Source organism: Carcharhinus amblyrhynchos, chromosome 18 (assembly GCF_965287045.1).
Source record: "Carcharhinus amblyrhynchos chromosome 18, sCarAmb.v2.hapA, whole genome shotgun sequence".
NCBI classification, from domain to species: domain Eukaryota; kingdom Metazoa; phylum Chordata; class Chondrichthyes; order Carcharhiniformes; family Carcharhinidae; genus Carcharhinus; species Carcharhinus amblyrhynchos.
Window position 1 is genome coordinate 33,398,644 of NC_137341.1, and position 72,089 is coordinate 33,470,732.

The 72,089-nt window shown below is 41.7% G+C and overlaps 1 protein-coding gene across 3 annotated transcripts; it reads left to right on the top strand.

The window, feature by feature from the left end:
* Nucleotides 1-10,087: 10,087 nt before the first annotated feature.
* On the top strand, nt 10,088-56,953 carry tbc1d24 (TBC1 domain family, member 24). Of its 3 annotated transcripts, none has more exons than XM_080206726.1 (7): nt 10,088-10,152; nt 39,760-40,809; nt 49,315-49,473; nt 49,626-49,689; nt 50,055-50,150; nt 51,929-52,187; nt 52,745-56,953. In XM_080206726.1, exons 2-7 carry the CDS (start codon nt 39,848-39,850, stop codon nt 52,897-52,899), a joined length of 1,695 nt encoding a protein of 564 aa, XP_080062852.1. In that variant the 5' UTR covers nt 10,088-10,152; nt 39,760-39,847; the 3' UTR covers nt 52,900-56,953. The 3 variants fall into 3 exon arrangements, with proteins under 3 accessions (XP_080062852.1, XP_080062854.1, XP_080062853.1); XM_080206728.1 differs by lacking the exon at nt 10,088-10,152 and adding an exon at nt 10,410-10,478; XM_080206727.1 differs by lacking the exon at nt 10,088-10,152 and adding an exon at nt 10,490-10,553.
* The last annotated feature ends 15,136 nt before the right edge of the window (nt 56,954-72,089 follow it).

The following is a 72,089-nucleotide window of genomic DNA, read 5'->3' on the forward strand; positions in this document are numbered from 1 at the left end:
TGAGTGGTCTCTGGTGTTGTACAATTCTACAAATTGTACAGCTGACCAATAAATTCTACCCTGCCACAATTTCCAGAACAGCACACTGCTGCAAATACTGTACTCCATCGTGAAGTTAGTCAAGTCAAAACATTGTGCAGTCCTAACAAATCAATACCTGATGGAACTCCTTCGTACAGCCTTGACAACACATCAGTCAGATTATCAAAGACATATGGCCAGGATGGAAACACACAAGATCAACTAGCAGTAAGTAGCCTATGCAAAGTTTGTTCATGTCTTGGTGCTCTTGAACATCTGAAGATTATCAAATCTTGCTGTTAGTGGTCAGTAAATCTGGCCACCCCTGGGCTATAGATACTGCCAAAGCACACAAAGCCATGAATAGACAGATGAAACACTGACAACCCAAACAGCTAGCTTTTAGTTAAGTCAAGAAAGGCAACAATGTTGGTGCAGTGAAAAAGTGACAAAAGAATACACACCGGACTAAAATCTGCATGAGGTGGATGACCATAAGTTCACATGGATAAGGAAATGTCCTGCATGTGGCTCAAACTGCAGAGCTTGTAGAAAGTGAAAGCATGGAAGAAAGATATGCAGAAAAAAGAACAATGATGATAAATGAGTTATTCGAGTCAGACCAACAGGGTAAAGGAAGGAAAAGAAACCAAAACATCTATATCCTGGAAGATGACAAGTTTGAGAACATAATAGGACAGCACGTTAGCACTGCTGCTTCACAGTTCCAGGGTCCTGGGTTCAATTCCTGGCTCAGGCCACTGCCTGTGTGGAGGTTGCACATTCTCCTTGTGTCTGCGTGGGTTTCCTCCAGTTTCCTCCCACAGTCCAAAGATGTGCAGGTTAGGTTGATTGGCCATGCTAAAAAATTGCCCCTTAGTGTCCAGGGATGCATAGGTTAGGGATTAGTGGGTATAATATGTAGGGACATGGGGATAGGGCCTGGGTGGGGTTGTGTTCAGTGCAGACTCGATGGGCCGAAGGGCCTCTTCTGTGGTGTTCTACGATTCTACGATAATAGACGTAGGAATCATAAAATTGCATGAAATGGTTGGATGTGACTGTTCCCTGAGAAAGGAAATTCACACAACCAATCAGAATGAGAAGTGGGTTATAAATAAGCCCACAACAGTAAATCTGAAACTTGATACCAGAGCACAGAGTGATATCACCCACTCAAATTATACCAGAAATGGGTACCTCGTAAAGATGCTCTGAAACTGAGTCATGGCATAAAAAAGATTCAACAGCCAGGAACAACCCAAATCAGAGCCATAAAGGCAAATATATTAACTACATCACTGAAACAGATGGTCCTGCTGCCCAGGAATGAGCAGTTGTGAAGAGCTGCAGCTATCTCAGTAAGCCATGAGATGAAGGAGGTGACAACAAGGGTTAAAGATTGAATTAACATTGACAATCACTGTCCAATCAGATGCATGAAAGATCTGGTACAAATGTATTCAGAGTATTTTGATGAGATGGTTGGATCATTTGAAGAATTTGAGTATTGCATCACAGTTGATCCAGCAATGAAACCAGTAATTCACACTCCACATGAAGTACCAATAAATCTAAAAGGAAAGTTTGAAAGTAAGATCCAAGCAACAGAGGAAAAGAAGGTAATTGCCTACAGATTGAATAAATTCTATCATGGCGAAAGAGAAGTCAAATGGACAGCTAAGAATTTGCCTTGATTGTAAAGACCAATAAAGAGGAATCACTACCATATTCCAGTACTGTAAAAGGTCACACCTGCACTGGCAGAAACAAAAGTTTTCAGCAAGTTTGATGCCAGAAATGGCTATTGGAACGTGAAGCTTGACAAGGAATCATCACTGTTGACAGTACACCCTTTGGCTGCTAAAAATTCCTGCACCTATCTTCAGGTGTTCAGGCAAGCTGTTATGTGCTCCAGCAGAAAGTAGATGAGACATATCAAGGATGTGAAAGAGCAGCTGCGTAGGTGATGATTTTCAGATCCAAGGCATAGATGCAAAGATCATGAAGCCATCGAGGGAACTAATAAAACTCAGATCAAGCTCAATGCAGACAAATACATTGTGATGGTGACAGAATGCCAATTCTTTGGAATGGTGTATATACAGGCTTGATTTGAGCTGAGTCTTGAAAAAGTCATAGCCACCTCAGAAATGGAAACTCAGACAAAGAATAGTTGAGAAGTTTCCTTGATTTATCCAGTACAAGTTCCTTCAGACCTCACGTGACAGAACATAGAGCAAACCTACAAAAACTGATGAAGTAACTATACTCCTACTCTACTCCTTACACACCTATCACTGTGTGGCCAAATTCCCTTCTAACTTAATTTTCAAGTTTGCTGATGACACCACCATAATGGGTCGGATCTCAAACAATGACAAGACAGAGTACAGGAATGAGATAGAGAATCTGGTGAACTGATGCGATGACAATAATATCTCCCTCAATGTCAACAATATGAAGGAGATTGTCATCAACTTCAGGAAGCATAGTGTAGAACATGCCCCTGTCTACATCAATGGGGACGAAGTAGAAATGGTCAAGAGCTTCAAGTCTAGGTATCCGGATCAGCAACAACCTGTCCTGGCTCCCCATGCTGACACTATAGTTAAGAAAGCTCCCCTATGCCTCTACTTTCTCAAAGACTAAGGAAATTTGGCATGTCAACTATGACTCTCACCAACTTTTACAGACGCACCATAGAAAGCATTCTTTCTGTTGTATCACAGCTTGGTATGGCTCTTGCTCTGCTCAAGGCTGCAAAAAATTACAAAAGTCGTGAACGTACCCCAATCCATCACACAAACCAGACTTTGTCTACACTTCCCTCTGCCTCGGAAAAGCAGCCAGCATAATTAAGGACCCCACACACCTCGGACATTCTTCTACCTTCTTCCATCCGGAAAAAGATACAAAAGTCTGAGGTCATGTACCAACCGACTCAAGTACACCTTCTTCCCTGCTGCCATCAGACTTTGGAGTGGAACTGCCTCACACTAAGTTGATCCTTCTCTACATCCTAGCTATGACTATAACACTACATCTGCATTCTCTCCTTTCCTTCTCTATGAACAGTATGCTTTGTCTCTATAGTGTGCAAGAAACAATACTTTTCAATGTATATTAATACATGTGGCAATAATAAATCAAATCAAAAGTTCCATCACCTAGTGAATGTGCCACCACCAAAAGTGAGTCGCATTAGAGATGAGCCCAGCAAAGGCAAAGAGTTACAGATGTTTTCCCAGCAAGTGATCCATCCTGATAAGATACAGCTGGCAATATGGCACTTTTGGTCCAACAGAGATGACATCTCACTGTCTCACTGGAAGGTGTGTTCTGCTAGCCGGATCCAGGATAATTACACCCAAAACGATGCAGGAAGAGCTTCTCCACAAGATATATAAAGGCCACATGGGAATGGAGAAGTGTAAACTTAAAGCCAGATTGGTTGTTACTGGATGGGCATATTCAAAGGCATTGCAAAAATGTCTGTAGTACATGGCATGAAGAGGAGACGATAGCTACTGAAGTACTATCCAGATTGTAGCATACTGTTTAAGCTGAGTTATTCACACACAATCAAGAATGGTATCTCATAGTTGCAGAATACCATTCAAAGCTCCCCTCAGTCCAAATATCATGTCAGCAGTATGAGTTCCGTTCACTGAGCAAGGGATTCCTGAAAGAATATATTGTGACAATGGAACCCAGTTTACCTCCGGAGAAGTTAAGAGATTTGCTGAACGGCATGCATTCAACATCATCATCATACTTCCCAAGGGGGACACATGGTTATAGAAAGATACATCCAGATGGTCAAGAGAACCCTTATGAAAAGCCATGAGACAAAGGAAGATGCAGACCTTGTCTTATTTTCCCAATCTACATCTCTCAACATTGAAATGATATTCCCTGCAGAGCTGCTGAATGTCTGCCAAGCAAGATAGTTCTTCCAAGTGACCATGGAGAAGTACATAAGACAGCAATTCACTGATACGCAGGAAGAAGGAGGTCAAATCTTTACACAAACGTGTTTAAATCTCTGCCTGGGCAAACAGTAATGTACAGGATCCATATATGAAGATCTGAAATCCAATAAAAGTATTTTTTATTATTCATGGGATGGGGACATCACTGTCTAGGCCAACATTTATTGCCCACCCCTAATTGCCATTGAGAAAGTGGTGGTGTGCTGCCTTCTTGAACTGCTGCAGTCCCTGTGGTGTACTGTAAGTACATCCACAGTGCTGTTGGTGAAGCCAAGACTCCAAGGTCATATATCATTGAAATCAAAACCGAAAATAAGAAGGAACGGAGTCCATATTCAACTGATACCTGAGCAGGAAAAGCAGAAAAAGATCTTGAACAACACCAGAAACATTAACCAGCGAGATAACATCAACATCCAGCCTCATTAATGAGCAGGCAAGTTACAATGTCACCTGCAAGTGACACAGTTAGCAACATCAAACACAACTCCTTCAACATGCACAACATTGCCTGAGCAGCATGCCAACTCACTACTGGGAGTGACAAATGCCAAGTCTACACGATAGAGGCCCAACACTGTACCATCATGTGATACCATTGTGAGAAACGCAGCTCACAGTCAAACAATTTAGTCAAGTCAAGTTCCGAAGGAGCAAGATATTTTACTTAACGTTCATGCAAGACCAGGTGTCCAAAAAAAAGCACACCTTACATCGATCTGCAGCACATTTTTATACTTTTTTTTTACAAGCATTATAATGGCTTTGCAATGTGTTGTTCTCCCCTAATTGGTGGTCCCTGTCCCATCTATGTGTTGTCATTCCCCTATTGGCTCAAGGTGCCCCAAGTTTCCATCCCTTCTACTCCCCATCTAACAATGTCTCCTGTTATCACAAGAGTGCATTAGTAAACTCATCCATCTTACCTAACACTGTTACATGTCCAGTTCAGATCGGCGGTAATCAATCTTTTGCCAACTTAATCACTGCTGTCCTGACTATCTCAGTGACCTTTTTCCCCTTTTTTATGCTCAGTTGTAGAAACAACACATCTTGTATACCATTTGCTTTTACAACCTGGACCTCGTACATTCCTTCAGGATGTGGTGTATGCTTCACTGCACACCACACATCTGGTGTTATTCCTATACCACAGGCAGTTTCTTTATTGTCCCTGACTATTGCCCGGTTAGCAGCAGCAAATTTTATGTCCTATGTTTGTGACTAAAATCACAGTTGTTTCCATAATGTGGGTTATCAATGTGCCTGACTATATCCAGTCTACCTAACTTTAGGCTATTTTTCTATGGTGTACAGACATATGTGTTAACAGCATCTTTACCTGTTGATCACAATTCCCCCTTTTCTTTTTAACTTGCTGTTAACACATCCATCACAAATCTTTACATTTCAAATTCCTGGAGCATCTTTTCCACTGTTTTATCTACTTCATCATCCAGTTCATTTCCCACTTCCAATAAATTCATTCTCTCTCCATGATCTACAGCAGACATTTTCTTTGTTAGTGTTGTTTCAATAAGCCTTTGGACCAGTCCCCTCACACAGGGGATTATGCAACATCCCACGTTATCAATACTCCTGCCACTATTATTAAGGAGGTTAGTACTGACACCACCATTCCTTTCCATTTACCAAACCAGGACTCCAACCAGTCAGTGAATACGTTGTTTACCCCAGAGTTTTCTGCTATTTCCTCTGCTAAGGTTGTTAGTCCTCGTAGGGCTCGGGTTATAGAGCCATCAGGGTCCGTATTGTTTGGGATGAAGGTACAACACTTTCCCCCCAACATTACACACACACCCCCTTTCTCTGCTAACATCATATCTAATATAGTTAATGAACCTTTGTTGGTTACAATATATGTAATTTATCCAATCCACATTCTTATTTACTGTTACCCACCAAAGCAAAGATTCAAATCCCGCTGCAATTTGGTTTCTGGACTTAAATTCATCTGGGACTCCCCGGGGCACCCCTATGGGATCCAGGTATATCTTTTCATCAAAAGAAGTTCCTATCGCTGACCTCTTGTTCTTCCTGATCATTTTGGATCCTTCAAATGCCAGGGTAAATGGTATAGCCAATTGGACAATTGCACATGTACCCTTCCACTGGGGGGTAGAGTTGGCCTCAGTACCCTTCCTCCACAATACCACCATATATCTGCTCTGGGGATTTTCAATGATGAATAGTTCCCTCCCATTCCGTTCTCTGTAATGCTCTTGACCTCTGAGCATGATTCTAACTCCCCCATATTATGAGTTAACTCTGTTCCTTATCGGTTCACACGAAGTGTGATTCACAACGGCAGCGAGAAACTGAGGGGGAGTTTTTAAGTTCTTTGTTTCCACGGGAGGGAACATCAGGGATAGGGATGTGCAGTTCGGGTTGCCCCATGCTCTCTTTTCTTAATACAGGGCCAACATGCACTCCATACCTCTTGTCACGTTTCTATCCCAGAGGGAAGGGTACAATTTGGGCCACTGGTCTCCCAGATGCATAGGCATAGCAATTGCTTTTATTTAAGCTTTTTACAGTGTATTTGACCCATTCTACCCAGGCATTGGTCTCCTCATATCCAGTCTCTATTTCAAGGGTTTGTTTCAGGTTGTTTACCTCTACCACTCTTACTGCCCTTGGATCGTTTTGGGGGACCTTATCTTGTGACTAAAATCACAGTTGTTTCCATAATGTGGGTTATCAATGTGCCTGACTATATCCAGTCTACCTAACTTTAGGCTATTTTTCTATGGTGTACAGATATATGTGTTAACAGCATCTTTACCTGTTGCTCACACCATGAATAATATTTTGGGGAAGGAAAACAAACTATACCAACTCAAGTTCGGTTTATTTCTAAAAGTCCATTTATTCTTTAGAAGAGAAAGTTTATGATTTGAATAATTATATTGATATAAAGTCATTTATAAAGGAGAAGGGATATTGTATTCATACAGAATTTGGAACTAGTTGTTATGTGTATATATATATATATCGTGGGTGCCACATTCATTGTCACGCTGAAGTTATGTGCTAAGTAACAATGTATCAGTTTATCAGCACATAGAGAGATGCAAAAATGTACTTGATAAAGCGCCAGCATTTTGAGTTGAAAGGAATTATTCTGAGCTAATGGGAACCAGACGACATAACACAATCTTTTTTATGATGTGATCGCTACCACAGTCAGGAACTGGCCAGCTCCCTCTTTAAAGAGAGAGAATCAGCATCCACCACGAAGTTGGTGATGCATTCCAGAGGCTCACTAATCTCTGATTAAAGGAATTGTCAAGCTTTCGGAACCATAGCTACTCAGACATGGTTCAAACAATCATTGTGCATAGAGAAAATAGGTGATCAAGTGGTTATCGAATAGTTAAATATCAGAAAAATGAAATTAAAAATGGGGTAGACAACTCGCTGCTTTTATCTCCAGCAGGCCTGACAGCAGCTGTGGAGAGAAAATAGAGCCACAGAGGCTGTCAGACCTGCTGAGATTTTCCAGCATTTTGTTTGCGTTTCAGATTCCAGTATCCACAGTAATTTGCTTTTATCATTGTTTTTATCTACATTTATTATTTTAAGTTATTGCCTCAGCTATATGGATTGTGACTGAAAATCTCATACTTTGGACTTTGGTGTAAAGTTCTGGTACCACAGGCTTATGTGGGATATGACGGGGAGATACGGCGTTGGACTGGGGTAAAAACAGAAAGAAATCCCACAACACCCGCTTAAAGTCCAACAGGTTTATTTGTAGCAAACACCACAAGCTTTCGGAACAGGCTGTCCGTTCGTCAGGTGGGTTGGAGTTTTGATCACAAACAGGGCACAAAGACACAAACTCAATTTACATGAATAAAGATTGGAATGTGAGCCTTTACAGCTAATCAAGCCTTAAAGGTACAGACAATGTGAGTGAAGAGAGCATTAAGTACAGGTTAAAAGGATGTGTATTGTTTCCAGACAGGAAAGTTAGATTTTGCAAGTCCAGGCAAGTTGTGGGGGTTACAGATAGTGTGACATGAACCTAAGATCCTGGTTGAGGCCATCCTCAAGTGTAGCCTCTCCGCTTCGGGGAAGTACTGAACGAAGAAGGGTACTCTGTCCATGCCCATGTTTGTCTTCTGAGGAGATCGGTGCGACATCTTCTCCGGAGCCTTCCACATGTCACTGATGAAACGAACATCTCGCCAAGGCCATCCCCACACCCTCACTTCTTGCCTTCAAACAACTGCACAACCTCAAACAGACCATTGTCTGCAGCAAACTACCCAGCCTTCAGGAGAACAGTGACCATGACACCACACAACCCTGCCACAGCAACCTCTGTAAGACATGCTGGATCATCGACACGGATGCCATCATCTCACGTGAGAACACCATCCACCAGGTACATGGTACATACTCATGCAACTTGGCCAACGTTGTCTACCTGATGTGCTGTAGGAAAGGATGTCCCAAGGCTTGGTACATTGGGGACACCATGCAGATGCTACAGCAATGGATGAATGAACACTGCTCGATGATCACCAGACAAGACTGTTCTCTTCCTGTTGGGGAACACTTCAGCGGTCATGGGCATTCGACCTCTGATCTTTGGGTAAGCATTCTCTAAGGCAGCCTTCACGACACACAACAGCACAGGGTTGCTGAGCAGAGATTGATAGCCAAGTTCCACACACATGAGGATAGCCTCAACCAGGATCTTGGGTTCATGTCACACTATATGTAATCCCCACAACTTGCCTGGACTTGCAAAATCTCACTAACTTTCCTGTCTGGAAGCAATACACATCCTTTTAACCTGTGCTTAATGCTCCCACCACTCACATTGTCTGTACCTTTAAGAATTGATTAGCTGTAAAGACTCACATTCCAATCATTATTCATGTAAATTGAGTTTGTGTCTTTGTGCCCTGTTTGTGATCAGAACTCCCACCCACTTGATGAAGGGACAGTCTGTTCTGAAAGCTTGTGGCATTTGCTACAAATAAACCTTTTGAACTTTAAGCTGGTGTTGTGAGACTTCTTTATGTTTTTAAGTGGGATATACAGCAGAGAAACAGGCTATTCTGCACAACCAGCCTGTGCTGGTATTTATGTTCCATATGGTTCTCCTCCTATGTTAGGTACCTCATCTCAGCCCTGCAACATATTTTTCTATCTGCTTTTCTGTCATATTTGGAAACACAGTAAAAAGCCTGACAACACCAGGTTTAAGTCCAACCGATTTATTTAATAGTAAACTCACTAGCTTTCGAGGTTAAACTCTTCGTCAGGTGAATCACATTGATTCACCTGACAAAGAGTTTAACCTCGAAAGCTAGTGAGTTTACTATCAAATAAATTGGTTGGACTTAAACCTGGCGTTGTCAGGCTTTTTACTGTGTTTACCCCAGTCCAACGCCAGCATATCCACATCATATTTGGAAACATCCAAGCTATCTGCCTCAGCCCCTTATCTGTGTCAGCAAGTCTGAGTAAAGTACTTTCCCTGCACGGTAGCACAGTTGTTAACACTGCTGCCTCACAGTGCTGGAGACCTGGGTTTGATTCCTGTCTTAAGTTACTGTCTGTGTGGAGTCTGCATGTTCTTCCTGTGTCTGTGTGGGTTTGCTCTCGTTTCCTCCCACAGTCTGAAAGATGTGCTGGTTAGGTGCATTGGCCATGCTAAATTCGTCCTCAGTGTACCTGAACGGGTGCTGGAGTGTGGCAACCTGGGGGGGGGGGGATTTTCTCAGTAACTTCATTGCAGTGTTGATGTAAGCCTATTTCTGACAGTAACAAAATAGTTTTCCTAGTGGACTTATCAGGGGCTATCTTGTATTTATAGTCCCTGATTTTAGAATGCCCCACGGGTAGAAACATTGCCACATCTAGCCTGTCAATCCCATTCAGGATTTTAAATACCTGGAGCAGGGTTTTCTCTTCCAGGGGTGTTTGGAAGTGAGCAGATTGACACTCATTCAGCCATAATGTCAACAGCCACTGCTGCGCACGCGCACTTGCGAGCGGCCCGGGGGGGAGAGAGAGAGAGAGGACCGGGGCGCATGCGCACTGGCGCCGCCGATAGTGGGACACCGAGGGACAGGCGGCGGCGGACGACAGGCGGGTGAGTGAGTGACAGGCGGCGGGGACCGGATACCGCCAATCCACACACCCTCCCCCCTTCCCCGTAGTCCATTACCATGTCCTTTTTTTTCGCGGCCCGTTTTAATTTAAATGTCCCCTCTTTTCCAGCTGCTGAGGGGATGTGCCCCTCCTTTTTCCGCGACCCGGAGCTCGAGCCCCCTGTGGCAGTTGGCGCCGCTTCACCTGGCTCGGTGCAACCTGCGGGAAAGCTGATCTTGGTCCCACTGACCACTCTTCCATTTGCATCAGGGGACTGCGTGCAAATTGACAAATGGACCATTGCAGCTTGGCAGCAGCCAGCCTGAGGTTTGCTCGGGGGAAGTTATCAGTTGGTTGGAATTAGGCTTTTTTGCATCATCCGCACTTCTCCTGGCGTGCTCGGTTAGGAAATTGACTTTTTTTCCCTTGCAACAAGTTGCATAATTTGCAAAGCGACGTTTAAAAACATTAAGTGCAATTTGAGGGCGTTTTGGAACATAGTGACAAGAATACCCTAATTTAAGTAAACAGGCATAATTAAAGTTTGCAGTTATACATTGTCGCTGCACTGAGTTTTGGTTGTTTACCTGAGTCCGTGCCACGGCATTTCACTTAAGGTTAATTTTGTTATGTAACACCAACTGGAAGCAGAGGAAGCAAACAAAACAGGAAATTGTCGCTCATAACTGAAAAGGAGAAAATCAAGGTCTTGTGCCAAGTGTCACTTTAATAAGAAGTTAAATGTTGGATCCTGGGCTAGCCAGAGCAAGCATTGTTGATAAATGCTCAAATTTTACCAGAAAGTTAATTGGTTTTTAATAGCCAAAATTAACAGCTCTTGATTTGGTATTCAGTTAGATTGAATAATCTGCTCATCATATCAGGAAACTCTCCAGAAATTGTTGAATTTGAGGCTGAAATTCTTGCTTCATTCCTCCCTTCCCACCCATCAATGCAAAACAAAAAAAATTCACACCAAAAATAACATTTTCTGATTTGTTTATTTACAGCTTAGGTAGTGTTTGAGCAATTTCAAATTTTTGTCATAGAACAAATTTAACCATAATTTTTAAATTTGATTTATTATTGTCACATGTATTAACATACAGTAAAAAGTATTGTTTCTTGTGTGCTATACAGACAAAACATACTGTACATAAAGAAGGAAATGAGAGTGCAGAGTGATACAGTCATAGCTAGAGAAAGATCAACTTAATGCAAGATAAGTCCATCCAAAAGTCTGATAGCAGCAGGGGAAAAAGTTGTTCTTGAGTCAATTGGTACATGACCTCAGAATTTTGTATCTTTTCCCAAAAGAAGGTAGTGGAAGAGAGAATGCATGGGGTCCTTAATTATGCTGGCTGCTTGCTGAGGCAGTGGGAAGTATAGACAGTCAATAGATGGGAGGCTGGTTTGTGTGATGGTTTGGGCTACACTCATGACCTTTTGTAGCTCCTTGCAATCTTGGCAGAGCAAGAGCCATACCAAATTGTGATACAACCAGAAAGAATGCTTTCAATGGTGCATCTGTAAAGGTTCGTGAGAGTCGTAGCTGACATGCCAAATTTCCTTAATCATCTGAGAAAGTAGAGGTGCTGGTGGGCTTTCTTAATTATAGTGTTGGCATGGGGGGGACCAGGACAGGTTGTTGGTGATCTGGACACCTGAAAACCTGAAGCTCTTGACCCTTTCTACTTCATCCCCATTGACGTAAACACTGTGCTTCCTGAAGTCGATGATAACTTGTTTTGTTGACATTAAGAGAGAGATTATTGTTGCTGCACCAGTTTGCTAGATTCTCTATCTCATTCCTGTGCTCTGTCTCGTCATTGTTTGAGATCTGACCTGCTGTGGTGGTGTCGTCAGTAAACTTGAAAATCGAATTGGAGGGGAATTTTACCTCAGTCATAGGTGTACAAGGAGTATAGTAGGGAACTGAGAACACAGCCTTGTGGGGCACTGGTTTTGAGGATGATTGTGGGGGAGGTGTTGTTGCCTATCCTTACTGATTGTGGTCTGTGAGTTAGAAAGTTCAGGATTCAGTCGCAGAGGGAGGTGTTGAGGCCCAGGCCTTGGAGTTTGGAGATGAGTTTGGATTGAGCTGGATTTGAGTCTTTCAGTAGCCATGCTTCTGTAATCATTTGCTAACATGTGGGGTAAGGGTTTTTACTTTACACAAGTATTATCTCTGGCTTTAGTGCTATTGGTAATGTATTCCATCTTTAAAATTCAACAGAAATTATACTTGGTACAAGCTCGAATTGGATGCTAGCTACAATTCAAAGTTGCAATGCGATTCTGTATCTAGGACTCAGCTGTGTTGTGGAAATTTTGCATTGTCAGATTATAGTGCTGTCAAAACAACAATGAGCAAGCTAATAAAAAGCAAAATACTGCAGATGCTGGAAATCTGAAATGAAAACAGAAAATGCTGGATACATTCAATAGGTCTGGCAACATCTGTGGAGGGAGAACCTGAGTTAACATTTTGAATCCATCTGACACTTATATAATCTTTCTACAAAACTGAAGAGGGGTAGAAAGGTCATGACTTGTATAGTTGAGGCAGTGGGGCAGAGTAGAAGGACAAGGATAGGTCAGAACAAAGGAGAGATTGACAAAGGTGCCATGGGCATAAGACAAAGGGATGTGTTGTTGCCATTAAGGACTCAACAGTGCTAATAATGGCATAAGGTAAGATAGCAGAATGTGCTAATAGGAAAACGAAGGTCAGTGCTTGGTGGGAACAAAACTGATGATCAAGTTGATGCATTGTAATGTGGCACCCTCAGTCACTGAATATAGACTGGCAATCCTGTAATCTCTGCAGACTTTTTAACATATTTATATGTATTGATCCTCTACCTTTGTCCTATCTTCTACCCAGTGTAAACTTAAGGTCATCCAAAATATTTACGTCCACGTCGTAACTTGCATCAAGTCCCTTTCACCCATCACCCCTGTTCTTTGCTGACCTATGTTGGCTTGTGGTTAAGCAACACATTGATTTTAAAATTCTCATCTTTTCAAATCCACCAAGGCCTTGACTCTCCCCATCTCAGCCCTAGAAGCCATTGAGACCTCTGTGCTTCTCCAATTTTTGGCTCTTGACCATCCCTAATTTTAGTTGCTCCACGATTCACGCTGTGCCTACAGCTGCCTATGCGCTAGCTTTGTAATTCTCTTCCAACACTTCTCCAGCCCTCTGCTTAAATCCCACCTCTTTGACTAAGCCCTTGGTCATTCATCAACTGGGTTTGTTTCTACTAGTGGCAGAGAAAATTGAGGGGAGATTTGATATGTGTATAAGATTATGACAAATTAAGATAGGATGGTATTACAGACAGAGATGAAAGAAAACTGAAAACCTTGTTCCCTTTACTGTCTGTATTGGTGAACTTGGAAAAGGAACAACTGGATGACTTCTAAGATGTAGCTGTCTCCAGGTTTTAAAAATTAATATTACTGCCTGACCAACCAGTTTTTGCTGGTTTTTGGGATAATAGATTTGTTATATGAAGACAGTTTTGATTAGGTAACCATCTGATATATATCTAATCCCATACTGACCAGTGATACACTGATTTCTGCATTTTTTTTGAGTATAAAGCTTGCAGCTAGGGAGTCTTCAGGCCTGTAGGTTTTGAATTTTGGGGAGTTCACAAAATTAACAGGTGTAAAGCAACATTTCTTTTGAGTGGTAGGCCCTCACCTATGCTTATCCAATACAGAACATACCTGAGACTTGAGGCAGAAATTACAAAAGTCTTCTGACCTTCAGGAGCCATATTAGCCAGCTGTTACTATTCCCTTTTTGTAAGAAGGTTAGGAAAAGATTCCAAACCAATTACAGTCTGTTTTAAAGTTATGGATTGGACATGCCTTTACTTGGCATGACAACAAATATTGAAAAACTGTTTTCATTAGCTAATGGTACAAGGACTAGGAGACACATATTTACTTTTTATTTATTCAAGAGCTGTGAGTGTCATTGGCTGGGCCAGCATTTATTGTCTATCTTTAATTGCCGTTGAGAAGATAGTGAGCTGCCTTCTTGAACTGCTGGAGTCTGTGATGTAGATACACCCACAGTGTTGTTAAAGAGGGAGTTCCAGAATTTTGACCAAATGACAGTGGAGAATGGCGATTTATTTTCAAATCAGATTGGTGAGTGGCTTGGAGGGAACGTGGTGTTCCCAAGTATCTGCTGCCCTTGTCCTTCTGAATGCCAGTTGTGGTAGGTTGGTAAGTGCTGTTCAATGACCATTAGTGAATTCCTGCAATGCATCTTGTAAATGGAAGACACTGCTGCTACAATGCATCGGTGATGGAGGGCGTGAATGTTTGTAAATGGGGTGCCAATCAAGCAGGCTGCTTTGTCCTGGCTGGTGTCAAGCTTCTTGAGTGTTGTTGGAGTTGCTCCTGACTTGTGCCTTGTGGGCAGGCTTTGGAGAGTCGAGGGGAGTTGCTTACTGCATGACTCCTAGCCTTTGATCTATTCTTATAGCCACAGTATTTATATAGCTAGACAGTTAAGATTCTTATCAGTGGTAACTCCCAGGATGTTGATAGTGGGGGGATTCACGATGGTAATGTCATTGAATGTCAAGGGGCAATGGATATATTTTCTCTTGTTGGAGATGGCCATTTGTGTGGCATGAATGTAACGCCACTTGTCAGCCCTGGATATGGCCCGGGTCTTGTGTATTTGAACATGGTATTCTTTAGTGCCTGAACCATGTTGAACGTTGTGCAATCATCAGTGAACATCCCCATTTCTGACCTTATGATGGATGAAAGGTCATTGATGAAGCAGTTGAACATAAGAACATAAGAAGTAGGAGCAGGAGTAGGCTACCTAGCCCTTCAAGCCTGCCCCGCCATTCAATAAGATCATGGCTGATCTGAAGTGGATCATTCCACTTTCCTGTTTTCTCCCCATAACCCTTAATTCCCATGTCTGTCAGAAATCTATCTAACTGTGACTTAAATATATTCAGCGAGGTAGCTTCCACCACTTCAATGGGCAGAGAATTCCAGAGATTCACCACCCTTTGAGTGAAGAAGTTCCTCCTCAACTCTGATCTAAACTGCCCCCGCCTTATTTTGAGGCTGTGCCCTCTAGTTCTGCTATCCTTTCTAAGTGGGAAGAATCTCTACCTCTACCCTATCTAGCCCCTTCATTATCTTGTAAGTCTCTATAAGATCCCCCCTCAGCCTTCTAAACTCTGAGTACAGACCCAGTCTATTCAATCTCTCTTCATAGGCTAACCCCCTCATCTCTGGTATCAGCCTGGTGAACCTTCTCTGTACTCCCTCCAAGGCCAATATATCCTTTCGCAAACGCGGTGACCAAAACTGCATACAGTACTCCAGTTGCGGCCTCACCAGTGCCCTGTACAGTTGGAGATGGTTGGGCTTAGTACAACAGATGCAGGGAGGATGTGGGGGAACACATTGGAAACAGACAATGAATGATTTCAAAAGGAAATTGTTGGACACATGAGGGTAATTTATTTACAAAGATGCAGTGGGGAAATGTGACTGGATGGCTCTGCAGAGAGTTGGCATGGGCTTGATGGGCCACATAGCCTCCTTCTATGCTACTATGACTCCATCCTAATATCTTGTGTGCTTTTGTCAAATTATATTTGATCATGGAGTTCTATGAGGATGTGTCTAGGGCGGTGGATAGAGGAGAGCCGGTGGATGTGGTCTTTCTTGATTTTCAGAAGGCGTTTGACAAGGTACCTCACAAGAGGTTATTGCAGAAGGTAAGGGGGCATGGAGTTGGGGATAGGGTGTTAGCGTGGATAGAGGATTGGTTGTCAAATAGGAGGCAGAGAGTGGGGGTGAATGGGTGCTATTCGGATTGGCGGTTGGTGACTAGTGGAGTGCCCCAGGAGTCGGTGCTGGGGCCTCAGCTATTTACCATCTATATAGATGATCTGGAGGAGGGAACCGAGTGTATGGTGTCGAAATTTGCTGATAACACCAAGATTGGTGGAACGGCAAATTGCGCGGAGGGTGTGGAGAGTCTGCAGAAGGATCTAGATAGGCTGGGCGAATGGGCCAGGAACTGGCAAATGGAATTTAATGTTGGCAAGTGCGAGGTGGTCCACTTTGGTAGGAATAATGGTAGGAAGGACTATTACTTACATGGCGAAAAACTGCAACAGGCGACGGTGCAGAGGGACCTCGGGGTCCTTGTGCATGAGTCGCAAAAACCCAGCCTGCAGGTGCAGCAGGTGGTCAGGAAGGCTAATGGGATGCTGGCCTTCATAGCGAGGGGGATTGAATATAAAAGTAGGGAGGTCTTGCTGCAGCTGTATAGGGCATTGGTGAGGCCGCAGCTGGAGCACTGTGTGAAGTTTTGGTCGCCGCACTTGCGCAAGGATATTTTGGCCTTGGAGGGAGTGCAGAGGAGGTTTACTAGGCTGATACCGGAGTTGAGGGGGTTGAGCTATGAGGAGAGGCTGAATAAACTAGGCTTGTACTCGTTAGAGTTTAGAAGAATGAGGGGAGATCTCATTGAGACATATAAGATGATGAATGGGATGGATAGGATAGAGGTGGAGAGACTCTTCCCGCTCAGAAAGGACAGTAGGACTAGGGGGCACAGCCTCAAGATAAAGGGGGGGCGGTTTAGAACGGAGTTGAGGAGGAACTTCTTCACTCAAAGGGTGGTGAATCTCTGGAATTCTCTGCCTGTTGAAGTGGTGGAGGCTGCCTCGCTAAATATTTTTAAGACGTGGGTTGATGGGTTTTTGATAAGCGAGGGGATTAAGGGTTATGGGGAGAGGGCGGGAATGTGGAACTGAGCCACGACAGATCAGCCATGATCTTATTGAATGGCGGGGCAGGCTCGAAGGGCTAGATGGCCTACTCCTGCTCCTATTTCTTATGTTCTTATGCTGTGTGCAGTGCTTGGGATGTTTTATGTTAAAGGTGCATATAAATAATCTAGGCGTGATCTCTCTTTAAATGGTATTTGGGATTGTAATATTGTTCTCAACTCTAATCTTTTACATTAGAGAGAACTGTGAGTGCGTTTGTTGGTAGAAATGTTCCTAATTTTCTGGCTATGAAAGTAAACAATAACAGTGTTAGAGAAGGTTGATTCAGGAAGAATGGTGGGGGAGTCCAGAACTAGTGGTCATACTTTGAGGATAAGGTGGGGGGTAAGCTTTTAGAACTGAAGTGACAAAAAAATTTCTTTACCCAGAGGGTGGTGAATGTGTGGAATTCACCACCACCCGATGTAGTTGAGGCCAAAATGCTGTCTGGTTTCAAAAATAAATGAGATATAGTATGAGGGGCTAAAAGGATCATGGGATGTGGGGGAAGGGAGATCAGGATATTGAACTTGATGGTCAGCCACGATCAAAATGAATAGTGGAGCAGGTTCTACGAGCCGAATGGCCTACTCTTGCTTCTAATTAATAATGTGTGGGTGCACATGTTTAATGAGGATTTCATTTTTGTTACTGACTAATTTCTCAAAATCTGAGTGGAAGCCAAGCTGCTAGATGGAACCCATTCCTGGGCCTTTGCCATATATATAATGTCATATATGTCATTGTCCATAACTGGTGACACTAATCATTTTTACTTGGCCTCTTGTCAACAAGTTGTTCTTTTGAGGACGTTATGTCTCATTTTAATTCTGCCAGTAATTGAGTCATAGGAACAGGAGTAGGCCTTTCAACCCTTCAAGCTTGTTCTCCCATTCAGTTTGTTCATGACAGATCTGTACCTCAATTCTGCTTCTCCTACGTGCTTTTATATCCTTGCCTTAAGTAATTTTATCGATTGTAATACCAAATTTCTGAAACTCTGAGCTGAGTGAGCTGTCCCTGCTGGTTCACATTTGGGTGATGTAATGTATCCTATTTGTACAAGGTGCTTTTTAATATCCCCCACCTCAGCCAGTAAACTATCATAAAAGTCCATTGATATGCGCTCCTGAATATGCCATTGAATGAAATACAGATGATCTGAGCAACACTTCCTTCTCGATGCAAGAACAATCGAACTAGCTGATGTGGAGCAAGGTGTGACTATGTAAATCCAATGTGTACCTTTACTTAGTTGATATCCAATTTCAATTCCATCATAATCTCCAAAAGAAATGGAGTGGAAATTTTGCATTTTATTGTCTTGTTTTAAAATTGAATGTTTAGTATTGTATATTTTAGTATTGTTCTGTCTGTTTTGTTTCAGCTGAGACTGGTTTATTAAAATATGAATTGTCATTTGTGCCTTGGGTGTTTTCAATCGAGCCACATCTCAATGACATAGTTCTTTGCCTCTAGTTGTTTTGCAAAGTATATTCCAATACCCTTCCTCTTTTTGAATGGGACTTTTCCCTGCCAGAAAAATGTAACTTAATTTGCTTTCTGAACAGTCTGTCTTAGAACACATTTAATTTGTTGTTCACTGAGATGTACAATGCCTAAAGCTAAAGAAAAGTTTATAGTAACAAAACATATTTCCTCCTTCCTGTGTCCCCACTCATCCCCCAGTCAAACTGTAATTTTCCAACTTCAATATCTTTTTAAAAAGTCTTAGCTCCATATAGTACTTTTCAGGACCACTAAATGTCTTGAAGTGCTTTACAGCCACTTTCAACATGTAGTCAATGTGATACAGGAAACATGGCAGTCCATTTGTTCACAGCAAGCTTCACAAATAACAGTGTGATCATGATCAGCTAATCTGTTTTTGTAATGTGAATTGAGGGATGAATGTTGGCCAGATCATTTATTTGAATGGTGGCATGGGATCATTTACATCTAATTTGAGAGGACAGTTGAGTCTAGTTTTAATGTTCTTCCAAAAACACAGCACCTCAGACAGTGCAGCACTCATTAAGTATTGCACTGAAAACTTTGAGTTTTGTGATTAAGCCTTGGAGTGGGACTTGAGCTAGGGACCTTCTGACTCGCAGTCAGAAGTGCCACCAATTGAACTTGATGTTTAATATTTCTTGAAACACGGAATCTTGGAATTGTTACTTTACTGGAGTCCATTTGGTCCAGCTCTCCAAGCAAGCATCATGGCTCAGTGCCATTCTCCTGCCTTTACCCATACCCCTTACTTACTTGTTGTTTCTATTCAAGTAATCATTTAATGCCCTCTTGAATGCCTCGATTGAACCTGCCTCCACCACAGTTCAAGACACTGTACTCCAGACCCGAGCCACTTGTGTGAAAAAGTATTTTTCTCGCATCATCTTTGCTTTTTTTGCAAATCACTTTAAACCTGTGCCATCTCATTTTTGATCCTTTTATGAGGGGGGAACAGTTTCACCCGATCTATAGTATCCAGCCCCCTCATGATTTTGAGCATCTTTATCAAATCTCCTCTTGGCCTTTCCAAGGAGAGCATTCTCAACTTCTCCGATCTATCCTCAAAGCAAGATTTCCCACCCTGGAACCAGTCTTGTAAACCTCTTGTGCACTCTCACCAATGCGTTCATATCCTTCTAAAAGTCTGCTGTCCAGAACAGTGCACAATATACCTGCTCAGGTCTAACTAATGTCTTATGTAAGTTTAGCATAATCTCCTTACTCTATGCCCCTATTAATAAAGTCTAGAATATTATATGCTTAATTAACTGCCACCTTCAACGATCTATCCACATATACACTCAGGTCCCTCTGCTCCTGCACCCCATTAAGAATTTTGCTCCTTTATTTTAATTGTCTCTCCATGTTCTTCCTAGCAAAATGCATCACCTTACAGTTCTCTGTTTTGAGATTCATCTGCCACCTATCTGTCTACTCCATTAACTTGTGTGTACTTTTGAAGTTTTACACTATCCTCTTTACTGTTTACAATGCTTCCAAGTTTTGTGTAATCCCCAAACTTTGAAATTGTCCCCTGCACATCAAGAACTAGTTCATTAATATGTATCAGGAAAAGCAAGAGTCCCAAAACTGATCCTGGGGGAGCAAACACCATCATAAACCTTCCTCCAGTCTGAAAAATATCCATTGACCATTATTCCCTGCTTCCTATTATTCATTCAATTTTGTATCCATGTTGCTGCTGTCCCTTTTATCCCATGAGCTGTAACTTTTCTCACAAGTCTGAATGTGGCACTGTGTCAAATACCTTCTGAAAGTCCATGGACACCATAGCAACAAGCATTACCCTCAATGTTCCTTTCTGTTACCTCCTCAAAAACTCCAGCAAGTTAAATGCAATTTCCGTTTTCGCAATTATGCTGGCTCTTCCTAATCAACCCACATTTTTTATGACATTATTAATCCTGTCCTGAATAATTGTTTCTAAAAGCTTGCCTATTATTGATGTTAAATTGACTGGCCTATATTTGCTGGGACTATCCTTACAACCTTTTTTGATCCAGGACGTAGTATTTGCAATTCTCCAGTCTGCTGGCATCTCTCTCTCTCTCTCTCTCTCTCTTTCCCCCCCCCCCCGCCCGAGTGTATAGAAGACTAGAAGTTTATGGCCAACATCCCAGCTATTTCTATTCTCGTTTCATTCATAATCCTTGGATGCATCTCATCCAGTCCTGGTGCTTTGTCAACTTTCAGTACCAACTGTCTATTCAGCACTTCCTTATCAATTTTGAACCCTTCTAGGGACAAAGTTTTATTGACTGTGACTTTGCTCCCCAAGGATCAGTTTTGGGACTCTTGCTTTTCCTGATACATATTAATGAACTAGTTCTTGATGTGCAGGGGACAATTTCAAAGTTTGGGGATTACACAAAACTTGGAAGCATTGTAAACAGTAAACAGTTTTGGTAAAACTTGAAAAGTACACACAAGTTAATGGAGTGGACAGATAGGTGGCAGGTGAATTTCAAAACAGAACTGTAAGGTGATGCATTTTGCTAGGAAGAACATGGAGAGACAATTAAAATAAAGGAGCAAAATTCTTAATGGGGTGCAGGAGCAGAGGGACCTGAGTGTATATGTGGATAGATCATTGAAGGTGGCAGTTAATTAAGCATATAATATTCTAGACTTTATTAATAGGGGCATAGAGCAAGGAGATTATGCTAAACTTACATAAGACATTAGTTAGACCTGAGCAGGTACATTGTGCACTGTTCTGGGTAGCATCAATCCCTTTGGTAAAGGCAGATGCCAAGTATTCATTTACTACCTCAGCTATGCCCCACCTCCATGTGTAAATTCCCTTTTAGGTACCTAATTGTCTGCCTCCTCCTTTTGACCACTATTTAAATGTCAGTTGAAGACTTTGAGGTTCCCCTTTGTGTTGGCTGCCAGACTTTTCTCATAATCTCCCTTCACTTCTTTTAATGTGCTTTTTCACCTCCCTTCTGTTTTCGTATTGGTTCTCAACTGTTATTTTCTACTTGGCACCTGGCATAAGCATATTATTTCTTCCTTATCTTAATATCTATCTCTTTTTTTCATCCAGGGAGCTCTGGATTTGTTTGCCCTACCTTTCCTTTTTAAGGAAATAAACTTTGATTTTTAATTATTCATGCCCTTGTGATGGTCTCGCAGGTTGTTTGCAATGTTTAATTCCTGGAGATTTTGGAAGATTGGCAATTCAATCACGACCTGTTTGTTCTAAATCAATGAATCTACAGTCCTTCTGATTCCAATGTGTTTATTTCTAGAGGTATTGAATTGATAAGTGGAAAAGTTATGCTAAGCTTGTCTCAATTTTTGTTGGCAGTCTGGGGGGGTCACTGATAAGGTCATCCCTAATTGCCCTTGAAAAGATGCTGGTGAGCAAACCTCTCGACTTGTCATTTCAGACGCAGCTAAAAGTTAAACACGTTATCACATAAAGACCAGATGAGGTAAGGATGGCAGATTTCCTTCTCACATTAGTGAACCAGATGGGTTTTTATACCAATCTGGTAGTCTCATGGTCACCATTATTGATATGAGCTTTTTATTCCAGATTTTGTTTAATTCATTAAATGTAAATCGCCCAGTTGTTGCTGTGGGAATTGAATTAAAGTCTCTGAACTATTAGTCCAAGTTTCTGGATTACAAGTAATATATCCACTGTGCTACTGGAATCTTGTTTATAGTCCTGATTGCCACACTATACAATGGGATGTAGAAGCACTGGAGAGGTTGCAGAAAGATTCACATGGAATGATACCACAAATTGGTTATACTAATCAAGCAGGATGGGTCCCTTTTCTGTCGAAATGGGAAGGTTGGGGCTGATAGAGATTTTTAAAGTATGGAAAATTTTGATGGAATAGACGTAGAATATGTTTTCATTTAGGAAAAGCAAAGCTAGAGGCCATTTAATATAAAATGGTCATCAAGAAAACAAATGAACTCAGCTCCTTACCCAGAGAGTAGCGAGAATCTGAACCTTGCTACGTAGAAAGTGATCGGGCCGAATGATATGGTTGCATTTAAGAGGAAGCTGTATAAGCACATAGAATCCCTACAGTGGAGAAGGAAGCCATTCGGCCCATTTAAGCCTGCACTGATAACAGTCCCACCCAGGCCCTATACTCATAATCCCATGTAATTGCCCTGCTAATCCCCCTAACACTAAATGGCAACTTAGCATGGCAATCCATCCATGAGCAAGATGCTGATAAAGTTAGATGAGAAAGGTTGCAAGGAAGCTTGAGTGGAGCACAAAGCATTATGGGCTGACTAAGCTAAATGACCTATCTCTGCTGTGTACTTTGTGTCAAATTGTCATGAAAGATCTGTGCTTTATCTTCAGAGGGATAGTATTAGGTCCATTGCTCAAAGTCCTTAACCTGCTTACATGTTATTTGCATTCTGCTCGATTGAACACACTTTTGCTAAATGTGTGGGTGAAGGGCTACTGTAGTGAAGACACATTCCAATTCCTGTTATTTTAATTGTATGAGCGTATTATCTTGTGGATTGACATCAATGATGTATCAGTAGGTATATACATACGTACCGAGCTTGGATTTTCTCAAGTGTGTAGTTTTGCTATTGTTATATTACGTAAGGATAATTCACTTTGATTTTCACCTAGCTATTTAATCCATCAGGAAGGTGTAGCAATGGAAACTTGTGACTCCATTGTTCAAGAAAAATGAAGGAAAAGCCGAAAAATAGAAGACCTGCTAGTCTTAAAATCTGTTGTGGGGAATTTATTAAAAACTATTTCTCGTTGAGAAATTTGAACTTATTGGATTTGTAAAGGATATGTTATGTCTAACAAAGCTTTGAAATTTTTGTGGAAGCAACTAATGCAGTAGAAATTTATTAAAATTCATTCATGGGATATAAGTGTTGTTGACTGGGCCAGCATTTATTTCCCATCCCAAATTACCTTTTTGGCTTGCTGGGTCATTTCGGAGAACAGCTGAGGCAACCACATTGCTATAAGAATGGCAGATTTCCTTCCCTAAAGGACATTAGTGAACCAGGTGGGTTTAACAGTTGATTCATGGTCCTCGTTAGATATTTAATTCCAGATATTTTTACTGAGTTCAGATTTTGCCATCTGCCATAGTGGGATTCAAACCCAGATACCCCGAGCATTACTCTGGATTACTAGTCCCGTGACAAGATCACTACACCATTGCCTCCCCTAGTATGTAATTTATGTGGCTTCCCATAAGATATTCAAAACGGTTCCACAAAGGAGACTGTGCCTAAAAGTAAAGCTCATGAAATTAAAGGTAAATTATTTACCTGAGTAGGCAAAGGAACAGTGTAGAAATAATAGGAATGTACTTGAATTGGGGTCTCAAGAATTTGTGCTTTGATTTCAATTTTTTGTTTTATTACTTAAAATTTGGATAAAGCAGTAGAACAACAAAACCTTGTATGAAATGCCTTTTAATGTAATTGAACATTCTAAGGTGCTTCACCAGAACATTACAAACAAAATTGAGGCACTACATTAGGTCAGATAAAGCTTGGTCAAAGAGTTAGGTTTTGACAAGTGTCTTAACAGATGAAAATAGGGTAGAGAGACAGAGAAGTGTAGGGTAGGGTATCTTAAGTCTGAGATTATTTTTTCTTAGCTGAAGATATTAAGAAGAGGGAATTACTAGAGCTAGGATATGGGTCAGTGACAATCTCATTGAATAGTGGAACAGGCTTAGCATGGGGGTTGGGGGCTGAGTGACCTATACCTGTTTCTATGCTCATGACGGGTGGTATTATCACATTGCAGTGTAGTACACTGGTACTCCAGTCTTTGGTGCCATTAGGGCTGGGAATGAGGAAAAGATTGGTTAATGAAGTAATGACCAAACATGTAATATCCTACCTACTGTTCAATCAGGTCTCTCTCATCTGGACCATGCATAAAAAATGTGTTGGGATTGCATAGCAGGTCAGATGTCATCTGAAAAGGATGGTGGGTGTAATACTTCACTCTTAAAGTGAATTATTTCCCTACACCTGCATGTTGAGTTTTCCCTCCCACCCACCCACCCAATACCTTTACATCCATTCTTTTTCAGATTCTCTAATTTTCAGAAAATTCTGTTGTTTCACTCACCTCTTCAGAATTTTTCAGTTGTGTGTTTTTGGGCTTTTTTAACCAAAAGAAGGATTTAGATGACCCCCCCCCTCCTCCCCTGCAACCAGAGGGAGTGTAATGAAGATTCATTAGACTGGTTCTTGGGAAGAGGTGAATATCCTGTGATTGCATACCCTAGACCTCTTAGTCCTGGTGTTTAAAAGGGTGAGGTTATATAATTAAAGCAAATATAAAATTCTTATGAGGCTCTGGTCACAGAACCTAGAATATAGGGTCATAATCTCAGAATAGGGGCTGATCATTTTGGACTTGGGGATTGTGAATCTTTGGAATTCTTTACTGAGAATTGTGGTTGCTCAGTTGTTGAATATATTCAGAACAGAGGTTGGTAGATTTTTGGATGCTGTGGGAATGATGAGACATGTGGATAGTGTGGGAAAGTGGAATAGCTAATTGTTCTACTCCAGTGCCCGTTTCTCATATTTATATGGGAAGAAGCATAAAATCTAAAAGTTGAGATGCAATAATGTATTTACTTACCTTGGTAAGATTACAGAGTGGGTCTTATCTATTTCCAATCTATATTAATGATCTGCGCAAAGAAACAGAGTAATGTGAAGAAGTGTGAGTTTATTCAGTTTGGTTGTCAGAACAAAAAAAATTAAAAATGGTATCAAAGCTGTAAATGTTGATCAAAGAGATTTGGATGTGCTTGTTCACAGACATCAAGCTAGCATACAGGTAAAGCAAGCAATTGGGAAGACAAATAGCTCTTTATTTCATGGGGTTTGGAACACAGGATTAAAGCAGTCTTGCTACAATTGTATTGAGATTTGGTGAAGCCACAGTTGGACTATTGTGTGCAGTTTTGGTCTCCATATTTAAGGAGGGCAGTACAGCGAAGGTTCACTAGATTGTCCGTTTCCTGGGATGAAAGGGTTGTCTAAGACAAGAGGTTGAATAAATTGGGTCTATACACTGGAATTTAGAAAAATGAGAGATGATCATTGAAATATACAAGATTCAGCTGGGACTTGACAGGATAAACAGTGGGAGATTATTTCTGCTAGAACATTCGTGGGGGTGGGGTGGTTGGTGGTGGCTGTGGTGCACAGTCTTGGGTTAAGAGGTTGATCATTCAGGACTGAGATGAAGAAACATTTCTTAGTTCAAACAGTTGTGAATCTCTCAAATTCTCCACCCAGAGAGCTGGAATTCCCCCGTCGTTGATTATATTTAAGGACAGGATAGACTGTTTTTTGGTGCCTCAGAATATAGGGAGTGAGCAAGAACGTGGTGTTGAAGTGCTGATCAGCCATGATTATAATGAATTTCGGAGCAGGCTCGACAGTCTGTATGGTCGACTCCTGCTCCTATCTGTGTTCCGTGTGCTATAGGAAGGGTATTGAGAAAACAGTACAGTGCAGATTCACAAGGATGTTGCCTAGTGCAACAAAATAGAAATGTAAAGTAAATTTTGAAAAATTGGAGTGTTTCATTGGAACAGCGTTCTTTAAAATTAAGAATCAATGAGACAGAATAGGTAAAAACAGACTGATTCCAGTGATTGAAGGATCTATAATGAGAGGATATAGATAGAAAATATGAGACAGAAAACAGGAGAAACTTTATTTTTCTACACATGGTTGTGAGGTGTAGAATGTACCATTTGGAAGTTAGTTTAAACAGAGCAGGATTTAACAACATTGAAGATCAGGTAATGTAGATGATTGAAGGAAAGTGGGATAAAGGACTTTGGGAATAGGCATGTGGTAGCATACTGCTCATGTAGAGGAGAAACACCAACACCGGTTAGTTGGGCCTCAAGGCCTATTTCTATTTGGTAATTTCTGTACATAGAGTCATAGAGGTTTACAGCATGGAAACAGGTCCTTTGGCCCAACTTGTCCATGCTGCCACTTTTTTTAACCCCTAAGCTAGTCCCAATTGCCTGCATTTGGCCCGTATCCCTCTATAACCATTTTACCCATGTAATTGTCAGTGCTTTTTAAAAGACAAAATTGTACCAGCCTCTACTACCACCTCTGGTAACTTGTTCCAGACACTCACCATCCTCTGTGTGAAAAAATTGCCCCTCAGGACCCTTTTGTATCTTTCCCCTCTTGCCTTAAATCTATGCCGTCTAGTTTTAGACTCACTTACCTTTTGGGGAAAAGATATTGACTATCTAACTGATCTATGTCCCTCATTATTTTATGGATCTCTACACAATCACCCCTAAGCCTCCTATGCTGCAGGAAAAAAAAGTTCCAGTCTATCCAGCCTCTCCTTATAACTCAAATCATCAAATTCCGCTAGCATCCTAGTAAATCTTGCCTGCACTCTTTGTAGTTTAATAATATCCTTTCTATAATAGGGTGACCAGAACTGTATACAATATTCCAAGGGTGGCCTTACCAATGTCTTGTACAACTTCAACAAGACGTCCCAACTCCTGTATTCAGTGTTCTGACCAATGAACCCAAGCATGCCAAATGCCGCCTTTACCACTTTACCTTCTTGTTCACCTGTGACTCCACTTTCAAGGAGCTATGAACCTGTACTCTTAGACCTCTTTGTTCTATAATTCCAATGCCCTACCATTAACTGAGTAAGTCTTGCCCTGGTTCGATCGGCCAAAATGCATCACCTCTCATTTATCTAAATTAAACTCCATCTGCCATTCATCAGCCCACTGGCCCAATTGATCAAGATCCCATTGCAATCCTAGATAACTCTCTTCACTGTCCATTATGCTACCAATCTTGATATCATCTGCAAACTTATTAACCATGCCTATTAAATTCTCATCCAAATCATTAATATAACTGACAAATAACAGTGGACCTAGTACCGATCCCTGAGGCACACCACTGGTCACAGGCCTCCAGTTTGAAAAACAACCCTCCACAAACAGCCTGTGTCTTCTGTCATCAAACCAATACTTTATATTTTATACTTGGAAAATCAGATTAGTGGGACATGCGATTGACAGGTATTGCAGAAACTTGAGCACATACACCATGTAACTTTTTTAACATGAGCGTAAAATGATCAGATAGCAGAAGTAGCACCGTTACCCGTACAATGCATGTGCTCCAGGTTGTAGTACATTTGCTTGCATGAAGTTAGCATTCTGAATTAACAGATTTTCTCTGCTCCTGCTCTTCACACCTCGAATCCCTGCATTCCAGCATTTCTCCCCCCCCCCCCCCCATCAGATCCAAGGTGAACCTTGGATTAAAATCACCGATGATATCAATTGTGATAGCAACCAAATATTTATACCAGCATCCTTAAGAAATAGCATAATAGTGCATATGTAATATGCAGGTAACAGTGCCGCATTCAGCCCCTTCCAATCTCTACAAAATAGTACACCATATAAAGCTTATGGCCATCCTAACATCTGATTTCGTTTGTTGCCATGGGAACTATAGTTAGTGTTTTATGAATGTTAATTCAATAAAATGTGTTTTTTTTCCCTTCTCATGCTGTAGTTTGTTCTGAGAAATAATCATAAGATATGTCAAATGCTTCTAAAAATAGCTGCCATTCTTGCAGTGTAATCATACTTTCCTTGGAAGATGAATGTAATTTACCAACAAAGTGCGCAGGATTTGTTCTGCATGACTTCCCGGTGTATTGCCAGGAATTAATCAGCCAGTGATATTGCTGAGTAACTTAAATGGACCCAGCTTCTCTTAGCTGAGCTGCTATTTTATGCTTGTTTTGTGTATATACTAGGTTCCCAGTGCAATTATGTATGCCTGTCCTTTATTTAACATTTAATCTGAATTTTCATAAGAGCATTTACAGTTAACTTTTGAGTTAAAAGCACTATATTGCATTGTAATTGACTTTATGAGCTAGATTAAGTCACATGCAAGATTGTAGTACAACCAATTTCAAAAGGTCAGAACCTCTGCATGATGCAGTAAGGTATTTGCACTATGACCCAACAGGCAAGTAATGTTGCATTGCAGTAATCTAGCTATTTTGTGGTTTGTTTTAAAAATAACAGTAGATTGAAATTTGAAAGCAGAGATCAGTGTGGAAATGTGCAGCTGAGTTTATAACCTGTGGATGTGTTTTGATAGTGTTCTTGTTGTTTGGTACCCAAGTGCAATGCAAGAATTATGGTGTATCTTTAAAAACATTGTTTTTTTTAGATATTTGGCCATCAGATTACTGCTGGAGAGCTACTTAGCCATGGATTTAAAAATGTGGGGAAAATATGCTGGAACCACTTAGTACATCTGTCAATGTTTGTGATGGAAACTGACAAATTTAATGGTGTGATAGCTGGCCATTTTTGGGGATATTGACAGGGGGTATGACTTGCTCCATGAGAGGTGAAGACACTGAGACTTGGGGCAAAGGCACCACTATCATAGCTCCCCACCTCTGCCTGCAGTGCACGGCTATAGGGCCTGAGCAATATGGAAGAGGCCCTGCCACTTGCCTGGGAAACCTGGCCAATTGGGCTGGTAGCTGGGGTGGCTGTTCAAAATGTAAGGCTCATATGAGCTGGAACTTAAGAGGGCAGGAGCTTGCAGGTTACTGTTAATGATCATGTGAGTTTAATCTGGAGGCAGTATTCAGCTGATCCATGTCTACCACAGAAAGATCTTATTAAATTCAGATTTGACCATGTACCATGCTGGGAATTGAGCCCAGGACCTGAGAGCATTGCCCGAGGTTGATGAGTTACCCTATTTTGGGTTAAAACATGAACCAATTAAAAGTCTAATGATGACTATGAATTAATCAATTAAAATCAATGAAACAAACTGTGGTATTTGCTGACATCTTCAACCTCTCTTTACAACAATATGAAGTTCCTATCTGCTTCAAGAAGATGAACATCATCCTGGTACTAAAGGAAAGCCAAACAGCATGCCTTAATGACTATCATCCGGTCGCTCTGACATCCAACATTATGAAGTGCTTCAAAAGGTTGATCGTGGCATGAATCAGTTCTAGCCTCCCAGATTGCCTGGATCCACTACAGTTTGTCTACCGCTGCAACATGTCCACAGCAGAAGCCATCTCCCTGGCTCTGCGCTCAACCCTGAAAGACCTTGGTAGAAAACACACTGTCAGATTCCCATTTATCGATTACAGCTCAGCCTTCAACACCATTATTCCTATAAAATTCATCTCTGAACTCCGTGGCTTGGGGCTGGGCTCCTCTGTCTACAACTGGGTCCAGAACTTTGTAACCCACAGACCTCAATCAGTGAGGATAGGCAACCACCTCCACAATCATCATCAACATCGGTGCCCCACAAGGCTGGGTCGTCAGCTCCTTACTTATAGTCCTTATAAACCTATGACTGTGGCCAAATTCCCCTCCAACTCGATTTTCAAGTTTGCTGATGACACCACTGTAGTGGGTCAAATATCAAATAATGATGAGATGGAGTATAGGAAAGAGTAGAGAATCTGGTGAACTGTGCAACGACAGTAATATCTCCCTCAAAGTCAGTAAAATGAAGGAGATAGTCATTGACTTCATGAAGCATAGTGGAGCACATGCCCCTGTCTACATCAATGAGGATGAAGTAGAAATGGTTGAGAGCTTCAAGTTTTTGGGTGTCCCCCATGCCAATACTAATAGTTAAGAAAGCCCACCAACGCCTATGCTTTCTCAAGATTAAGGAAATTTGGCATGTCTGCTACGACACTCTCCAACTTTTACAGATGCACCATCGAAGGCATTCTTTCTGGTTGTATCAGAGTGATATGGCTCCTGCTCTATCCAACGCCACAAGAAACTACAAAGGATCATGAACGAAGCCCAGTCCATCACTCAAACCAGCCTCCCACCCATTGACACTGTCAATGTATCTTGCAAAAGCAGTTACCATAATGAAGGACTTCACGCATCCTGGACGTGCTCTCTTCCACCTTCCATTCGGAAAAAGGTAGAAAAAGTCTGGGGTTGCATAAGAACATAAGAAATAGGAGCAGGAGTAGGCCATCTAGCCCTTCGAGCCTGCCCCGCCATTCAATAAGATCATGGCTGATCTGTCGTGGCTCAGTTCCACATTCCTGCCCTCTCCCCATAACCCTTAATCCCCTCTCTTATCAAGAACCCATCAACCCGCTTCTTAAAAATATTTAGCGAGGCAGCCTCCACCACTTCAACGGGCAGAGAATTCCAGAGATTCACCACCCTTTGAGTGAAGAAGTTCCTCCTCAACTCCGTTCTAAACCGCCTCCCCTTTATCTTGAGGCTGTGCCCCCTAGTCCTACTGTCTTTTTTGAGCGGGAAGAGTCTCTCCACCTCTATCCTATCCATCCCATTCATCATCTTATACGTCTCAATGAGATCTCCCCTCATTCTTCTAAACTCTAACGAGTACAAGCCCAGTTTATTCAGCCTCTCCTCATAGCTCAATCCCCTCAACTCCGGTATCAGCCTAGTAAACCTCCTCTGCACTCCCTCCAGGGCTAAAATATCCTTGCGCAGGTGCGGCGCCCAAAACTGCACACAGTACTCCAGCTGTGGCCTCACCAATGCCCTATACAGCTGCAGCAAGACCTCCCTACTTTTATATTCAATCCCCCTCGCTATGAAGGCCAGCATCCCATTCGCCTTCCTGACCACCTGCTGCACCTGCAAGCTGGGTTTTTGTGACTCATGCACAAGGACCCCGAGGTCCCTCTGCACCGTCGCCTGCTGCAGTTTTTCGCCACGTAAGTAATAGTCCTTCCTACCATTCTTCCTACCAAAGTGGACCACCTCACACTTGCCAACATTAAATTCCATTTGCCATTTCCTGGCCCATTCGCCCAGCCTATCTAGATCCTTCTGCAGACTCTCCACACCCTCCGCACAATTTGCCTTTCCCCCAATCTTGGTGTCATCAGCAAATTTCGACACCCTGCACTCGGTTCCCTCCTCCAGATCATCTATATAAATGGTAAATAGCTGAGGCCCCAGCACCGATGCCTGGGACACCCCACTAGTCACCAACCGCCAATCCGAATAGCACCCATTGACCCCCACTCTCTGCCTCCTATTTGACAACCAATCCTCTATCCACGCTAACACCCTACCCCCAACTCCATGTCCCCTGACCTTCTGCAATAACCTCTTGTGAGGTACCTTGTCAAACGCCTTCTGAAAATCCAGAAAGACCACATCATACCAGTCCATGCTACCATTAGATTTTTAAGTGGACCTACCTTACAGTAAGTTGATCTTTCTCTACACCCTAGCTATGACTGTAATACTACATTCTGCACTCTCCCCTTCTCTGTGTACAGTATGTTTTGTCTCTATAGCATGCAAGAAACGATACTTTTCACTGTATACTAATGTGACAATAAATCAAATCAGAAAAGAAGTTAAGTCTTGCACTGGAGTGTGAAAATCTTGAATTTAAAATGCAGTGAACAGTAATGACATGAATAAATTCATTTTAATCTTTTAAAATGCTGCTAACTTCCACCTGTCAACCCCCACAGCAGCAATGTTTTAATGAATCATATATCCAATACCTTTTATATAAGAAGAAGCCCTGCTCAAGCTATTTAAAATTATGAATTTGTTGATCAAGGCTAGCTGTGGAGGAAATGATGAGATCATGCAGTTGAATGCATGGTTGAGGGACTGGTGTAGGGTAGAGGGGTTTACTTATGTGGATCACTGGGAGGTGTTTAGGAGAGAAAGGCAATTGTACAGGAGGGGTGGGGAGGATTTGAACGGGAGGGGGACTAGTGTCTTAGCAGGGAGGTTAGCTGGGGTTCTCAGGAATGATTTAAACTAATAGGGAGGGGTCGTGGGGAGGTGGCTGGGAGAGAGTCGGGTGAAAGGAAAATTATAAGGGAGAAGGTGGTTCCGAGGGACACTTGTGGGTTGAACTGTGTCTGTTTCAATGCTAGGAGTGTGGCAGGGAAAACGGATGAGCTTAGGGCCTTGATGTTTGTGAGGCAGTTAGATGTGGTGGCTGTAACGGAGACGTTACGGGAAGGGCAGGACTGGCAGCTGAATGTTCCTGGGTACAGGTGTTTTAGGTGTGACAGAGGAGGGTTGAAGAGAGGTGGAGGGGTGGCACTGTTAGTCAAGGAAAACATCACAGTAGTGCAGAGGGAGGACGATATGGAAGAGATAGGGATTGAGTCGCTGTGGGTGGAGTTGAGGAATAAAAAGGGAGAGATCACATTGCTAGGGGTGTACTATAGGCCACCCAACAGCCCAAAGTCAGTGGAGGAAGGCATTTGCAGGGGCATTTTGGATAGGTGCAGGAAGAATAGAGTGGTTGTAGTGGGTGATTTTAATTTTCCCGGAGTGAATTGGAGGGGGCCTAGAGCTGGGGGTACGGAGGGAGAGGAGTTTGTGAAATGTGTTATGGAAGGGTCACTAGAACAGTATGTAACTAGCCCGACTAGGGGAGGGGCTATACTGGATTTAGTGTTGGGAAACGAGCCGGGGCAGGTGGGTGAGGTAGAGGTAGGCGAACATGTGGCAAACAGTGACCACAAGTCCGTCTACTTTAGGATAAAAATGGAAAGGGACGAGTGCCGTCCGAACGGGAGTGTGCTGAACTGGGGAAAGGCGAGCTATGGCAGGATTAGGAGGGAGCTGCAGCAAACTGATTGGGAGGGACTGTTAGCTGGCAAGTCCACGGTTGGCAAGTGGGAGGCTTTTAGGGACAAAATGAAATGGTTGCAGGGGAGGTATGTTCCGGTTAAGCGAAAGGATGGGAAAGGTAGGATTAGAGAGCCGTGGATTACGGGGGATATTGAAGACTTGGTCAGGAAGAAGAGGGAGGCGTATGTTAGGTCAAAACAAATGGGTACGGAGTGTGCGCTGGAGGAATATAGAGAGAGTAGGAGGGAGCTAAAAAGGGGAATTAGAAGGGCGAAGAGAGGGCATGAGATGGCTTTGGCTGGTAGGATTAAGGAAAATCCAAAGGCATTTTATTCCTATATTAGAGGCAAGAGAGTAGTTAGAGGGAAAATTGGTCCTCTTAGGGACAAGAGTGGAGAGTTGTGTATTGAGTCGGAGGGAATGGGGGAGCTCCTGAATGAATACTTTGCGTCGGTATTCACGAAGGAGAGGGGTTCGGAATCGTGCGGTCTCTTGGAGGGAGCGGAGGTTCAGTTGCAGGATATAGTTATTACGAGAGAGGAAGTGCTAGGGCTTTTAGGTAGCGTAAGGACGGATAAAGCTCCGGGGCCTGATGGTATTTATCCCAGGCTGCTTAGGGAGGCGAAAGATGAAATTGCTGGGCCTCTGGCGCACATCTTTGTCTCTTCTTTGGACACAGGTGAGGTCCCAGAAGACTGGAGGGTAGCAAATGTGGTCCCGTTGTTCAAAAAAGGTGGTAGGGATAACCCTGGGAATTATAGGCCGGTGAGTTTGACGTCGGTGGTAGGGAAGTTAATGGAAAAAATACTTAGGGGTAGGATGTATGAGCATTTGAAGCGTTGCGATCTGATTAGGGATACGCAACATGGCTTTGTTAGAGGGAGGTCTTGCCTTACGAATCTGGTGGAATTCTTTGAGGAGCTGACAAAAACGGTTGACGATGGGAGAGCCGTTGATGTCATCTATATGGATTTCAGTAAGGCGTTTGACAAAGTCCCTCACGGTAGGCTGGTAGAAAAGGTTAAAGCGCATGGGATACGAGGCCAGGTAGCTAGGTGGATTGAGAACTGGCTGGGAAATAGGAGACAGAGGGTAGTTGTGGAGGGGACCTTGTCGGGCTGGAGGCCAGTGACCAGTGGTGTGCCGCAGGGCTCAGTACTGGGACCTCTCCTCTTTGTAGTCTACATAAATGACTTGGAAGAGGGCGTAGGTGGTGTGATCAGCAAGTTTGCTGATGACACCAAGATGGCAGGGTTGGCGGGTACGGAACTGGATTGTCAGGTGATACAACAGGATATAGATAGGTTGGTGCAGTGGGCAGATAGGTGGCAGATGGCATTTAATCCTGACAAATGCGAGGTGATGCATTTTGGACGGAATAATGCAGAGAGGAGCTATGTGATAAAAGGTAGGCCGATTAGGAGTATAGACATACAGAGGGACCTGGGAGTGCAGGTTCACAAATCCATGAAGGTTGTGTCACAAGTGGAGAACGTTGTTAGGAAGGCTTATGGGATGTTAGCCTTTATAGGAAGGGGCATAGAGTATAAAAGCTGCCGTCTAATGCTTCAGTTGTACAGAACGTTGGTTAGACCGCATTTGGAGTACTGCGTCCAGTTCTGGTCACCTTACTACCGGAAGGACGTGGAGTCTCTGGAAAGGGTGCAGAGGAGGTTTACCAGGATGTTGCCTGGCATGGGGGGACTGGGTTACGAGGAGAGATTGAAGAAACTGGGGCTATTCTCCTTGGAAAGACGGAGATTGAGAGGGGACATGATAGAAGTATATAAGATACTGAAGGGAATAGATAGAGTTAATAGTGAGAGACTGCTCCCTAGACTGGGTACGAACACGAGAGGTCATCATTTAAGGGTGAGGGGGGGAGGTATAATTTGGAGGTGAGAAGAAGGTTCTTTATGCAGAGAGTTGTGGGGGTCTGGAATGCGCTACTGAGTAGGGTGGTGGAGGCAGGAACGTTGGACTCGTTTAAGATGCAGTTAGATAGGCACATGAGTGAAACGAGAATGGAGGGATATGGTAGGGGCTATTAAATAGGGTTAAACCTCGGGAGACACCGGAAGGGCAGGCTGTATGATTAATATTTTTTGTCTTTATTCCACAGGTGGAGGTCCACCTCGTGTCAAGCGAGGGGCATGCACACGGCGGGTCGTGCGTGGGCTGCTCTTGGAAGTCCAGGAGTGGCCTAGTACTTCATGTCGGTGTGTGTGCTTGATCCTGGACCGGTAGACGGGCGCCGCAACAGCTCAGTGACTAGCACTGCTGGCTGTGCAGACACATGGATTTGGGCCTGTGTCTGTGGGAGTTTGCGCATTCTCCCTGTGGTTGCGTGGGTTTCCTCCGGGCGCTCCGGTTTCCTCCCACACGCCAAAGATGTGCTCTTAGGCTAATTGGTTTTTACCAAATTGACACTATTTCTTCCCTGAATCTGACTGAGTAGGGTCCCATTCGTAGACGTGTAGGGTGATGCGGCGGCGCGGGCTCGTTGGGCCGAAGGGCCTGTTTCCCGTGCTGGGTTGTTTTTTGTTTCTTTGTTCTTTGAAATGTACCCATGTGAGAGAAGCTAAAACTAGGGGTCATATCTACAAGACAGTTACTAATAAATCCAAAAGAAAATGAGAAATGTCTTTACTGAAATGGTTAAAAGGTGAACTTGTCTGCTGCAAGAAGAGTTGAAGTAAATAATTTTGCTTTCAAAAAGATACCAGACAAATTTGTTGAAAGGTTGAGGTTTGGTACATGTATTGGGGAGGAGAATAAAAGCCAGCACAGACTGGACTGAATGGCCTGTTTCTCTGTTGCTTGTTTTAATTCTATGTAAAGTCACCAAGGTTTTGTTAGTAGTACATCCCTAGTCTGCAACTTCCATCACTTGGAAGGACAAAGGAAGCAGGTGTGCAAGAACACTACTACCTCCTTGTTTCGCATTTTTCTGACTTGTACATAACATTACCATTCCTTGAGCATCACTCGGTCAAAATCCTGGGACTCAATCCCTAACATCACTATGGGAATACCTTCACAACACAAGCTGCAGCAGTTCAAGAAGTCCCACCATCACCATCTCAGGACAATTGGGAGGGGTGATAATTGCTAGCCCTGTTGGCAACACCCACACTGTTGATTCCATTGTGTAACTTTCAAAATGCAACTTTGTTAGCATTCTTTCTTTGTCTCAGTAGAGTGGATTACCATAACTTTTTGTAGGAGAGGTACTGCATGTACTGTTGAATTGGGCCATAATCCATTGAGCTTGGAGCTGCAAAATATCTGTTGTATATGATGTGCCAACTGTACAACATGTACTCATCAAATTCCCATATGAATCATTCCAGACACCATAAAGTGCAAACGCTTGTTATTTGCTTTTCTGATTTTCGTTTTGTACATTCTTTCTGTTTTTCCCTCAATTTCCCTTCATTAAAATCAAACTTTTTTTTCATTGGCGCTGTAATGATGCATAGTTTTAAATGATTCTTTAAATAACTGATCATAGTTAGCATACCTGGTCTGCTATCTTACTCACCCTTAACCTATTTTAGGGATCCTTTTGTTACCATCTTAACTATTCCGTCACTTCATGTATTTCTTTTGTAAACTTGGGAGAAGAAAGCACAAGATAGAGAAAAGGAGATTTGCTGGAGATTAGTTGGGTTGTTTAAGGTCATGTTAGGATTTAAACATCTGAAATTTGCATTTGAGTCTTGGGCAACAATAGTATTAATGTGTGAGTAGGGTTTAGTGTGGGGCTAGAATGTAATGCAAAATTTTAGATGTGTTTAAGTTTACAGAAGGTAGAGCTTAGGACTTGTGAACTTTAATTGTGGAACTGGCAAACAGTCAAGAGCTGTCATGTTCTACCCAAATGCCTAGTGTAAAAATTAATGAGTGCACCAGCTTTTGTGCTACAGCATTTGTTTACTGTGTTTGAGTTTGAAATATCTGTATCATTGAAATGCGCACAGTGGAACTTTAAGCATTTAATGTAATATAGATAAAGGCAAAATACTGCAGTTGCTGGAATCTGAAACAAAAACAGAAAATGCTGGTAAAGTTCAGCAGGTCTGACAGCGTCTGTAGGGAGAAAATAGAGCCAACGTTTTGACTCAACATTGGCTCTATTCTCTCTCTACAGATGCTACCAGCATTTTCTGTTTTTGTAATGCAATATTAGAGTTTATTTTGTGAAATCAGCTTTTGTGGCCCAGTTGTTGGGTATTTGACGTTTCAACCAAGGGGTTTCTATTCATATTATATTACCAATGCTAGTTCTTACACAATTAATTCTATGAGCATAAATGGATTCCTGGTCCTCAGCCATAAAGCTTTGCTTAGAAACTGACATGTTTCCAAGAGAAATGAACACTCTCTTGGTGTAGGTGAAAGAATAGACACATCGTTACAGGTAGCCTTTGATTAAGGTCTACCTGTAGAAAACTGACTTGTTTCACAGAATTGTTTCTGGAGTGTTTCCAGAACATGAACCTGCCAGAGTGCTGGGGTATGGATTTCAAAGTGCAAACATCAAAAACGAATTGTTGCTTCTCCAAATGGTAATTACGATGGCATTTTTGTCCATGGATTCTTCCACGATCAGAAGTTTATCAGTCAACAACCTCCAAAGTAGCCATGTGTGGTTAGGTTGAAAGTTTCATCTACTCATGAACTTGAACCATGTTGAAATTCTGGTTGCTATTGCTCTGGTGGCATGAGATAGCAGACTTCCCACAGGTAGTCCTACGCTGCCAGTCACCAGCACCATGTCGTAGCATAAGCTGAGGTTTAATAAGAGGTGTTGTATTGCTGCATGAACATCAAGTGATACTACTGTATATTAAATCTTCCCACGAAAGCATGTCTAGTACTTGGGGGTCCGCACTAGGGTTCAATGTTCTTCGGGTATGGAGTGAGCTCAACCAGGGTTTCTAATGAATTGCAGAACCTGAGAACTGCATGGATGGGCAGTGGGCAGTCACAAGTTTGAGACAGTACTACTGTCCTCCACAATCAATCTGCCAACAATTAAATGTTGGACACTTAGACTGGATACTGGTGGGTGCTTGAGTGTGGAACTCAGTACAGACTGCACCTTCTACAGAGATGGAAAATTTTTGGAGAAAGCAGAAACCAAAACAGACACTTGCATTTGGAAAAAACATTTTTCCAAGACCATTGTGTGTGTTTTGAGTGCCACAGTGAAAGCTTGTATTTGCTGTCAGAAATATAAAAGCAACCCCATTGCAGAAGCACGTCCCCAGCATGCTTTCATTCAGTTTTGCATTTTTTTGTGCACACGATTTGTTTTGTTAACTTGTGACACAAAACCAAACACACACAATGTACGACCTTGAAGTTTAAACTCATTAAATTTACAGTAGAGGTACAAAAGAGATGGGTCCAAGTGATTGTTTTTAAATGTATTCCAAACTGAAATAACTTTGCTACTTGGAGATGTGTTATCATTATTTTTGGTGGTATATGACCTAGAGGTTAATGCGCTTAATGTTTAACACCAGTTTGTTTATACTGCATTGATGATAATTGTCTAAAATAAAGATCTCTGGATAATGACAGTTGTTCCAGCCTTTGTGATCTGCACACACTTGTGTGTTGACTCTTAAACACTAAGGATGATGTAACCTCATCGGTACTCAGCTTGGAACACAACTCTTCGCAGCAGCAGCACCATTGCTTCCCTTTATTTTGGTAATCCTTAAGTACACACAAACATTTTGGTTAAAATGGAACACAGTTGGAATCCAGCCAAACGTTTATCTGATCTATGTTGAGCAATAAGTGGCTTTCTAAATGTAGTGTATTAATCGATGGACTGATTGAACTGTTGCTGATAATTCAAAGCATTAAAGAGTCCTTGGGTGAAAACAAACTTTAAAGGAGAAAACTTACGGGGAAAATAGTGTTTGTACTATAAATTTATCTGCACCTTTTTATTCTGTTGTCATTCATAGTGTTGGGGAAAGTATTTTCTATATTTCAGTGTTACTGGAATGCCTGCTGTGGAAATCTTATGGTGTATTCCAAAATAACTAATTTTATTTGGACAAACGTAGCAACCAGTTTGAGACTGACAGGGTCCTGCTAACAGCAAATGGATGTATAATCCATTAATTACTGTGTTTGAAAAAAGGAATGTTGGCTAAGATAGCAGGAAAAGTTCCCACTTAATATTGCCAACAGATGTTTTATATCCAGCTGAGTGGGAATCTGGGGCCTCACCCTGATGTGAAATGTGCTACATAAATACAATTTCTTTTGTTTTCCTTGGGTACTGTGTTTTGGAGATCTTGCCTTAAAAAAGATATGAACAGGTTAGACAGGAAGGTCCTTTTATTTCTTAGATTTCCTCTTGAATTGGGAATGCTGAATTTGATCATTTGAGTACTCAAGCCATATTCCTGCAGTCAGTGATTTGTCCTCTGTTCATACTTATGTACATCCTTATGGATGTTTTAAAGCTATAACGGGTGTAAAATGTTAATTTTCGATTTATATTTTGTCCAACAGTGAAAACATGGTTGCTGCTTGAAGTTCAAATTCCTTCCTACTCATCCTAACTCAAGAACTAAAATAGAAAAATCATTGTATTCCAGCTATGGCTGACACACACAGTGGACGGTTTGTGGACTGGGACAAGATGACTGACCTGGAGAAAGATAGTCCTGTGGTTCCATCCTGCATAGATGACAATTTGCTAAAGCAGTATGCCAGACAAGGTTACTGGGCAAAGAGCCACTCTCTGAGAGGCAAAATCTATGAGCAGATCATCAAAGCAGTCTCCTGCAGAACTGTGACTCCCGATGCTGAGGTGTACAAGGATATTGTTGGAAAAATCACCGGGAAAAGGAGCCCCTCCACCTTACCACTTCCGGAATTTGTGGATGATAGTGTTGTGCCGAACTATTGTCTGAACACAGATGGAATTGTTGCAGTTAGAAAGATTGTTTTGTGTATTTCCAATCAGTTTCCAGACATCTCTTTCTGTCCTGTGTTGCCGGCCATCGTGGCACTGCTTCTGCACTACAGCGCAGATGAAGCGGACTGCTTTGAAAAGGTGTGTCGGCTCTTGGCCTGCAACGACCGTACAAAACATTTCATAGATCAAACCTTTTTAGCCTACGAGTCCTCCTGCATGACCTTTGGAGACCTGGCCAACAAATACTGCCAAGGCGCTCACAAACTGATAGTAAGTGCTTCAGAGGATGTGCTAGAGGTTTATTCTGATTGGCTGCGGTGGATGTTTGGAGATCTGCCCTTCAACTATGCAGCACGTGTGTTGGATATCTTCTTTGTTGAAGGATTTAAAGTACTGTACAGGGTAGCATTGGCTCTCCTTAAGTTCTTCAGAAAAATCAGAACCAGACAACCTGAAAGGTCTGCCGACGTTCGAACTGATATTCAGAGCTTTGTGCAGAGCATTGCTGAGCACGTCCCAGTTGAGAAGCTGTTGGACAAAGCATTTTCTATCCGCCTATTCTCCAGGAAAGAAATCCGCTTGCTTCGAGATGCCAATGAAAAAGCATTGAAACAAAAAGGCATCACTGTAAATCAAAAGAGGTATTTACTGTGGTTTATTCAGCACTAAAATCTTTTCAACCAGGTATTTTAAAGAATAAATTGAAATTGTGATGCTTAGCTCTCTGTTTAAATGGCTTCTTTCTCTCCATGACATTTTTGAACAGAATTTTCCTTCAGTTGATTTTGATTGGGAGCTGGAAAGAAATTCCACCCTTTATCCGTAGCCACTTAGTAAAAATTGACAGATTATTCAAAAACATAATCTTAGAGGTTTTTCATGAAGCTGACGTGCTGTGCAAAGTTCCTCTGCAGAGGGACTGATATAATCGCACCATCAAGGTTGTACAATGATATTGACTTTCATTTCCTGCCTCATTAATTTTGTTCACTTGTATTTTCTGCGTCATGTTCCTTAGTCAGCATCCAGTGATCACCCCATAAAAGGTGTGAATAGGGTCGAGCCGCTTCCTGTGGAGCGTGATGAGCCCTGACTCTGACTCACCTTCCCTGTGCTTTTCTGATAAAGGAGCAGCAATAAGTGTGAGAGGGTGGGAGGGCCAGTGGTGGCAGCAGCAGCACAAATTGCTGCTATTTTGAGGGGATGTCAGGGCTGATGCTACAAGAGCAGGCGTAGAAGTCATTGCCAATCATAGCCAGAATATGTAAGAATAGAACTCTGCCTGACTCACTCCTATCTCTGCACCTTGAACACCCCCTCTCCTCTGTGTGCATCCCCCGCAGACGCCAACCCCTCCTGCCTTGTGGCTCACGCTCCCAATCTCATTCAGCATGCCTCATGCTCCCTGCGTGGGTTTCCTCCAGTGCTCCGGTTTCCTTCACAGTACGAAGATGTGCGCGTTGAGACTAATTGGCCATGCTAAATTAACCCTAGTATTGTGGGTTAGCAGAGTAAATATGAGGGGTTGTGGGATTAGGGCCTTGGTGGGCTGAATGGCCTGCGCTGTAGGGATTCTATGAAACGCACGTAGAATACTTCTCTTGATTTGCTTGTGCCTCACACCCTCCTTCTCCCTCGCTATGCTTTTGTGCTTCCAGTGCCTCGCACTGTCCAATTCACCATGCCTCGCACTCCCTGCATCTCATCCTCCCTCCTCACTGTTTTTCTCTATCCATTTCAAGCTTTTCGGAACTTGATCTGTTAATCTGGGTACTTTTGAACTTTTTTTTGTCCTCCATGTTTTCTTCTTGATTTTCCTCAGCATTTGACAAGTAGCCTCTTGGAATTGATAGGTTACTGACTTGATCACAGTTTAATCTCTTGTGTAGGATCATAGCTGTGTATTGAACTTATGCCTCATCTGAGAGTACATCATTGAAAAAAGTTAATCCATTTCCCTTTATTCTTAAAAAAAAGAACCATGTCTATATTTGAACCATCCTGACGTTTTCCATTCTTGATCTTGGCTGCTCCCCTGCCAACTTCAGTTGTGAACTGATTAGGCCTGGCCAGAAAAGAATTGTTTGAGGAAGAACCAGGTTTTTCTTTTTCCTAATTGATTCTTATATGAGATATGGGTGTCGCTGGTAACGCCAATATTTATTGCTCATCCTTCATCGCCCTTGAACTGAGTAAGAGCATTTAAGAGTCAACCAGTCTTGGAATGAGTCTGAAGCCTGCTAATGATGGCAGATTTCCTTCTCTAAAGGACAGCAATAAACTAGATGGGTTTTTATCGATAAGTACTGAATAGTTTTCAATTCCAGAATTACTAATTCAATTTAAATCCCACTGGCTGATGGGATTTGAACCCAGTCACCAGAGCATTCGCCTGTGCCTCTGGATTACTAGTCCAGTGACAATATCAATACATCACCGTCTCCCTTCTGCAGCTACATCTGTCATTCCTGGGGTCATGCGCTATTTCTTCCTTTGCGTGACTGAAGCAATGGATGCTGCACTCTCTATTGCATGTTAGTATTAACTTGTCTTTTCATTTTGCATTGTGTTCTTGCACAGCTTTTTGTTCACGTGATAAAGCGACCTTGTGTTCAGATTATTTTTGTGATAAAGCCGAGGGTATCTGAGTCAGGCAAGAAGGAACCCTTGGTCATAATCTTGATTTAAAAATCCCAAGTAATGAATACAGTATAAAACTCCCCAGTGTTCTGTACCAGACTCAGAGGAACATCCTGTGCTGTGTCAGGATGGCACTTACGTCTCTCACCAATGTTAAAACAGTGACTGTGCCAAAGTGAAGGCCCTTTTAGGCTGTGGATCTCTGCACACGAGGAGATAACTTGAATCCGCCCTTTCAAGAAAAAGTGTTGCTTTCAGCCAGATTAGTGGTGATTTTATCAAGACCTGTTTGGACTAGTGTCCTAGCAGATTCCTGATGGTAAAAGGAAAATATGCTGAAACTTCCCCTTGCTCACTATGCTTTTATCACAAAACAATGTGAGATAATGGTAGTCTTATCATAAATTATTTTGCTTGATGAGCTTTTAATTTTAGGGTCAGCAACTTTGGGGTAAGTGTTCGTGTTGAACCTTTTATTTGTGCAAGTAACTGTGGTGTGTGTTTGTACACAAATCATATGCAGACATATTTTTCTCCAAATCATTTACATTGGCTCTGTGCACAGTTAATCAAATGCTGCAATTTAAAGGCGTTTTGGCCACTTTGTGCTGTTGTTAACTGCAATTTGGGTTATCAATTCAATAGTTCAAAGTAAATTATGTTTGAACTTTTCATTTCTCAAAATAGTGTTTTAGAATGTATTATCTAACTGATAACAATTGATCAGCTATCTGTAATTTGAAATATATTCCATTAACTAGAGATTTGATTATAGAGATTAGAACAAAGAACAACACAGCATAGGAAACAGGCGCTTCGACCCTACAAGATTACATCTGCTCTTTTCAGTAGATGTAAAAGATTTCATGGCACTATCTTGAAAAACAAGAGGGGAATTCTCCCTGGCGTTATGGCTAATATTTATCCCTAAGCAATTTTTAAAAAATTATTTGGTCATTGTTACAGTGATATTTGAGAATTTGCTGGGTACAAATTGACTGCAATGTTTCCTACATTCCAGCAGTGACAACACATCAAAAGGTTAGCTGTAAAGCACTTTGGGATGTCCAGAGATTGTGAGAAGTGCTACAAAGATGCAAGTTTTTTTATATAGAAATAAGAAATGGCTGAACATTTAACAGAAGCAAATGTTATGTGGGACTATTGGGAAAGTGTCCGTTATAGAATGGTTTAGATAAATATTCAACTGCTGGGCTGGAATTGATTGCAATCTCAGTTAATTTTTATATTTACTTAAAGCATGTTCCTTTGATGTATTAACTACACTGCCCTAATGCAGGCTTACCCAGTATTCATAAACATGATAGCAGCCCATACCTTGCTTTTGGGTTCAAACTTTGGTTTCAGTGTTTTGCTTTATCATGTGTGGGTAGATGGTGAGAGCTACTGAAAATAATTATCCCATTGTCAGCGCAACTCTTCATATGGTCTGCAACATGTTTAAAATTCCCTTCCAAATCTGACTCCTGCTATTCTGCTGGCTGAAACACCAGCTTGGAGTGAGATGATTCGTAAATGCAAAATCTAGACGTCAGGAGCTTGTTTGATGGGGGCTATGGAATAGGTATTGGGAGATATCCTATTCCACCATTTTGAGAGCCAATGTCAGATGGCAATTTTACCTTGTGAAATTTTCCTTCTTCATTCTTTCCCAGCATGGTTGAATCCCTCTTTGTTTCAGAATTTTCTTGGTTAATTTTGGAAAGGCAGTGACAACAGTTCACTGGAACATTCCTTTTCTTCTAGGTAGTCTGTTAATTACATGCTGTTCTTTGGCGGTCTCGTTAAAGAGTGCAGGTCACAGTGGGGGTGTAATTGCAATTTTGCCTCAGGCTCGTGCATTTTTCCCCTAAAGGGACTTGTGGAAGAGGTCCTGCTTTGTGAAACTGACCTCGAATCCTTTTATATTAATGTACTTAAATTGAGTTTTAAACTGAAGGTAAAACTGAAGATACGCTGTAACAATAGACTTTCATAGCATAAAAGTTGTTAAATATCCTTCTTTCCCCAGACTATCACCCTCTGAAAGCCACAGTGCTTTTGTGATGGTTTTCACATTGTCTTTGTGCCATGGTGCGAAGGAGAAATTGATCCTTGTTGCTCAAAGTGTGAAAGCAAAATAAAGTAATTGAGTAACACAAATTAAATACAATTTCCTTTCAAATATAACTAAATATTAACTTTTGTGAGTTACTTGAATAGTTCCATGGCAATCCCTGTTGTGCACAGACCCAGGGTAGGTTCTGCTTAAATGTTTATGATTCTGTTTAATCAAAAAGCACTGTACTGCAAATGCTGGAAATCTGAAATAAAACCAGGAAATGTTGGAATCCTCCACACAGCATCTGTGGAGAAATAGTTGATGTTTCAGTTCAATGACCTTTCATCAGAGTTGGAAACGTGGGGTGGGATTCTCCAGCTGTTCACACCAGCCAAGTGCCAAATTCTCCGTCCTCTCTGGTAGCAGGGTTTGGGGATGAACGGCTAGAGAATTCCAGCCATGATCTCCAGTACATTGAGATCAAATGCTGATTGGGCAGTGGTCACTTGTAGCACACCTCCCTAGCCCCATTCTCAAGCTGAAATCTCTGTCTTTGGCATGCTGCACTGTTTCTGTGAAACTCAACTCAATGTAAGCTTGAGGAACAGCACTTTCAATTAGGTAATTAATGGCCTTCTGGGTTCAACATTGATTGCAACAATTTCAGACCGTAAATGCTGTCCCACTTTTTTTTTTGTTTCCTTTTCTTTGTATGTTTCAATTTTTCTCTTGCTTTTGCTATCACGACAGTAGCATTCCTGCTGTAGCCTAATCTTTAGCTTCTTGTTTTTGTTTCTTGCCCCACCACCATTCTCTCTCCTACCTTCTATCCTATCACAGACGTTCTTTTATCCTTGCCCACCCACCACTGCTCAAATCTATTACATCTCTAACATTTCCCCGTTCTGATGAGAGATCATCGATCTGAAATGTTAGCTTCATTTCTCTCTCCACAGGTGCTGCCTGATCTGAATATTTCCAGCATTTCCTGTTTTTTATTTTGATTTTTGATTTTTTAGCTTCTTAACATGTGTGTTATCAGTAGAAGCTTGCTCTTTTTCTCTGGGATGTGGGAATTGCACTGATTACTTTCTCTTTTTTTTGTTCCTTCGTCATTATGTCTATGTTCTTTATGACATCCAAATTTGTTCCTGTTAAACTTCGTCCTCAATGTCCGATTTGCAGACAAAGGTAGGCTATAGAAAACCTTTCTTCACAAATTTGGGTGGGTTAAAGCATGCTTCTGCATTGAGAGGATGTTTCTCTATGAGCCCTTTCAACCCGCCTGACACACAGCGCACATCCATTTACTTGTTTCTTGGCAAAGCCTTCCAAAGTAAGTGTTCATGTTTTTTTTTTGTAGCAAGAATCAAAATGCATTGTCTACTTTGATACTGAGCAATACAGAGTGAGAAGTTTCATGTGTCACAGCTGGCTGGCTGACTTCTACAGCATGGTTGGTACTTAGTTGGGGAGGGGGATCTACAATTGGCCTTGGTGTTCCTGAAATAGAAAAAAACAAATTAGCTATTGTCCCCACTTTGGATCCCTGATGCCTTTTACTGGAAGATAGAAACATAGAAAAACTACAGCACAATACAAAGTTGTGCCGAACATGTCCCTACCTTAGAGATTACTAGGCTTATCTATAACCCTCTATCTCGGTAAGTTCTATGTACTTTATCTAAAAGTCTCTTGAAAGACCCTATTGAATCCGCCTCCACCACCATTGCTGGCAGCCCATTCCATGCTCCCATCACTTTCCGAGTGAAAAACTTAACACTGACATCTCCTCTGTATCTACTCCCTAGCACTTTTTAAACCTGTGTCCTCTTGTGGCAACCATTTCAGCCCTGGGAAAAAGCTTCTGACTATCCACTTGATCAGGTCACCCCTCATCCTTTGTCTCTCCAAGGAGAAAAGGCTGAGCTCACCTCAACCTATCCTCTTAAGGCATGCTTCCCAATCCAGGCAACATACTTGTAAATCTCCTCTGCACCTTTATGGCTTCCACATTCTTCCTGTGATGAGGCGACCAGAACTGAGCACAGTACTCCAAGTGGGTCTGACCAGGGTCCTATATAGCTGCAACATTATCTCTCAACTCCTAAACTCAATTACTTGATTTGATGAAGGCCAGTACACCATACGCCCTAACCACAGTTTCAACCTGCAGAGCTGCTTTGAGCATCCTATGAACTCGGATCCAAAGGTCCTTCTGATCTTCCACACTGCCAAGAGTCCTACCATTAATATTGTATTCTGCCATCCTATTTGACCTGCCAAAATGAACCACTTCACACTTACCTGGGTTGAACTGCATCTGCCACTTCTCCACCCAGTCTTGCATCCTATCAATGTCTCGCTGCAACTTCTGACATCCCTCCACACTATCCACAACACCGCCAACCTTTGTGTCATCAGTAAATTTACCAAGCCATCCCTCCACTTCCTCATCCAGGTCATTTATAAAAATCACAGAGTAAGGGTCCCAGAACAGATCCCTAGGGCATGCCACTGGTGACTGACCTCCATGCAGGATATGACCCATCTATAACCACTCTTTGCCTTCTTGGGCAAGCCAGTTCTGGATCCACAAAACAATGTCCCCTTGGATCCTGTGCTCCCTCACCTTTCTCAATAAGCCTTGCATGGGGCACCTTATCAAATACCTTGCTGAAGTCCATATATACTGTATCTACTGCTCTTCCTTCATCAATGTGTTTAGTCACATCCTCAAAAAATTCAATCAGGCTCATAAGGCATGATCTGCCTTTGACAAAGCCATGCTGACTATTCTTAATCATATTATACCTTTCCAAATGTTCATAATTCCTGTCTCTCAGAATTTTCTCCATCAACTTACCAACCACTGAGGTTAGACTCACTGGTCTATAATTTCCAGGGCTATCTCTACTCCCTTCCTTGAATAAAGGAACAACATCTGCAATCTTCCAATCCTCCGGAACTTTTCCCGTCTCCATTGATGATGCAAAGATCATCGCATGCACTCATTCACTTTGGGCTTTGATCAGTGCAAAATTACCCTATGTATTCCCATGTGAAAAGATATGGGGATTAAATTGAGAATGCTAATGCAGTGTGGTGCAAGCAACTACTCATTTCTAAGTTCCTAGCTTATAATATATTATTATATTATTCTTCGATATTGCAAGCATACAAAATCTCCAGTTTTTTACTGGTCAAGTCTGTTGCCTCCAAGTTCTTTTTACTATAACAGTTCATCTGAGAAAACTCGTCATTTTCATTTTAAACATGACTTGTCCTAGTTCTCTCACCTGAAAAAATTTATGGAAGTGTGACCATTGTATAAGTTCACTCAACCATCTCCTCCTTTTTATCCTTTCCCACTAATGCTATGAAAGTCAACACATTGCCAGTGCCTTAGTAAGTGCCATGGCTTTTAACCCTGAGTGTCCAAACTGATCGTTATGTAGACAGTACTTAAAACGCTGTATTTTCACAAATGCCCTAGGTGCCAGCCACAGATCAATGGATCCATTCCTAACAAAGGCATAAAGTATAGCAGTACATTTTTCTAGAAGCTCTTCCTCATTTGCTTTGACGACCCAGGGCTATCTACTGATCTTGAATTGGCAAAAAGGGAAAAGATACAGTTAAACAAAGCTCAGTTGCTTCAACGTGGAGGTTTTTATCAGTGGCTGCAGTCCATAAAGTATTGCAAACATGTATGCACATTTGCGAGGGGTAAAAAAACTAAGTGCCAGATCAAAGTAAAAATCACAACTTCTGAGAATTTGAGTGATATATTGAGCAAGAATAATAGGCAAGTAGTATGACTGTAGGATACGTTGCAGAAGAGTAATAATAGCTAGTACCATTAACAGAAGGGGGCTGTGTTGCTTGCAAGAATAGTACTAGAACAATATTTTTAATAGGCTAACATGTTGCACAGGAGAATAATAATAATAGTCAAGCATTATTTGTGTTTTTTATTTCTCCACTGCTTTTTGCTAAAAGTTGAAATAATTATATATCTGGTATTAAAAAGGTTCCTTCCAGACATTTGTACATTTTGAGGAATCAACCACATCAAACTAAATAATTATTGAAGCCACCAAACCCTTAAAGGCACAGTTCTTCAGCTTTTTTTAAGCACAAGTACCTAAAATCTGTAACAATGTAAGTTTTTATAGCAGAATTTTTGATTGGCTGTTCCAACTTCAGTGCCTTGTTTTTTGGTGTGTGTGGTTTGTTTTTTTGAGATTTGGCATGTATGTAACACAATGAATGCCATGTGGCCTTTAGCTGTTTTACTCCACTTAATGTAGTTTTGCTTCTGGGGACCCCAGACTGTTCCCTGTTTCCTTTTTAATATCATAATTGAAAGGTAATATATATCGACTGTTCTGATCCACTCTTTAATTTGTAGTTTCTTGACATTTCTCTGCATTTCTTGCAGACACAATGTTCATCTAGCAGTCAACGTGGAAAACTTCAAATCTAACATTGTCAGCGCAAAGGAGATGAGAGAGATTTGGTCCTGGATCCCAGAACGATTCGCCCTTTGCCAGCCAATGTTGATTTTCACTACTTTGGACCATGGTTATAGTCTGAACAGGTAAAATAAAAGAAGGTAACTTTCCGGACATCAGGCAGCATCAGTGGAGTGAAACAATATTAATCTTTCAGATCAGTGACTTTCATCAGAGCTGGAAAACTGGTTAAAACACAGCCATGTCCAATGATTTAAACATGTTACTTTTGTTTCAGATTTTATGCTCACTGTGAGGGCTACGAACCAACTATCATTCTCATCAAAACGACAGAGGCTGAGGTAGGTTGTGTATTTAGCACAATTGCAAAATACTTCCAGAATTGTAATTGAATGCAAATTTGTTTTAACATTGAATTGCACAAAGCAATAACTACAGTGGGGATGGCAGAGAAATAAAACCATGGAAAGGGAAACATTTGCATGATGGGAGAACTGTCAGTCCAGGCAGTTTAGGGAATTGTTGGAGCTTTGCTCCAGGGTTTGACTATTAAAAATGGTCTTGAAAGACCTTCGATACAGGAGTCTTCATGAAGACACACCCAAGAAGAAATTGTAAGGGCCTATTCATGACCAATATTGGTAGGGATGACTGTCTTGAGGTATGTCTATTGCTTGAAACTATCACCATGTTTTTATTTCAACAGGTTTGTGGTGCTTACCTTTCAACGGATTGGAGAGAACGAAGGCGAGGAGGAAACAAGCTGAGTTATTTTGGTACAGGGGAATGTTTTGTGTTCAAGGTACTGTTGATGGATTCTTTTGGCTAATATTGCATTGTCTCTGACTGTTTTACTATTGAAAGGCCAGAAATTTATGCTGACCTACCTTTGGCACACTAATGGCACTGTGACAAACAGCAAGTGTTCACTGAAGGGCAACTGTGGGGAAATTGATTTTTATCATGGGGTCTGTGTACCCATGTTGAGGAAATGACCAGCTCCTAAAGAACTGACTGCCTAGGATTTAGGGAGTCCTTGTGCATAAGTTTACAAAAAACTAGCATGCATGCAAGCCCAGCAGATAACTTGGAAGGCAAATGCAATGTTGGCCCTTTGTTTTTCAAAGGGAATGGAGTATAAAATAAGGAAATCTTGCTAAAAGTATACAAGGCACCAGGTAGACAATACCTGGAATTCCCTGAACAAATTTGGTCCCCTTATACAAGGAAAGATAGATGTACTGTCATTGGAGGCAATCGAAAGAAGGTTTACTAGGTTAATTTTGGGTATGGAGAGATTTTCTTACAAGAGGTTAAGTAGGTTAAGACTGTATTCAGTGGAGTTTAGAAGAACTAGAAGTGATCTTATAGAGACATTTGGGATTCTCAGGGGACTTGACAGGATAGATGCTCAGAGGATGTTTCCTCCTGTAGGAGAGTGTGGGACAGGAAAACATAATCTTAGAATAAGGGGTTGCCCATTTAAGATAGATGAGGAATTTCTTCTCTGAAGGGAGTGAATCTGGAATTCTTTATTGCATAGAGCTGTGGAGGCTTAAGTATGCTCAAGGCTGAGACAGATTTTTAATCAGTAAGGGAATCAAGTGTTATAGGAATAAGGCGGGCAACTGTAGCAGATGATGATGTCAGATTGGCCATGATCTTGTTGAATGACAGAATAGACTCGATGGGCTCAATAGCCTAATTCTGTCTTATAGAAAATCATTTCCGGGAGGTATTTCCTTTGTGTGATTACTCAGCAACTAAAATACTAGTTATCATTGGGCTTATTTAGTTTTTGCTTTTTCAAAATACTGTACAGTTTTTGACATTCATAATCATAACTAGCTTCTGAGATTGAAAAGTGTTCTTTTTCCAAATGCTGCCATCTATCAAACTATAGCAGTGGCTCTTAACTTTCAGATTGTCGCCTTGAAAGCTCTGGCCTAATCTAATGGGTGCTAGGATTTTGGCAGTGCTTTTCTACAGGTGGTATAGTGGCATGTGTTTCCTCTACTCTTAGAGGTTGAGGTTTGACCCAAATAAAATCTTTGATTAAGTTGCTTTCCACAAAATACTTCTGGAAGGGGAAGAGCAGAAGGTACTGATAACACTTCGCTGTTACCTGGATTGGTATGCATTGTAAAGCTTATGGTTTTATCAAAGAGCATTACATAAGAAAATGCTTCTGTAATTTCTGTACAATGCAATAGTACCTACAGTTCAAAATAATTTGTTGGCTGTGCGATCCTGGGGACAGTTAAAACTAAATAGAATTTGTTCTTTAAGTAGAATTCAATTCAATCAAATTTTGTGTCAAGGAAATTAGTTAAGTCTTTTCCTGGTCATCTATTAAAGTCATTAAGAACTGGGGGGGAAAAACTGTTTGAATTTGTTCTTGAAACTTCACCACAACTGTGGGTTCATATTGCCAATCTTTTGAAGCTTTGCTCACATATATGTGGCAGGCTTTTGGAGATTCTAAGCCTTTTCCAAATATCCAATTGACATAGCTAAATTCTGTTTGAGATTGCCTCTCATATTTGAATTGTAAGCTGTTTTGGTTTTTGTTATTTGTAGCTTCAGCCTGAAATGGAACGATATGAGTGGGTTATCATTAAACATCCAGAGATGGAAGCTTCTAAAAGCCTTCTCGATGCTTGCCCAGAATCACCGCAGCAGCCTGGTATCTTAAAGCCCCCCCAGGAGCGGAGTTTGCTCAATTCATCTGAAGAACCCTCAGACAGATTATCACCCTTCCTTGCCACACGTCACTTCAACTTGACATCAAAAGCTACTTCGATGTTCATGGCAGGAAGTGCAGAATCCATAATAGTGGGTGAGTAAAACCTAAGATATGTAGAATATAGGTGTGTATATATTGGACAGGACACTGAGGATAACTTCCATACTCCATTTTTTAAATAGTGGCATGGGATCTTGTGAAAGCAGACAGCCTTGGTTTGATATGTAATCCAGAAGATGGCACATTTTGCTGCACTCCCTTGGCATTGCACTAGTGTCAGGCTTGATTTTTGTGCTCAAGCCTTTGGGGTGGGATTTGAACCTATAACCTTCTGATTCTGAAGTGAGAATGGTATCAACTGAACCACAGTTGACACCAGTTGAGAGATGAGTAAATTAGAATCAAGTCAGCGAACTCTCACCATGATGTCCCCTAAGGATATTTTTATGAAAAGGATTGTCAGCAAACAGTATGTTCTTTGGGAGGTGGTAATTCTTACCAAGTACATGAACTGACAATTTTTTTTCTTTTGAATTCCCCATCCATACCAAAAAACACTTGCCTCTTTTCAAAGGGAAAGCAAAATGCCTAATAGGTTTGACTTTGTAAATTTGAGTAAAGCTAAGGTGTTGCTGTTACCTTTCCACCAGGTGGTGGCAGCTGCCCAGCATTGTACATTGATGGGAACCTGAACCACGGTACGACAGGACGCTCCAGTACCTTTGGTAATCTTCCTCTGTGCTCGGAAACTTTCCAGATTAGTGTACTAGAAGTGTGGAGCTTCCAGGACATCATGCCCAACTGAAGACATTGTTCTGCTTCAAGGTGTCTCTTTTAATTATATCATTCCCTTTTGGTCAGGTTCTGGTGTCTGCCCCAGTGAATTGGATTCCTGCAAAGGTGGGATTCCTTGTTTCTCTTAGAACAGTATTATTTTTATTACCAGGGAGGAGGAAAATTAAATGATCCTTGAAGAAGAAGCAGCAGCAGATATGCTGTGGTTATATTATGTTTATGTTTATGTTTGTGACTTTAGTTCCATTAATCATGAACTTAATTGTAGCAAATGTTTCAGCCATGTGGATTTAATATTCTCTTAGAAAGGATGCTATATTGTGCTATGACATAGCTGAGTATTTCAGTTACTATTGAGAATTAGCCTGGGTTTCTAACATCTTTTTTACAAAAATGCATGACATACTTATGTTACAGTGAGGAATTAGATCCTCTTGTGACACTGCATATTATCAAATTGTAATTTCTAGCTTTGGCATTGATGATCCCAAAGTCTGTTTCAGTGAAGTCTACCTTGTAGTGAAGGCAAAGCTTAGTTCCTATAGTTGGAATAATGCTGCTGTTCGAAGAGGACTGACTGGCTGACAAAAGGAGATTCACTTATGAAGCGTGAGAAGAATTTCTGTTAATCTAATTGGCTTAGCACAGTGTTTAAAGAGACTGTTTTGTTCCAAATATTTCAGTATTGCTTTGTTCTTTTCAAGCAGAAGTGAAATTGGCAGACTCATCTTTCTACTAAAGCCTCTCTTTCGGGCATTGACTCTTTGAGGAGGCAAGCAGTTTGACAGATCTTTCCATGTGCTTCAAACTGAACCTGTTCTCTCTCTCTCTCTCTCTCTCTCTCTCTCTCTCCTACAACAGTTATGCTCTCTGTCAGCTTGGTCAGCTTCCAAATTGCAGATAAATGTAGAGATTCCATTTCAAGGAACCAGGCATCAATCTGGCCAATTTTAGCTGTTGACCAAGTTGGGATCAGCTAATCTATCACTGGCTGGGAAATGAAGCTGGTATCTTTGGCCTGTGTGGCTGAGTTACTGACTCAGGGAGCCTGGCATTGTATATCTTTAACACAATTTTTAAAATGCTAAATATAGTGGAATTGCAGAAGTGTGCACAACAATCAAGGATTTCCTTTTGCAGTATTCTAGAAGTATGTAATTTTTTTTAAACTATCAAATGTAGACTTCAGTGTTAATACTAAACTCTTGAGCAGCTGCTTGTTTGTTTACATGTAATAGGCACAGTGCATCCTCGCATCCTGTGCCTCCATATCCCGGCCATGAAAGTTCCATTTTAGTTTGGAAACTTGCTGCACCCAGGCCAGGTAGAACAAGTCTAAACTGCACTTTCAATCGGGTATAAATCTTTATTGCACTTGAGATACTAAATATCCTTGACAACAGATATACTTTCAGCTAACTTCTTAAAGGAGATAATGTGAGCTTTACTGATTTTTAAAAGACATCAGTTCAGGGTGAAGTTTACATGTATAAATTGCTCTTTATATTTGTAGTTTAAGAATTCCATTGCCCTTTCCCAGCCCTACCAATTCTAAAAAATGAATTGAGACGTCAGCTATAGCACATTCAAAGTTAGAAACCACTGGCCATGAATTTACTGTTTAAGGATATTGTGCTTGTGGAAAATTATCTTGTCCACTAAAAATTAGGTTTTTACAATAAACTGACTCCAGTAAAACATTAGGGGAATGTTCTCTATACATATTCACACATATATGTGCTAATATTGAGTGTGTGATTTCAGGGCCAGGTGTTGCCATCTCTCATTGGTGAGTGATTTACTTGCAGTACCTCATAGGGCTCATTGTTAGATCACAGGCCATGTGAAACTATTCCATGGAGTTCACTAGGCACCATACTTTTGTGACAAAAATTGGCTATTCAGTTCCAGCGAGCATTTTCAAACTTGGCCTTCAGAATTGTATGCTTGGAAATAGTCAAGATCGAACCTAAATTACCAAAGCTCAAAAATAGTGATATAGTAACTAAACCTAACAGGACACAGTCAAGAAAGTGATAAACGATTTGAGGTTTCATTATTGGATTGACTCTCACTTCAATAGATGGAGTAACTTAACTTGGATCCAGTGGATAGAACGGCAGCTTATTAAGATCATTGGGCAGGGAATGTACAGATCTCAACACAACCATTGGTCTCTTGATGCTTGGGCCAGCACTGCAGAAGCTGCTGTTTCTATTCACAATGTTAACCCACAATCTCCAGATTAAAGTTCCCCATCACCAGCTTTTTTGTTTGTGGGAGTAGAGTTTCACTTTGGGTATTCAAAATTTAAATTTTGCCTTATGGATTGCAAATGAATTGGTGTTTCTGTTTTGTTCAGAGTCTTATGTTGAGCAATTAAATAATTACAAAATCTCAAGTTGAGCCCGTGAATCTTCAGAGCTCTAGCATGGTGCGGTTGATGCCTACCTTTAGGAAAGGGTTCATTTTATACATGCGTGCAATATTTTTAAGATCAATGAACCATATATTAAGAAGCTTAAAACCATGTGTTAGTGTAGAATATTTGATATGTATTAGTGTCTAAGTTACTCAGCTTCTAGCAGAACGGCAGAAGTGAGAACATAACATGATGTCTGGGGAAAATGCAGATAACAGTTGTTTTACTTTTACTGTCAAGCCATTGTAAGTATCTCTGTGTAACTGATGTGCAATGCAACTTGTGTTTGTCGTTCATTCTGATTTAGAACTATTGTGAAAGTAGTCTGTAGGGCCAAGGAAGATGTGTGGATGCTGTACGTAATGCCAGATTCCTATTGTGTTAATTATATGGAAACCATGTAATTTGTTATAAGCCAGTGACAAAACATTTAGTTTTGTATTAAGAGGTGCTGAAACCTTTAGCAGTCTGAAGTGCTGTTATGTTATTGCAGGTCTGTTAATTCTTGTCACACAGGACATGTGCTATTGATACTGTGGAATATTAACATGCCTTTCCTTTGGGCTCCTGATCTGAAATGTTCTAAGCTCCCTCCACACTAACAACACCAAGTGATTCAGCTGTTAGTGGAGTATGGCAGTAACATCATGGTATCAACTGTTGGTCGCACCATGCTGAAGGTTACTGTGCCAATGAGCCACCTTTCACAACAAATGGAATAGCGCATGCTGTACACCTGTGTGGTCCCACTCCCAAGAACTGGCTTTCCTAGTCAACTACAGAAACTAAAACATCCAGCTAGAAATGCATTATGTTTGTGTTTATTTTGACAGAATGTGACTAAACTATATCTTTTTTTCTACATATGCTTATTGTGTCAGTTTTAAGATGAATCTGTGAATGTCCTGTATATATTTCAAACAGGTCTGTTTTTGTTTCCCTTAATTTGTTTGTTGACCTGTGTTCCTGTTCAAAGTGTAAGAGCTATGTGTGGTGATGGAGTAAAATTACTTCCTGGTGCTTGTGTTGTGGTATGCAAAATACTATAATGTCGCAATTGGGTTTTATTCAGATGCCATTGCAACTGAGCTGGAAGCAATCTTGTGGCAAGGTGACCTGCAGCCATCTTCAAAGTGTCATTGATAAGCTGATTTACAAGCTAAAATGAAATGCATAAAGGGTGTCATGTTTACATTGCGTCATTGTGTGGGTGGATGGAGTGCCTCTTCAGTTTATCAGATTCTCAGAATCTTGAATGCGTGCACTTACTTAGCAGTGGGCAGCAAGCATTGAAAGCTGTCCTGTTCTCAAATGACAGCATAAGCAGGGGGGTCATCAGAATTTGCCAGAGCCTGATGAAGGCACCTTGGGCCACAGCGCTGCCAGGTCAAGGCAATTTCAAACTTATCTTCAGGAAATTTTGACAAATGTCAGATTTGTGTATATCAACTTGAATATCATTACCATTAGCTGTGCTGTGGAAACCCATCAGTATACTTGATCAATTAATATCACAAGCCCTAGTAAAATGACGTGTAGGTTACATATTTAATAAGAACAAACCTGCACAATTGTTGAATTTGTTTGACTGCAGTTAAATGCACACAATTTGAAATGTGGCTACGACATTAAAGTGACTTGAGTATTTACTGTTGCAGTCTGCCTCCTGTTTCTGTGAGACCAGTGTTTAGTGTTGCGAATTGATGTATTTGCTTGGACATGCAGCTGAAGACTAAACGTTCGGGAGAGGTTGTGGACACGCTGAAGAATATAAAATTTTAGCTCTGGAAGTGGCCACACATTTGTGGTGTGTGAATGGGTTAGAACACAGTTTAGTCTTGCAGTGATTCCCTGTAGAAGTGCATCCAGTGTTGAGAGATGTGGTATGGAAATGCTGTCCAGCACTGGCAGAGGTTCTTGTACAATATTTCCATCCTGAGAATCTGCAGCACCACCCAGTGGACCTTTATTGTTACAAACTTTTCTGTTCTTAACAAGTGACTGGAAGAAATAGGGCCAAATGGCCTGGTCCTATGAGCCTGCTTCACTATTCATAGTTGATCTACCTAAATTCCACCTTACTGCACCATCTCCATATCCTTTGATTTTCTTAGCATCTAAAAAATCTATTAATCTCTCTCTTGAATATACGTTGACTGAACAGGTTATAAACATGTTTCTGGCTTCACAGTTATTTGAATTAAGGCATTTCTCTTCATTTACGAAATGGCCATCCTCTTATTCTGAGGTTGCGACCTCTTACCCATGTCCAGCCAAGGCAAACACCCTCGCAAGTCCACTTAAGTGTTTTGTATGTTTCAATGAGATCACCTTTTATTTACAGTAAGTCTCGGCCTTATCTACTCATTCTCTGAACATTTGACAATCCCTGTATCCCAGGTTTCAGTCTGGTGTATATTCAACATGCCTCCTCCAGAACAAGCACATCCATCCGTAGGTAAAAAGACCAAAACTCCAGGTATGGTCCAGATGTAGCATCCTCAAGCCTGCTCTGTTACGCAGTAGGATCAGGGCTGATCCAACATTCTCCATGTCCACTTTTCTTGCCTTTCCCATGTAACCCTTGATTGCCTTACTGATCAAAAATCTATCTAGCTTGGCCTTAAATATACATAAGGACTTTACCCCCACAGTCTCTGTGGCAAGGAATTCCAGAGACACTGAATCCTGTGAGAGAAGTTCATCCTCAACTTGGTCTTAAATTGATGCACCTTTATTCTGAGACTATGCCCCCTGGTCTGAAACTCTCCCAGGAGGGGAAACATTCTCTCAGCATCTACTCTATCAAACCCCTTAAGGTATCTTTGTTTCAATGCAATCACCTTTTATTCTAAATTCCAATAAGTAGAGTCCTAACCTATTTAACTTTACCCCATAAGACAATCCCTCCATACTGGGGATCATCTTTGTGAACCTCTGAACTGCTTCCATTGATAGGGAAGGTTGACAGTGGCTAGGAAGGTCAACGAGAGGAAAAATTGGCAAGGGAGCAAGAGAGGGCACCAAAGTGGCTTCAGTCAGGTCCCACAATATCAAACCTGGCATGAAACAACATTAAATTGAAACTCTCAATGCAAAATATAATTTATTAACTGACTGTTAAAGCAAAATGGCTTAAAACAAGCAGCTTAATAAGGAGACTTACAGTAGGCAACATCCATTGCTATGCCATCATCAGCTTTGAGTTAATCAAAATAATTCTATTACATTACGCAGTACAACTGCCTTCTACAAATTTGTGCTGGCTATCCTTAATTAACACATGTCTTAAAATGCCTCTTGATTTGTTTCTGCAACCCGCCCCCATCCTAATTGTTTTTTTTTAAATCCTATCCAACACAAATTAAATGAGCTATCTTCACTACAAATTTTCTTGCATCCTTTCTAAAATGAGGGTGCCACATTTGCCACTCTCCAGTTCTCTTGCATTTTCCATGTATGTAGACAAGATTGGAAAATTATGGTAAGTCCTTCCACTAGCTCTGCTCCCACTTCTTTTAAGAACCTGGAATGCAAGTCATCTGGACCAAGCAATTTTCCACATTAAACAGAGGATGGATGTACTGGAAAGACTTGCTATCAATTTTCACTCCATGCATTACTTCCACCATCTCTGCTGTTACCAATATTATATCACAACTCCAGGTTAAAGTCCAACAGGTTTATTTGATAGCATGAGTTTTCAGAGTACTGCCCCTTCATCAGGTGACTGTGATGACTCACCTAATGAAGGGGCAATGCTCCGAAAGCTCATGCTACCAAATAAACCTGTTGAACTTCAACCTGATGTTGTGAAACTACTTACTGTGCCTATCCCAATGCAACACTGGCAACTCCACATCAATATTATATCAGCATTCCTTAGTCATACAACCAACGTAAATTAACCCATTAAGTATTGTAGCCTTGCTTTGCATTCTAAGCATGTATCACCCTAATTCACGACATCTGTTCTTTCCAACACTATATAACATCTCTTAATCTGTACTACTACCCCACCTCCTTTTTTCCTTCCCTATCTTTCCTGCACACTTTAAATCTTGGATGTTTATCAACAGTTGCAGGTTATGATTCCTTTATTGCCACTACATCATAACCCCACAAAGCTATTTGTGCTTGTAACTCACCAACCTTATCACCACTCTTCATACCCTTATATACGTGCATTCTCAACTTTCCTTTGTATTTTTCATTGTCCTTCTATGTCTGCTCCTGTTTTAATAAGGTACTACTTCTTCCTCTAGTACTATCCAAATCTCTCTCCCGTGTGCATTTTCATACCTGTTAAAATGGTCAGGTTGTCAGTGACTAAGCCAGCACCACAGTGAGCCACCACTGAAAAAAGACAAGAAAATGAGAGCATCAGTACAAATAAATGCCAACAATGTAGACAGGAGCCACAGTTAAAGGACAGGGGGTGTTGCATTCAGCAACGGAGGAAGCTGAGAACCATGCGTAATTGGAAGATAAGTTTGTTAATCACCAGTCCCCTTCGATGTCTATCCAGAAGCAATGATGAAAGAAGTATTTGAAGACAATCTGGCATTAAGATTGTGGGAGGACCAATTAGAACATTAATAAATTTGTTGATGACAAAGCACTTATGACAAACTTGGAAAGAAGATTACAAGAACTAGTAGATAGAAAAGTAACAGCAGGCATGAACTTCAGAATGAAAGCGAGCATTGACAAAACCAAAAAGATGCATATCATAGGATCCCTGCAGTGCAGGAAGAGGCCATTTGACCCATTGAGCCAGCACTGACAACTCTTCCACCCAGGCCTTATCACTGTAACCCTATGTATTTACTTTGTGAATCCCTGTGACACTGAGGTAATTTAGCATACCCAGTCAACCTAACCTGCACAGCTTTGGATTGTGGGAAGAAACTGGAGCACCTGGAGGAAATTCACCCAGACACGGGGAGAGTATGTAAAGGCTACACAGACAGTTATCCAAGGCTGGAATTGAACCTGGGTTGAATGGGAAAGGCTGTATTTGGTAAGAAGAGATGGGGTGGGATTTTCTGTATATAGAACACAGAAAAACAACAATGAGCTAAGGAACTGCCTTTTGGCAGAGCATACGTGATGATAACTTCCCCAAGTTCCTCATTTTCACTAGATTCATGGAGCCTGTGCATGATGGTCTTTTCCTGACCAGCTATAAAAGTAGTGAAAGCAAGAGCTGAGGTATAATGTTTATATGTACAGTCTAGAATTTTAATCATATTATCTGGTTACATGCAGCAACATGCATACATTGATCAAAAATGAAGAATGTCTACATGTTTGAGAAAAGGAGCCAGAATACCCCAGAACATGTCTGCGCCTCAGATCTGGCTTCTCCAGGGCTGATTAGAGTGACGTTTGAATCTTGTACCTTTTGTCTCACAGGTGGGAGAACTTCCACTGAACCTGAAGCTTGATTCACATGTTATATACAAGGTAATGCTGCAAGTAAAGAAAGCACTCGGTAGAATGTTTTCCACCGTACTGTGCTAACTCAACATGATTTTAATTATGCAGCTTTTCCAACTACAAAGCTGAGATTTTTTTTATTTAAGAGCTTCCAGCTCATTGGAAACATTTAAAACCAATCCACATTGAACAAACTGCTCTGAAAACTGTTTGTCATAACTCAAAATGTGAACATTGTACCACAGCAGCTGACAATCTAACATTCAACAATATTTTAAATAATAGAACATTGTTTGAAAAAGTAAATTCTCCCAATGTTAATGGATTTCTTAAAAAAAATTCCAGGATCCGGATCCGGATCCAGATCCACATCTTCGCCAAAAATCAATTTTTCCATGGGTCATGTTCTATTTATTTTATTTATTAGTCACAAGGTTTACATTAACGTTCCAATGAAGTTACTGTGAAATTCCTCTAGTCGCCACGCTTCGGTGCCTGTTCGGGTCAATGCACCTAACCAGCTCGTCTTTCAGACTGTGGGAGGAAACCGGAGCATCCAGAGGAAATCCACACAGACACGGGGAGAATGTGCAAACTCCACACAGTGACCCAAGCCGGGAATTGAAACTGGGTCTCTGGTGCTGTAAGGCAGCAGTGCTAACCACTGTGCCACCATACAGTCCACCTATTCTACCTGTGTGCCAGGTAGAAATCTGTCCTTAGTTTTTAAGATATATTGTTTACAGACAAACAGACTAATGGGTCAAAACATTACCTTGGCCCACTTTCAGTGGCAGAGGTAATGCAAGAAATGTATAACATTATTGGGTGAGCATTAGACACATGCTATATTCCAACAGCAAACAGCCTTCTGCAATATTGTCCCAAGTGAGTGTTGCTAATGATTGAATAACTTCAATATTTCATGGTGTAAGTTGTGACTATTTACAACAAAGGGAAAACTAACACAACATCATAATGCCACTATGTCTGCAGCATCACCAAAGATCTCACTTCGCACTTCATCCAGTATTGAACTGCTGCATTATATTGCAGACAAGTATTATCAAGTGGATTCACTACCTGTGTATTCTTATTTATCTGTGTAAACAAAAATAGGTGAAACCAAGAGGGATGAAGTGATATTATTTTGACATGAAATGATATTTTAGTTGCTAAGCTGCTTGTGATGCAGCCTTTGTTTATGTTGGAGAACTTGATGTAAAATCATCCAATTTGAGTATTATTTCTACTCTGCGCCGTATGTGTTTATACTAAATGTATTTGGACTGGTGTTTTAAGTAGCAAACTCCCCATTTACAGATAACTTTGATATACCCTGTGTCAAATGCCATGGATCAAGTCCCACTCCAAAGACTTGAGTACATAGGCTGACATTCCTAATCAGTACTATGGGAATGCTGTACTGTTAAAGGTGTTGTCTCTTGGATGAAACAGTAAACTGACATTAAATCCTATCTGCCTTCTCAAGTGGACGTTAAAGATCACATGGCACTGTCTCAAAGAAGAACAAGGAAGTTCTCTTTTGCGCTCTGCCCAACATTTATCCCTCAGCAAGAGTCACTAAAACAGATGATCTGGTCATTATTGTGTTGCAGTTAGAGGACCTTTCTGTCTGCAAATTGGCTATTATTAAGGGCATGGCTGATGATAAATGCTAAGCTGTTCAAATCCCAGGAAGGAAACTTGAAACAACTGCCCTCATATTTGTGTTTGCAATTTGTATAGTATGAGGAGAGGTGTTAAAATCCAGAAATTATGTCCTCAACTATGCGTGATGATTTTATGGTGAAGTAAATGTTTATTAAGAAATACGGGGAAAAAAAACAAAGTAGGATTACACTTAAATCCGACAATGGCTTCACACAGTACCAATACTTTAAAACAGTTTCAAACAACATAAATTTAACTACCTGTAGAGCTAACGTTCCCCATCTATTCAGCAACACCTTATAGACTTTACAATCCATAAAAGTCCAGTAACATTTTACATGGTGCCTTTAATTCTCCCTTGGTGTGCTCTCTGAGGTTAACAGGAGTTGACTTTTCAGATCTAGCTTCGTTCACGCTACTTGCTGGGAGTTTGACCAGTTACTCCTGCTGTCTGCTGAGATCTAAAACATCTCGCTTCATCGGTTTCAGCATCTCCTTAAATACATTGTTTTCCTCTGATTTCTCCATTGTTTCACCCAATCTCCAAAACTGCTCTCTCCCAGAATTGATTAACTTAATCTCTTTACTTTTGCTGGAACTTAAAAGAAAAGTAAACTCTCTCTCTGTCTATACTTTACCTATGATACCTTTCTTTCACACCTTGCATACCTCCTATTTTGAATCACAATAGTCCATTCAAATCCTCTTCTGTAACCATCTGTATTAAATTATGTAAACATCTGTTTGAAGTAGTGCTCGGCTTGTTACCATTTCAAACCCACACCTTAGATTTGGGCAATCACTGTGTCCCTTGCTTTAATTACCACTCACATACCCCAACTGTTTAAAAATGCCAAGACTATAGCCAGTACAAAAATTATTGGGTTTTCCTGACAACTTTTCTTGACACCCTCATGTTTTCTACATTTTACCTCACTAGCCAAAAAGCGGTTTGAGAGTCCCAAGATTATTAAAAGCATTATATAAATGAAAGCCTTTATTTTGATTCATCAGTGTCTCTTATGTTTTTACACTTTGATGGATATTCTGTCTAGTTTGGCCTTACTGACTGTTCTAGATAAGTGAACCTCATGCCTCCTGTGAGTAAGTATTTATCTGCTTAATATTTGGCTAAGTATACTGATGCCCATGAGTCAAAGAGAAAAACCTTTTCCACTGTACAGCATGTGAAGCCAACATAGAGTTGAACTGGCAGAGACCCTTCAGTTATTGTAGACTGACTTCTGGTATAATAAACACAATTGCAGAAGCATGCTTCCAAATCCTTTAAAGGTGTTCTAATATAAATCACAATAACAAACATGTATATTCAATGGATAACCAATTACATGAGATGTTCTGACAAAAGACTATCAACCTGAAATATTAACTCTGCTTCTTTCTCCACAGATGCTGCCAGATCTGCTGAGTATTCCTAGCATTTTCTGTTTTATTTCTGACTCCCAACATCTGCAGTATTTTGCTTTTGTGCATTGGATGCTTGTCTCCCCATTGGAAGCATCTCTGTCAGTTGAAACTTAGTAAAAAGTCTGACAACACCAGGTTTAAGTCCAACTGATTTATTTGATATTAAACTCACTAGGTTTCGAGGTTACCCCCTTCGTCAGGGGGTAAGTTGAAACTTAGCCACTTTTTCCTCCAACTGCCAAAGATAAGGAGGAACAAGCTATGCCTTGGCATTCAAACATTAGCACACAAAGGACTTCGGTTTCAACAGAATTAATAGGTACACAAGGATTCTTACAAGAAAGAGGCCCTTTTGGCCTATTGAGCCTGAGAGAGATTTTATCCAATTAATCCCACTCCTACTTTTTCCCAGGGCTGTACAAATTTCTCCTTTTAGAAGTATTTACTCAATTACCTTTTGAGAGTTAGTATTGAATTTGCTTCCACCAGCCTTTCAGGCTGTTCATTCCAGATCATAACTGACCACGTAAAATTATTTCTCATCATTTTGTGTTGTCCCCTGACTAACCTGCCGATGGAAATTCTTTCTCCCTTTGATTCCTATTCCTACAATGTCCAGGTTCCAAGCTGAACGTTTATTGTTCAGGCTAGTCATTTTCTATATGAAATTAGATTTTTAGCTAGATTTTAGATTTCCACTAGTAATGATGAATTCAAATCAATAAACCAAAGCTGTAAAAATATCACAGAATCAGGGCTCTCCAGATCACCTGCATTATGAAGGAATCCCTCTGAGTGTTTGCCAAGGAGAATGCTGAGAAGGAAGTGTGAGTATTTAGTGGGTGTGTGTTTTTTTTAAAAGCAGAGAGAGATGTAGCAAGATAAAGTGGTTTTGGTAGAGGATTACAGGGGAAAGGTTCAGGCTAAGATGGTGCAGTGAAGGAATGCATTAGGCAGCAGACACTCAGGCCAAGGTATCTGACTACTGATCTAATTAGGGTGGGGTGAGATATTGGGGTGTTCTGAGGGAATCTTTACTGGAGTACAGACCAATGGGACTGGATAATGAGATGGTTGAGGCCCACCTCACAACTCTGTGCCCAGGTGAAGAGAGAATAAATATAGGGATTGTGAGATGAAAAGGAGCAAGCTTCAAACAGCTAGATCCATTATACACCGATAATATTTATTGACTAATTGTACTGATCAATCACTATCAATTAGTCCTCCAACAGATACAGAAAAGATGTGCAGGAAACACCACTGGGAGTCACTGTCAAAGTTGCCTGTTTTTCCTAAGCACACTGTTCTCATCACATTGTGTCTCAATTTATTCATATATTCCAAAGTGTTGTTTTCTGAAAGAAATTATTTAATTTGCATTAAACCCTCTGCTTCCACTACCTCACTAGGGAGTCTATTCCATATATTAACCACTTGCTTACTGAAATAATATTCTACAGATTTATTTTTCATTTATCTTCAAGTGTAGCTATCTGCTCTGGATATTGTGAAGTGGATTGTCTCGTATGCCCTTCTGCTAATGTGAAGTGCAGGGTAATTGCAGAGCACTTGTCCTCCCAAGTACTGTACAATCTTCAGTCAGGTGGTCAGCACAATGGTTAGCACTGCTGCCACATTCAAATCCAGCCTTGGGTGACAGTCTTTGTGGAGTTTGCACATTCTCCCCATGTCTGCGTGATTTTCTCCCACATTTCCACAATGATGTGCAGGTTAGGTTGACTGGCCATACTTAATTGCTCTTTAATGTCCCAGGATGTGTGGAGTAGGGGATTAGTTGGGTAAATACATGGGATTACGAAGATGATCTTTGGATGCTCTATCGGACAGTCGATGAAGACTCAGTGGGCTGAATGGCCTCCTGCACTACAGGGATTCTAGCGTCAAGTGAGACAGGTGTATGCCTAAGTGGGACCCTGATGCGAGAGGGAACAGACTGGATCATTCAGGGACTCTTGTGTAGCTGTTGGCAAACCTTTGGACAAAGCCGTGACTAAGCAGTTAGTTAGTGAAGAATTAGATTGTAAGTGTGAGATTGTTGATAACAATGGGTTAGAACCACAGATTCCATGGAGTTAATAGGAATCCAACAAAGACTGATAATCATAGAATAGAATCAATACAGTGCAGAAGGGGCCCTTCGGCCCATCAAATCTGCATCTAGACATTAGAAAGAGCTGAACTATCACCTAATTCCATCTGCCAGCACTTGGCCCATAACCCTGAATGCTCTGATCCAGTCCTTTTTAAAGGATGTGAGGCAACCCCTCTACCACCCTCCCAGGCAGCGCATTCCAGACTGTCACCACCCTATGGGTGAAAAAGTTTTTCCTTACATCCTCCCTAAAACTCCTTCCCCTCACCTTGAATTTATGTCCCCTCGTGACTGACCCTTCAACTAAGGGGACCAGCAACTCCTTATCCATTCTGTCTATGCCCCTCACAATCTTATACATCTAGATCAGGTTGCTCCTTAGTCTTCTCTGCTCCAACGAAAACAACCCAAGCCTAACCAACCTCTGTTCATAACTTAAATGTTCTATCCCAGGCAGCATCCTGGTGAATCTCCTCTGCACCCCCTCCGGTGCAATCACATCCTTCCTATAATCTGGCGAGTCGAACTGCACACAGTACTCTAACTGTGGCCTCACCGAAGTTCTATACAACTCCAACATGACTTCTCTGCTTTGTAATCTATAACTTGATGGATAAAGACAAGTGTCCCATATGCTCTTCTCACTACCCTACTACCTGCCTTCCTGTTTTCAGAGATCTGTGGACAAATGTGCCAAGGGTCCCTTTGTTCCACAGAACTTCCTAGTGTCCTATCATTCACTGAGTACTTGTCAACTTACTCCTTCCAAAATGTATCACCTCACACACTTTTTGGGGTTAAATTCCATCTGCAACTTATCTGTCCATTTGACCATTCCATCTATATCTTCTTGTAGCCCAAAACACTCTGCCTCACTGTTAACCACCCATCCAATCTTTGTGGCATCTGCTAACTTACTAATTCTACCCTTCACATAGTCATCAATGTGGCGGCATGGTGGCACAGTGGTTAGCACTGCTGCCTCTCAGCATCAAGAGCCTGGGTTTGATTCCTGGCTTGAGTCACAGTAGGTGTGGAGTTTGCACATTTTCTGTGTCTGCTTGGGTTTCCACTGGGTGCTCCGGTTTCCTCCCACAGTCCAAAGATGTGTGAGCTAGGCAGATTGGCCATAAATTGTCCTTTGTGTCAGGGGGATTAGTAGGATAAATATATGGGGTTTCAGGGATATGGCCTGGATGGGATTGTTGTTGGTGCAGGCTCAATGGGCCAAATGGTCTTCTGCACTGTAGGGAACAGACTGGATCATTCAGGGTCTTTTATACAAATGATGAATGATAGAGTGGAATTGACTGGATTCCTTGCAGACTGCTGACAAAGACTCGATAGGCTGAATGGCCATAAATGATTCTTATGACCAGAGTGCAGCAATACAGGGAATCTGAGAGGAGAGAAAGTTATTTTTTATATGTCATTCCTTTTTTGGCCATCAGAGGGTGGCAGACTTTAATAGCGGGGACAGGAGCGCAGAGATCCAGATTTTATCATTGTGAGATTGACTGAATGCCCATCCCTGGCTACTGTGAGAAATTGGTGGTGGCCCTTCAACTGCAGTTAATGCAACTGAGTCAGCTGGGTCACTTTAGAGGATAGTTTCCTTTCCCAAAGAGAAGAAGAGAACTAATTTTTGTTTTAAACAACAGTCTGAGAGCTTCATGGCACCAGATTTTTTTTAAGCTCTGAATTTAAATTCTCAAACTCCGTGGTGAGATTTAAACTTGTGTTCCCTGAATTACTAGCCCAGTAATATCATCTCTCCACTATCACACACCCCATTATCTGTCAGACCCCATTAGTTAGAATGTCCAAGTTTGTCAATGTCAACTGGAATTCAGTTAAGGAGTGTGCCTGGACTAGAGAGGAATACCCAAGTGTTTCCTGGACCAAATGAGAAGTATGCTATATCAATGATGGCCTATTGCAGTGAGCTTTATGCATGAGCAGTGGGAGAGACCTTATCCTGAGTGAGACACAGCCAGAGTGAGTGTGGGTATTGGGAATTTGGAACACAGTGAGAATTCAACTGAGTGGTTTTTCCCTGCTGCAGCCAATGAGGCTACAAAGGAGAGAGCTGACTAGTGAATGGTGAGTAAAGTTGGGTAACTATTTACTACTTTTATTGCTTCTAGTTTGTAAGGATTTTTTATGGTTTATAATTTATAAGGGCTATATTCTGTGGAAACAAGGATCACGGAAGAAGGGCCCTAGAGTAATTGATATTATTTGATATTAAGTATCTTCCAAAGGTTTATATTAAAGTGGTAAGTCATGGCAGGAGAACCCAAAACCATAGTATGCTCCTGATGTTACATGTGGGAAGCCTGAATATTTCTGGGGACTAGCATATTTACAGGCAGTATCTCCTGGAAACCTGATTTCAGAGCTGTAGTAGTAACTGGTGATGCTATATAGCATCCGCGAGGTGAAGAGTATTGTGGATAGCAGAGAGGTGGTCACACAACAGGCTAAGAGTCCTCAGGCAAGGGAAGAATGGATAACCACCAGGTAAAGGGTCTAGGCAGGCAATGCAGGACTCTCCAGTAGCCATTACCCTGCAAAGTAGGTATACCATTTTTGGATACTGGTTAGGGAAATAGCCTCTCAGGGGAAAGCAGCAACAGCCAAATTTGTTCCACTATGATTGGCTCTGCTGCACAGGGGAACAGTAAAAGAAATGTGGGAATGCAATAGTTATAGAGGATTCCACTGTAAGGGGAGTAGATATCTGTTTCTGTAGCCGCAAACAAGACTTCAGGATGGTATTTTGTCTCCTTGGTGCAAGGGACAAGGATGATGTCTTGGAGCAGTTGCAAAACATTATGGAGGGGGGGGGGGGGGGGTGGTTGTTGGGGAAACAGCCAGTGGTTGTGGTACACATTGCTTGAAACAACATAGGTTTAAAAAAAGCAGAATATAGGAAGTAAGTTGAAAAGTAGAACCTCAAAGGTAGTGATCTCAGTGCCACATGCCAATCAGAGTAGAAATAGCAGGATATATTGGACAATTCCATGGCTGAAGAAATGGTGTGAGGAGGGATACTGGTCCTGGAGGAGGTGAGACCAGTATAAATTAGACGTATTACACCTGGGCAGGACTAGACTGATGTCCTCAAATTAGTACTTTTTGGAGTCGTTGGGGAGGGTTTAAACTAAAATGGCAGAGGGTGGGAACTTATCCAGGGAGTCAGAGGAGCTGGAATCGAGAACAAGGAGAAAAGACAAAGGAAAATAAGAAAAATATTAGGCAGAGAAATCAAGAGCCAGCATCAAACAGGCAAACAATGAAAAATAAAGAGAATGGGACAAGTTATGTTAAAAAGACAAGCCTCAAGGCTTTGTGCCTTTAAAATGCAGAATATTTACAATAAAGTGGATAAATTAATTTTGCACAAATAGATTCAATAGATTTGATACAATTGGGATTATGGAGACGTGGCTGCAGATTGACCAGGGAAGGGAATTGAACATTCAGGAATATTCAGTATTTAGGAAGTGCAAATAAAAAGAGAAAAGGCAATGGCATTGCATTGCTGGTTAAAGAGGAAATTAATCCAATAGTGAGGAAAGATATTGGGCAGAATTTTACGACCTTGTATTGCCCATTTTGCGTTGGGGAAAAGTCATAAAACGTGACTAGTGGGAATGGTGTCCATTTTCGTGCCCATTTCCAATTTATCAAGAAGAAAAATCAACGCAATCGAGACCCTGCCCAAAATGGATGAAACATCAACTTGCAATTTTTTGCATTCATCACAATGCAATTAGCAAGCTTCACTCCCAACTGTCTCCAAGGCGGTGACTGCCTTGTTCACTGCAGCTGGATCCATCAAAACCTCAAGTTCTTGAGCGGTGAGGGTGAGTGGGGAAGTACGTCTCTGCTTTCAAACTGCTCCATGCTGCTCAGGGCGGTTGTTTCGTGGTAGCCATGTTGTGTTTTGGGTTGAGGGGGGCATGCGAGTGTGTGGGGCTGCTGTTGTTCATGAGGTCCAACTTCAGAACCTCAGTACGGAGCCAGATCAGAGCACTGACCTTGGGTCTTAGTGCTGGCAGCAGCAAGTACTGTTGCTGGTGGGGGATGGGGTGGAAACTTTGAGGTGGCAGTGCTGCAGCCTCAGGACTTGCCAAGCAGCACTGTCTGGGGCCACCACTGCCTGGATTGTGGATATGTGCTTGTGAGTGGGAAGGGAAAGGGAGGGCTGTGTTGCCGTTATGCGGAGTGTGTTTTGCTGGAGGGCTTTAGGGAGTCTTGGGAATGTGTTGCTGGAGGGCTGTGGGGAGGGTATGGGGAGTATATGTTGTTTGAGAGTTGCTACAGAAGGTTAGGGTGCACGGAGTTGAGGGTAAGGTGTTAGCGTGGAAAGAGGATTGGCTGTCTAATAGGAAGCAGAATTGGTATCAATGGGTGCTATTGTGATTGGTGACTAGTGGAGTGCCACAGGGATCAGTGCTGGGGCCTCAGCTATTTACCATTTATATAGATGATCTGGAGGAGGGGGCTGAGTGTAGGGTGATGAAATTTGCTGATGACACAAAGATGAGTGGTAAAGCAAATTGCGTGGAGGGTGTGGAAAGTCTGCAGAGGGATCTGGATAGGCTGAGCGAGTGGGCGAGGACCTGGCAGATGGAGTATAATGTTAGCAAGTGTGAGGTTATCCACTTTGGCAGAAATAATAGGAGGGATTACTATTTAAAGGGCGAAAAGCTGCAGCATGCTACGGTGCAGAGGGACCTGGGGGTCCTTGTGCATGAGTCGCAAAAACCCAGTCTGCAGGTGCATCAGGTGATCAAGAAGGCGAATGGAATGCTGGCCTTTATAGCGAGGGGGATAGAATATAAAAGCAGGGTGGTCTTGCTGCAACTGTACAGGGTACTGGTGAGGCCACAGCTGGAGTACTGCGTGCAGTTTTGGTCGTCGCACTTGCGCAAGGATATTTTGGCCTTGGAGGGAGTGCAGAGGAGGTTCACTAAGCTGATACCGGAGATGAGGGGGTTGGACTATGAAGAGAGACTAAATAGACTGGGTCTGTACTCGTTGGAGTTTAGAAGGATGAGGGGGGATCTTGTAGAGATGTATAAGATAATGAAAGGGATGGATAGGGTAGAGGTAGCGAGATTCTTCCCGCTTAGAAAGGATAGCAGGACTCGAGGGCACAGCCTCAAGATAAGGGGCAGGCAATTTAGATCGAAGTTGAGGAGGAACTTCTTCACTCAAAGGGTGGTGAATCTCTGGAATTCTCTGCCCATTGAAGTGGTGGAGGCTACCTCGCTAAATATATTTAAGTCATTGGGTAGATAGGTTTTTGACAAACAAGGGAGTTAAGGGTTATGGGGAGAAAGTGGGAAAGTGGAACTGATCCACTTCAGATCAGCCATGATCTTATTGAATGGCGGGGCAGGCTCGAAGGGCTAGATGGCCTACTCCTGCTCCTATTTCTTATGTTCTTATGTGTGTGGGAGGGAATATGGGGACTGAATATTATTGGGCTGGAGGCAAGCAGAGTTCTTTAATCTTTCCATCTCTCCCCTTCCCCAAATGCTTCCCCCCCACCACCACCACCCCCACCCCCTCAGATTGACAAGATGGCTTTTGCAGAGCAACCAATTGATCTTGCTTTCTTTTGGTTGCTGCTGGAGCTGAGGAGGAGGAGCAAGGGGATGAATTGTGGGCAGAGGAGGCCCAGGTCTTATCACTTGCAGGAGAGGGGGGGACAACCACTGGAGGCAGAACGTGGCCGCCATTCACCCCGAGGGCACAGAGGAGCCGATAAGAGAAGGAGGGGGCGGAGACCCTGGCAGTTCCACATGTGAATGTCCTTTGAGCAAGTGTTGCACATTGTGTGCTACCAAGAGCTCCAGTCCCAAAAGGTGACAGTGTGCCATTTGTTGCAGGATCTGGCACTTGGGGCACGGGGAGCACCCACTTCTGGTGGCTATGAAAGCGATGGCCACCTTAAACTTTTATGCCAACGGTTCCTTCCAGACCACCAGTGCAGACCTTTGTGGCAATCATCTGTCCACAAGTGTGTGAAGGAGGCTACCGATGCCCTGTATGCCCAGGCTGGCCAGATATTAAATTTGATCTGGACCAGGCTTCAGGATTC

Coding starts and splice junctions, on each gene's coding strand:
- tbc1d24 (XM_080206726.1), top strand. CDS start 39,848: ATGGCTGACACACACAGTGGACGGTTTGTGGACTGGGACAAGATGACT. Junction 49,690..50,054: donor TCAAAACGACAGAGGCTGAG/GTAGGTTGTGTA, acceptor TTATTTCAACAG/GTTTGTGGTGCTTACCTTTC. Junction 52,188..52,744: donor TGCAGAATCCATAATAGTGG/GTGAGTAAAACC, acceptor CCTTTCCACCAG/GTGGTGGCAGCTGCCCAGCA.